Raw genomic sequence first — 72,089 nt, 5'->3', positions numbered from 1 at the left:
GCTGGTAATGTGCGAAGGCTGATTTTCTCGACTTTGCACAAAATTCCCATGCACAGTTTGTTGGCAGAGTGGCAAACAACCCCTGCTCAGCCTTGTTTAAGCTGCTGCTCCACAACTCCCCACCCCCCATCCATCCAACCCCCTTCCCTCCAACCCTGCAGTGAAAGGGACCCCACCCAAAAATGGGAAGAAGAGATCAGATGGTGCTTGTTTTTGCTCTCTCTCTCTCTCTCTCCCTCTCTGCATGTGTATGTTTTTTGTCAATAAAGCCTGTAAGATGTCAATCAATGAACATTCAATCAGATTGCATGAACAGGAATGGACAAAAATAACATCACGTTTCAATTATTTTGCAGCAGAAGCCCACTTCCCTGCTGTGAGCAGCTTGACTGCAGCCATGTAAATTAAATCTCCACAACCTAACAAGTGTTAAACCTCATTTGCATTCAAGCTGCATTGTCTGGAGGTGTATAGAAAGTAATTTAGATTAACCTGAGGCTTACGTTAAAGGCAAATAACTGGGTTAGAAAACAGTTTAAAGAACTCATCAGTGTTATGTATGAGAAAAAATTCTTTTAAATATCTCTTTGAGGCACCTTTGGAGAGTTAAAAATGAAATTTAAAGAAAGTGGAAAACTCCCACTGGAATTAAAAAGTGAAAACTATCAGTTTTGTTACAATTTGATGTGTTTGTAAAAATTAATTAGTCCACTGTGTGCTGCATTTGAAAAACAAAGAGATGAAAAAAGAGAAAAAGTGAATCGCCCATAAGCATTTCATCACTTTTTTTCCTCCCTCGAGTTCCCTTTATCAATAACTAATTAGTGTTCCCAAACAATAGCTCCAAGATCTGTGCATTTCACTCGCAGTCAGTTATCTCTTTGCCGCTGGACTCTGGGGTATACGGTACTTTTTCATCAGTTAAACTGTGGTTTGGTGAAGTCTTGTTGTTTTTTTCCGACACAGAGCTGTTAAGCACATTTGTGTTGCAAATCAGATTTTTCGTTCCCCCCCTCTTGTTTTGGCAGAGAACATAACATGATGCGCTGTCAGTGCAAGAGACTCAGAAACACGAACGTCATGTATTGTGCAATCTCATCCACTATTTTAAGTCATTTGCTGTCTTTTACTTTCAAGTGCACAGTTTCAGCCCCTTTGAAGAGGGAAAACAGCCTTTGTGTTGGCGCTGAACTCAGAACTTGTCATCTAAACTCAAAATTCCAGTACCTCTAATGTGTCAGGTGCGGTGGCAGACAACGTGTCCCAGCCCATTTTTGTCTGAGCAATTTTTCCCAGCGAGGCAGTCAGAAATTCTCCACAGTGAGTTATTTCTGACTACGTGCTGCCAGCAGAGGTGATAAGCCCCTGGATGTTGAAATTTTTCAAAGTTCACTGCATAATGATACAATTTTCTCTGTGTTTTTTTTTACTCCCTAATAGCGCCTGACATCCAGACGCTTTGTCTTCCATCTTCAATCCGTTCCACACCCAAACAACTCCATCATTGTTTGTGCTTGTACTGAGTGCACTTTCACATCTCAATTTCATGGTTTCAATCCCCTCGCCATTTAATTATATACCTAAATCCCTGTTTTAAGGGACTGTTTTTCACATAAATTGGTTGTGAAACTACGTGACAGAGATGCCAGGTTTTCGCAGGTTATTGGAAAGCTCTGTCCACCTCCACCCCCTCCTCCCCCTGCCGATCCTGTCAACGCCTCTTGATTTTAACCACAGGTACTGCAGAGGCTCAGCCAATGAATGCGGCTCTCCCAGGGTTCATCCAAAGGTAACACATTTGAAGCCCAGAACCACCCGAGGGAAACACTTCCCTTACGATTATATTATGTGTATTCTGACACCGCTTTCATGTGATGAAATAAATGTGATCCAGTATATAAAGTGTGTTTTGGACGGGTTGTGTGGAAATGAATTGTTGCACCGTGTCTTTCAGTTTGTCTTCGCGTCTCCAGCTGCGAATGGCAAGTCGCAGTAAATGAACTCTTAATGATTCCTGAGCAGCAGCAGCAGCTCAGGTGGTAAACAAACCATTTGTCAGGCGGAGTGGCAGCGTGATGACACCTGTGCAACATCCAAAACAAGTCTTAAATCCAATTTGCAGGAGTCCTTGCACCGGTGTGTAGCCATAGATTATTGTTTTCAGGTTGTTATTGTTAGGCACCACTAGGCTATACCATATTATGTGTTGAAATCTCACCATTTGTTGCAATTTTATTGTATTATACACAAATCCACATATAACACTTGTCCAAACAACTTGTCCTGGAAGAGTGAGTCAAAGGCAACCGGACTTGTTTGGTCTTGAAGACATTTCAGCACTTATCCAAATAGTTCCAACAGTTCATCAGGGAACTGGAACTGGAAGTCCACCCATATTTGACTCATTACTCCTACTCTTATGAACTGGGTGATTAAGATGCTCATTCTTTACTCTAGATGACACAAGAAAGTGTTAGAAAACTACCATGGCGAGGCCTTATGACTGCTTGAGCAATAACAGAGCTGACTAATAACAGATACCATTTTCAATTACAGGTGAAAAACCACCAGATTCCAAAAGTGATCCAGGAGCACCTGTACACGCCGAACTTTTGCACAGAAATGCATCAATCTGGGGACAAGTCAGAATATAGTTTGGGATTTTTTTTGTCTTGTTAGCATGCCATATGGTGTTTTTCATATGACATATAATGAGTGGTATAAGCAGTCAACCCCATGGCTGAGCATTTCTACTTTGAAGCTGCAGGGTGCCAATGACAGTCTCAAAAACATGGACTCAGATTTGTCTGCTTGCAGGGTGGGGCTCTCTGTATCATTGTTCTTCTTGATAACAATTTTACAGCTTTCCGTTGTTTTGTACAGAGTAGTTTTACAGTGAATCATTGGTGAGCTGCAGCATGTGGTTAGGGGTGGGTGAAAAGAGAGGCAGAGACTTCATAGATCTTCACATTTTAGAGGAAGTAATGCTGTAGAGCTACATCTATTTGTTTTTTAAATAAGGAAAGGGTTATTTTTATTGAAACAGTTTTAAGTTAAGATAAGTTTTTTGGGGGTTTAATGAACGACTACAGACAAACTTAAAAAGATGCCTCCAGGTTCAAAAATGTTGTACTCACCAGTGCAATTAGTGAGAATAGAAATATAGCAACAGCCAAAAAAGTCGGAGGGAACAGGACACAAATCAAATGTTTTAGCCAGATTATTTAAACAGCTTTATTAAGACAAGACAGACGAGTTTAACTGTAACAGTGTCGTGTTGCACAGGAAATCTGGACATCTTGTACAGCAGGTCAAAGCTGAATCAGAAAGTCACTCTTTAAACTCTGATGGACATATTGAAGCATTTGGGTTATAATTTTATCAGGTAGTTTTAGGGTCTCTCTTTCAAAAATTTAACTTGCAGGTTTCTTTAAAATTCTTAACTTGGATTCCAGTAATAATGTCTATACCAATCAGCCACAACATTATGACCACTGACAGGTGAAGTGAATAACACTGATTGTATTGGTACTATGTGGTGCTCTGCTGGAAAACTTTGGATTTTGGCATCTCTGTTGATTAGACTTTGACAACCAAATAAATGTTGTCCCAGTACAAGCACACTCCTCATCTAAATGGAAATGTCACTGGAACATCTTGAGGAACATGACAGTCACCCAAGATGTTGATCTGACCAAACTTCTTAGACCCCATTCTGATCAAGCATCAACAGGATGCAGTGGAACAAGTTTGATTCCCAGAGGCTCCACTGAACAACCCAGAGAACCCAAAGGATCTACTGCCAACGTCCTGGTCCAGACCCCATAGGACACCCTGAGAGATCCTCTGGTCCAGACCCAAAGGTTCAGAGCATTTTTGACCACTTAAGGGGAACCAACACAATGTTAGGCAGGTGGTCATAATGTTTTGCCTGCTCAGTGTATACTGAATGACTCAACACCTGACCAAGTCTATTTAAACACCAGTGCAGAGAGTAAGGGTGCCTTTTATATGGCTAGACTGAAAGCGAAGGTCAGCGAGTTCATGGTGATGGATGTGCAAGTACGGGAAAAATACATTAAACTTTTAATGCAGGAGACTGAGTTCACATGCTGTGAAAGACCTGCAATTGAATCGGATACTTTTATCGACCCTTAACCCAAACTCGACATACGGTCTGGTTTACTTGCCATGATCTTTTCCCAGCCTTAATGACAAAAGTATAGAAAACACTAACTGCTACTGATCGCAGTGAGAGGCTGGTGACAAGGCGGTTAAAACCTGCACCGTCTCTCTGAGCGTTTCATCTTAACCTCTTTTTAGCAATGTTCCTGGATCTGAAAAATAAAATCCATGGTTGCAATAATATCCTTACCACTAAGGAGAAGAACACGAGGATGTAGTTGTAAGAAATAACATTTTCCTAAATTCTGATTGTCATACATCACATGGTCATTAATTTCCTTTGCGTTCATTTGGAAGTTGCTCAGCCCTTTGTTGTTGTGCTTTGAGGATGGCTGAAGTGGAAGCACAACGGTCGACTCACTTGCTGCTCTCTACTTTAATTCTTTGTGTGCTCAAGTGGCAATAATGGGATTTTGGGAAAGCAGTGTCAGATGTGATGAGCTGCTTCCCTCCATTGACAGAGGGTTCAGGGGGTTGGGGGAGATAACATGTTGGTGACAGAAATGTCAGAGTTAGATTTTAGGGTGGGGAAGTCCAAGTTATTCTTTGAAGCACCGAAACAGCTAATCCTGTTACCTCGCTATGTTGGCATGTTTGACAAAAGTTCCGTTGCTGCTGTACAAGCTATACGGCAGCATGTGCTTCTGCGCTTCTTCACCTCTGTTTTTATACACATCCTCTTCGTAGATGTCATACAGTTTTCTAAATACTCCATTGGCTGCTAAAGTGTTGGTAGGTAGGTGCTGTGCGGTGGATTAAAAAAAGAAAGCAACGATAAATCATTGAAGGAAGGAGACATGGATGGAAATAGAGTTGGAGTTGCTCTTGTTTCTACGGTAACTGTCGATGGGGAGGTACCAGGGATGAAAGTGGAGAGAAAACAAACCTCCCCGCTCCGATGGCAACAGCACAGCAATTGGTTCTCGTTTCCTGCGAGGACAGGAAGAAAAAAAACATAACAAGGTCCCCTAGTAGCCCAGGAGACACAGTTCGATGTTGCATCAGAAAGCAAGAGGCAGGGCAAAAAAAAAAAAAAAGAAAAGAAAAAATGCACACGCGCTTGCAAACATGCACACTCAACTTGTACGAGCGCACACACACCCACACACACAATCACATGCTCCACTTCACCCTGCAGCCGCCCCTCCCGCTGCCGCGCTGCCGCTCTCCCGCCAAAACATCCACAGCACGTGAAACCTGCCTAGAAACCGAGGGGAAACTTCCGCCTTGCTGCGATTGGCCGAGCTCCCTAGCAACCGCGTATGCCTCACCAGCCAGTCAGGCGCGTTGCGAGAGGCACACTGACCCAATGAAACAGATTATTCAGAGCGCGGGGCAGGCACAGTGACCTGGTAACAGTCAGGAGAAGAAGTCAGGGAGACGCTGCAGGGAGAGAAGAAAAACTCTCCGCGATTGGCTGCCGTGTTTCCTCTTTGTTCCGATTGGCTTGATGCTCCCCTCTTTGCAGTCATTCATACATTTCTCTGCCTGCCTCAGCATTAGCTCCCCTTGTTTCCTCCGCCCTCAGCCCGGTTCGTTCAACTTCCAGAGTGGCCGCCCTGCCCTCAAGGAAATCCACTGCCGAAGGTCAACGCAAAGACTGCGCTGCTGAAATGGGATTGGTTTAGACAGGCAGGGGCAAGAACAAGATCCTAGTAACAAGTCTACCTCATCATGTCAGCGCAGGATTAAACGCTCCTGATCAACAACTTGTTAAGCAACACAAGTGCTCTTCCTGTTGTCGCCGCTGATGAGCTCGTTATTGTCTTGCTCCTAATGGACATGGGCCAGTGAAAGGCATAATTAGCTTTTCACTTAATAATGCAGAATCTGGCAGGGCTGTTCTCCAGGCGAGCTGCAAGACACAAATTAGCAAATGGTTGGTTTGTTTTGAAAAATTTAGCTTTTCAAGGCAGCCCGGACGAGGCTTTGCAAAAATCTTTTTAAACATTCCAAACTGCTTGTTCCAGCAGTATGGGGAATTAATGTCAATACCCCGCAGGATCAGGAGTTCACATTGAATAGTTAATGAGATGGGGGAGAGAAGGACTCAAATAGTTCTGCGAATCGAGCATGCCGTGCATACAGCCTAATTTAACATTACTGCAGGCAAAAACTCACTCAGGCAGGAACATTATACTGCCATGATTAGTAAAAACAACATTACCATCCAACACCGAAATTGCTCATAGCTCCCTAACAAATTAGTTTACTGGGGTTTGAAGATAAATCTTTAATAGAGAATTTATTTTTTGTATTCAACAACAAACACCGCACTGTGTTATTTATTCTACCCTGAATGTTTCATTTAAATCGGTATTTGGTGCTATTAAGCATTTTCAAGCTCTTCACCATTGGCGCAATACACCAAAATAAAGGAACATTCTCTACATGTGATACAGAAAGTCAAGATACACGAGTGAAAGAAAAAGTTTGAGGTGAAGGTCAAAGTTTTTTACTGCTCTTAAATGCACTCAAAGTTGAAAGTGTTTTTGTTGCTCCTCACTTAAACTATTCAGTCTAAAGGCTTTTTCAGATAAGGAATGTGTAACATTGCTGCCTGCTATAGTGACATTGTTCCATCATTCAAACACAGGTCACTTCATGTTCCTCTTGGGCTCATTCAGACATACCCACGGCAGTTACAGACAGAACCATGGTAGTCACGCAATATTTGTCATACAAGTGACACAGGGCAGTTCATGTCTTTTTAAAATTAAAGACTAAATCCAAACTATCATCAAGCTTATGAAACTACCCAACCTACTGGATAGCCAAGTGTGTTTCTTTTTATGTGATGATAATCTAAATTCTACTTTAACTGTAGCCAACTCTGTGTGTGACAGTTCATGTGTAATAAGCGAAAAAAGTACAGTGTCACTTACTCTTTGGTCCTGAACAATCATGTTGGGGATAATTTGTATTTATACATTATTGATGAAGTTACCAGTGCTCTTGTTTCGTTGTTCCACATGCATAAATGCATGGAACCCTCTATCATAAGAGGCACTGCTATGGACCATGCTGCTGTTTGATGCTGCCATTCAATAAACTTAGAAGAAACACTTCTGCCAACAATCGGAAGAAACAAATTGAACTTTAGCTGCTCTTAAAGTTGTTTCAGAACCTGGATTACATTAATTATCGGTGAGTCTCATTAATCTAACTTGCTACTGACTCTGTCTTCATCACAGTAGTTTTATTTTTATGAATATTTGTTTGTTATTGATGTGAAACAAAGTGAAAGAGAAAGCTGTTTGGAGGTTTTGGCAACAAACTGTCCTTGACACTGTGATTTGGAAAAAGCGTTCCTAAAATTGCTGAACACAACTCAAAGTATGCCCCGTGTTACTATGTCTGACCTCGTAATGTTGTCGTCGTGACATTTATGAAGAAGTGATCAGGGTAGTCCTTCAGACAGATGCTGTCAGAATAATGGACAGGAGTACATGTCTGAAAGGTTCTTAACACAACAACCCTGCACAGACCCTTGAGAAAACAGAAAGAACTGGAGTACCTGGTGAGTTCTCAGATCAGTGAGAGGCTAAGATAAACATGGGCAAAATCCAGTAGACGGTATTGGTAAGCATGTTGTAGCTTGCGGCTACAGTTGGGTTATTGGCAGTTTGGAAGAAAAAAACAGCAATCCAGTAGTGAGTGAAGGGCTAAATTTTGTTTTGCTTGGTATATACACACCTTAAAATTTCATGACTTTCAACTATAGGTATAGGTAGTCAATTGGCAACTAGGAGTAACTCAATACTGTTAAAGGAAAAGTTCAAAATTTTTGGAAATACATTTATTTGTTATCTTGCGGATTTGAAGATAGGAAAGATGAAGCACCAATCATGTCACACTTACTACCAATGTGAAAATACACCCGGAGGAAAGATGAAGGGTGTTGGGAACAGGCTAATAATTTAATCCCTGTTTGTAGTATATCCTAAAGTAGGAAAACCGAGATCTCATCTGAAGCACCTGATGATGTCCAAACGACGTCAGACTCTTTCCTCCAATCGTGCGACAACTTACGCAATTTTGTCGATGACATTGAAAAATATGACTTAAAAACAAAGACAACCCCATGCTGTCCTTCTGCATGGAGGACAGTTTTCTGTACCCAAATATTGTGTAGTCTCACTTATTTACATGCTATACCTTGTTTGTTTAATGGGATATTCACTGGTGGCCTGGAAACCTTGCTGTGGCAAAAGATCTCTAAAGTCATGACCAAAACAATAAAGTCTTTCAGGTTGTATCTCACCATTCTGTAGCCATCTTGGGAATGCCCCAGGCAGTTATTTTGGGCTACTAAGACCAATTCATTTCTAAATAAATGGGGACAGAGACAACACTGTTGTTTTAATGGTCAGTGGACCTAAAAACTGCATGTTATCATTCAAATCTTATAAAAACTGTTAAAAGAATTTGGTAACTTTGCCTCAATAAATAGTTTGTAAAAACATCTACTGATCAGGTTATACATGCAGTGCAGCAACATTATTGGCCGAATGTTTCCCATTTTGGCTGCCATAAGGCAGACAGTTGGCCTTTTGAGGGAAGAGTTTGGATAGAATAATACAAATAATATCTATGGTTGTGTAGTTCCTCCAGATTTATATTCTGAATTACTCCAGTGGTGAGTCTTAGTTGTGAATGTCTCCACTGAAATCACCCCCACAGTCATTCCTTCACTTCTTCTAGTGTAATGAACACTCAATATTTCACTCATCTGTCAGCAGTAAGCTGCGAGTTCAGACATTTACCAATTGTGATCATGCTTTCATTAACATCAGCTGCTGAGTTGCACAGCAGTCATTTTGCAATGGTGCTTCTGTTGCATTTAGGACACAGTCATTCTAGTTGCTCCCTCCTGATTCCAGTCTTTATGCTAAACTAAGCCCTGATGGGAGGCATTGATCTTCTCATCCAACTCTAAGAGTGTATTCCCCAAAACACTGAGCTCTTCTTTATGCTAACTCAGTGAAAGGTGTCAGCAGTCCTCTGATTAAGGGGGACACCTTTTATTGTGTGTGTGCATATGTGTTTGCGCATATGCATTTGAGTTAGCCAGTATGCATGTTCTCCTGCATATGATAGAAGATGACTTTGTTCCCCAAATGAATTGCTAATAGGACTCCCCTGGGTTCCCGCTAGCCTGAGGAATTATAAGAGTAAGATCACATTGCGTTTCACAATCATCACAGCAGAGTTTTTTCATGGGGGAACGTTCCTTTGTGAAATCTTAGATGTGAGTTTCTACCATATATCTATTGTCAGAATGAATAATAGGTCGCGGAAGCTTAGCAGAGTCTACATGATGTGTAACATGGAGATTAAAGGAAGCCTAGCAGGCCCTGTATCATGAAACAAATCAGACATCAGAAGGTTTGATTTTCAAAGTTGAAACTCAAACTGGTGGTACCCTAAGAAACTTTGCAGTGTTGTTGTAATAAGGTCAGCATTAAACTCTGAACAGACCTTTATCAAACATCTCCGTCGGCACTCTTGGCTTCTCCCTTTGCCAGGGCCTCATTAATGTCAAAGGGGATGACTTCAAGACAAACAACCCTTGAGGGTCTTTCTAAATGGCCTGGAGCATTGATGACTCACCTAATTTAAAGTTGCATTTTAAGAGACCGTAAATCCTCTCCTTTCAATACGAGGCTCCATCTTTCACTTGTCCAGGCTGTTCTCAAAAGCCAATATGTGTCATGATTTTGAAGATTTCATGTTTTGCATTACGTCACCCCCGCCAAGCGATAGGGATTTACATATCCTTGCGTTTCTGCTTGGGATCAGTGGTGCACCGTGTTCATCCATGAAATGACCTATTCAACTTTTTTTTCTTCTTTTTAGGGCCTGTAGAGGATCGTCTCTGGTGTCTGTGTGATGCTAATTGGATACAGTACAGCACCGAGCCATTTTTCACAGCCAAGAGGGATAATTCCCGGAAACAAAACATAAAGGTATTGTTCCTCCATGAAAACAGTGTGCATTCAGCATTTTAAGCACATCACTGCAGAAATAATGAAAGATGTTGGACAGGTCTGTGAATAGGCAGTAAAATCCTCTTTCTTCCTCCAAACACAGACACAGACACGCCGATTCCACAGGATGTAGTATTTTCATGCAAATAATTACTTGAGCAGGAAATGCCAAGGAAGGAAAAAATACATTCATTCATATTAAACGAATTCCATGATTTTGGTGCTAAATTTTCCAAATGCTGTTTAGCCTTGTTCTTATCATCTCGACACACTAACTCCATGGTTTGTTATCATGGTATAATTACAAACTGGATATTACTCCTCATGGAAAGGGAATTTTAAATTGTACAAGTGATGGGAACTTTGTAGCTTTAATTGCTTCTCGTTTATTTATTCAGCTCTGACCTACATATAGTGGCAAGTTTTTCCAAAAATCATTTAGGAAATCAAGCGAATCAATTAGAAGAGGAGACATAAAAGGCCCACTGGATTTTCACAACATCACCTCGTTGATGTGGTTTAGAGACACAGCAACCCAAATCAATGGAGCAGCTGCTCCTTTCTTTGAGATCTATCAGACTTGTGCAGCTTCCTGGGCAGCCCCGGTGTATCTCAGGGGGGTCAGCCGCTCTGAAGGATCTCCACCGAGCTGCTGAAGATTGCCTGAAGGTGTGACAGCCGCCCTCTGATCTAGCAGCCCCTCTGAAGATCTAAGGACAGACTTCGCCCATATCGTCAAGTCGCAAGCGCTCCTCGCATTAGACGGTGGCACTTGAGAGCGAGCCACACAGACACAGCATGAGCCCTGATTTCCCCCGTCTTCCTGAAAATAAAGAGCTGGAGAATTCCTACAAAGGAAAGGAGACAGATGTGCTGTAACCACGTCGGTCCTGGGCATGTACTGAATAATTTTAAGGTTGCCTTAATTAGGCAGTCATTATCCAGTAGCTCAGTCGATGCATAGTAGAGCAGCGGTGCAAAGCATTTTAACTAACACCCACCATACTTCACACCTCAAACGTTAGAATATGCTGAATGCAATTTTGTACCCCTCAGCAGCAGCTTTGCAGAATTTTGTCAGTCAATGTTAAGAAATTATCCAGTTACCACAGAGGAATTTTATGGTTGCAAAATTCTATTTTCTGGTTAATTTAAGAGCGAAGGAGGAGGCTGCATGACTGAGCTGCAAATTAATTTGACCGTCTTTGCCCTGGCTTCCTTCCTCGTCTCCCAGGGGCTTTGGGTGCTGGAGCCTTCCACAGCTTTCTGCCACCGCTGCTCGCAGCACATGGGCAGCAGATGTTAGCGGCGTCTGTGCCAGGGTGCTATCGGTACCATAATACCACTTGCATCATTTCCACAGATGTGGCTCCATTTCAGGCAGGCGCTCGACAAACACACCTGTGGCCAGGACCACCTGCTTTGGACGACCAGCACATTCCTGCAGCTCACAGTCAGTGGAAATAATGGGCTGTATGAATTCACAGTGTGTGGGGGAGGAATGGCCATTAAACACTCCAAATATTGCTTGGACACAATTGCACTGTAACTTGCAAGATTAGCCATGTTTGCAGTTTTGTGAAGCTAAAATGGAAGCTAAATGCTATAGTAGAGTATGCTAACATGATAACGGTTAGCAGGTATAATGTTTACAATTAATTATACAATTATAACATTATGAATGACCACAAAACACATAGTAAAGCTGAAGCTGATGGGATGCGGGTTTTGCAGAAATTTAGATTTTTGATCACTTTTATTCCGTTTGCTATTCTTTTTACTTTAAGCCATGTCCTGGCTTAGTTTAGGATGTTTTAAAGGCTTTTCAGTGAAGGATGAGGGTCCATCATGGGTGAAACCAGCAGATTTCACAAATTTTGAGATTTTACCCCAGGAATGGCAGATACAATGTATATAGCAACGTAAAAAATCTTTGAGTATCAAATTTTTTGGTCAGTTATATTTCAACTTTACATTTCAATTTCTGTTTTGAATCCAAATTTGAATTTATTTTTCATTAGTTAAGTGCTGACAACACTTAATCTGGTATTTACACATGTAACAAACGATACCTTTTCACTGAGTGTGCATCTTTCTGTTGTCTTGTGTTGAAATGAACTCCTCTTCTGTCTCATCTACAGACTGGGAGTGGTCATCTTGTCAGATAGTATTTTGGTTTATCCATAAGCCAGTCTTGGTGACATCTCTTAATGTCATCTCCCCAACACCTTTAGCACTCATGGAATCTCATATTGTCATTCTCCCACCTCCGTGCTTCACAGGACTATGCTTTCACTGTAGTAGTCCTGAACTGGTTTACACCAAACATGCTGAATCCCATCTGAGCCCAAACAAATTTATCTTCATCTGATTAAAAAAAAAAGCTCCCATTACTCATCAGGCTTCTTTGCATGTTCTTTGTCAGACTTGTATCCTGCAGTTTAGCAACGAAAGTAAGAAACGTTTGTTTTTCTTGGATGCTTTCTATGGAGGATCACTTTACTCATGTCTTGTCCACACTGTCTCAAATTTTCACCGATAACCGCTGTGCCAGGACTAAAGCACCTCCCTGTCTGGTTTCAGAGCTAGATTGTGTAAGTAATACAACCATCCATGGTGTCACTTTAGGACGAAGCCACTGCTGCTCTGATTAGTGGTACTATGGCTCATTCTATACCTCCTGATTACCGCTGTAACTGTGTTTCAACTGATTTTTAGCTTGTCATTGATCTTCTTGTACCCCTTAATTGCCTTCGTGAAGTTTTATAATCAGATTTTTTGACTCTTCTGGTGATTCTTGATCATGTGGAGCCATGATGCAGACATGAAGACAGATACAGTCCGTAGGTTTAAAATTGAGAAAGTTCTTATGTTTACAGGTCATGATTGGATATTATAGATTTTCTCCATTTTTAAAAGAAACTTGTGTCAGTATAGTCTCTCTCTCCATTATTTGTTTTTGAATTTTCATCAGAGGAAATGTTCTATTTGTCAACGTAGAAAATATGCATTTGAAATAGTCCGTTTCTGTGATTTTGCACAGGTGTGTACTCGCTTCTGTTGTATGCGATCAATTATTAAAGAAGCTAAAATTTTGACCTGGTGATGGCACGAGATAAAAAGTGAAGGCCTCACCAAAGATATTCATCCCCAGGGCAGAATGATTGTGTGTTCCATATTTAATGGCATCCCATCCAGCGGTTGTCAAGAAATTTCCCGCAAAACAACAAATGGTAACCCTGCTGGTAGTGCTACGGGAAAAATCAGGGGATCTCCACAGTCAGTAGCATTTCTCCTCTGGGGACTCTGAATGTCTGTTCAAGAGTTCACAGCAATCCATCATTCATACACAGTGATAAAAGCAGAAGAACAGTGCCTCAAATTAAGAGAGGATCATAGACTGTATGGAGAAGATGTAACGTGTTCAGAGCCGGAGCATAAAATATGACAACTTAATGAGGAGAGTTCGGGATTTTGAAGAAACGGTGTTAAATATTTAAAAAGATGTTTCCACAGTAGAGATTTTTAATTGAGAGAGATTTCTCTTCTGCCTAGTTAATAATAGAATATACCAGGTAGGCGCGTAAATAGCAGTGATGGCTGGAGATAATGTCTCCTGCCTAGAGCGTTTTTGTGCGGATCAAACGATCGTCATCCGGAAGTGCACACACACCTAGACATCGCTGTGACAGCCATGCCTTAAAATGAGGAGTTCACAAAGGCGAATATGTCTCTGCCTGCTTGAGAGGAGGATGAGCAGATTGTGGTGTAGTGAATGTGAGCTGTAGAGAGCTGGTCCATACATAGCCAGCAGTCACAGTCAGTCTCCTCATCTTCCCCCAGTAACCGTCCCAGGGGAAGCAGGAATTGACGTGCCGTTAAAGAGGCTTTGAAGAGAGGCAACTGTCAGCATGATTGCTTCTGCTTTTTAGCAGCGAAGGAAAGGAAGTACAGATCTGGGTGCAATAAGGACAGAGTGAACAGCTTTGGAAATACATCTCACTATGGCTTGTGCAAGGAGAAAGAGAGAGAGAGAGAGAGAGAGAGAGAGAGAGAGAGAGAGAGAGAGAGCTGTCCTTAAAGAGAGTGTTAGAATTTTAAGTTTTTTCCTGCAGACAAAAGATAACAAGAACAAAATTCAAAAAGAGAGCAATAAATAGAGATAGCTGGCTGTGACTGCTGCCAGATATTTTCCACTGAACACACACTGTAGATGCAAATGTGAATACACTGCTAGATAACAACTGATGTATTGTATTCATTATATGATTGATTAGGACATATTGAAGTAATAAATTGTTAGAATGCCATATTGTCCGTGACCTTAGTGACATCATATAGATCCGATTATCTCATACCATAGAAACGCTGCAGGGGAGCCAAGCGTAACCAAACCCTCACTGATGTCATGTGTTCGATGACTCGGCAGAGGAGATGACCTTATTTCCTGTGTGGTTGCGTTCAAAAAAAAGAGTTTTGGGGACTTTCTCCTGTGGCCTCGAAGTAGTTATTAAAATTAAATTTACACAGAAAGGCCATGCAGATGCTGTAGCCGCTGCGTCTAATGCTGCTAAACATGAATCGTATGTTTCTCTAAGGCGGGCATCGGGCCAGCATATACAGCATCTGCAAAATTACATGCGTGGACGCATCAAAGCATCACGAATACATTTAATGCGTGTCATAAACATGATAGCCGAGAGCCGTTTTGTTCCAGAAGCAGCAGCTTTTCAGATCGCGGCCCACGTCAAAGCAATCACTGAGCTAAATGGCGTTTGTTTGATTTCGGCAGCACTGGCGCTGGAAGCTTCATGCTCCATTTTGTGCCCTCTTCCTTGAATGATTTTCTTCATTGTTTGTCTGCTGAGTCTTTCTGAATAAGCATGTGCCCCACCCCTCCCTGCAAACACCACCACCACCGCCTGCCGCCTGGTAGCACAACCGGTGTGGGATCAAAAGAGTCGTGTAAACAACCCATGAAAAGGGTTATGTTACAGATGACACCATCACTTAATTACAGTGTCTTTTACACAAAGGCCGAGTTGCTGCCTGTTGCCGCGATCTACGGCCGTGGATCCTGATGATGCCTGCTGCTACTGGGCTGTTTTTTTCTTTTAATTTACAGTGAATCCAAAAACTAAATACGTCTTGTCACTTTCTGCTACGGTAAACAATCCCACCATCCATTTAGCCTCATTTGATGCCCCAAAGTCCATAACTTAAGTCACAAATATGGTTTAAATGCTAAAGAATGAGGAGGAGCCCAGAGGTCATTTGTTTTAGGTGACCTTTGGTATTAATTTTGAGGGTTTTCCTCATGTAAGAGGTGAGATCACTTAGTTTACCCCAAGCCAGCACAATAAACAAACTACCTAAATAACTTTTGAAGATGGATCATTTACCAGTTTTTCTGCTGCTGTCACATTTTCATGAGAAAGTGAGAACCTTTAGGAGATTCCTGACCTTACTTTATGTTGTGAACACCTCATTACAGAACTAAATGATGATGTTGAACTTTGACCTTTAACCCCAGTGATGTTCGTTGTTAAACCCCACAAATAGTTTTAGAGTCTTTTAGTGTCTTTATAGTCTTTTTGGGTGATGATATAGTGGGTTCTATTCACAGTTTTTGAGCTTTCTTGAATATAGTGATGTTTGGGTTGTTTTTTTAAGTATGGTTTTACTATTTTCAGGACCTATTTTCCATCTGTCCACACCAGATTCCTACCTCATCATTCGTGAACTGACCTCATTTTCCTGAAAAACCCTTCACGTCGTCCAACTGGGAATTTTTAGAGTCGTGACTTTGAAGTCCTCGCCCTGATTTAGCTTATAGGAAGTGAATGTTTGCTCAGTGCAAAGTCAAGGGAGAGGCATGTGGCTGGACAGAAATAGCTGCAAAAACTTTCGCTCCTCTTTTCAGGTGGGCGGACGGGACTTTGGGGCAAACAATGACATCAGGATCGCCTCCCACGCACACACCCGTCAGAACTCGGACTTCGCTTCTGTGGTGACTGAGGCGTCGACACATCAGGATTAAGTGATGTCATCCCCTAAGCAGCTCTTCTGTGGTCTCCTTTGGGACCCTGTTGACCCCTCAGGAGCCACCTGGAGTTCATAAACACCGCCGTGTGCACGGATCAGGGGGTTTCACAGGAAAGGCCACAACCCAGACGGCCTGCTAGGGCATCAGAGGCTCAAAGGGAACCAAACCAGAGCATCACAGCATTCCTGTAGCGTGTAGTCAGTCCAGTCCGGGGAAATCCACCTCAGGAATGTTATTCAGTTTGTTTGCTGCACTGCTTGGGTCACTGAGTGTGACACCTTTTAATGTGGCGACAGCCTGATAACATGACCGCTGTTCAACTTTAGTTTGCTCAAGAAATCTTTAATGGAGAAACTCACAGACTACTACGAGTAATTGGGGTTTTAACTGCAACACCAATATGCTTTTCTTGCCAAGACCACTTTTTGTCAAAAAAGTTAGATGATACCAAACCATCATGTCTTGCTAGAATTAGCATAAAAACAGAACCATTGGAAACATCACACCTGGGTCTGTCCAAATGGAACAAAATTAGCCTCTAAGCACATCTAAAATTTATAATTAACATTTAAAGTGTTTCTAACATCACAAAATGACACATTTTAATTCAATGTATAGGGGTTTCGCACAAAGAGCAGTGACTTGCGGGAGCCAATTCAGTTCAATTCAATTCAATTTAGTTCAATTCAGTTCAGTTCAGTTCAGTGTGATTCATTTTAGTTCAGTTCAATTCAGTTTGGTTTGATTCAGTTCAGTTGTACTTTATCAAGTTAACCATAATGTCAAAGTATCGGGGGTACAATAATAATACAATGATATAAGAATAATATATATATTTTAAAGGTGAGAAAAAAAACAACACAATTTAATGTGGAATCAAGAAAATTAAGAAAATAATAAGAAAATGACAAAAAATGAAGAAACAATTGTGTGTGCGTTTGTGTCCACACATGTAACATGTATAATAAGCAATGTCAAGAAAACTGTCATATTTAGTGACGTTTTAATTATGTGTCCCTCAGACTGATGCTGTGCAATCAGTCAAACTGCATGTCCATTTTCTAACAGAACGATTGTCATCACTTCTGGAAAGTCTGGGATTAATGAGACAAACTTTTTAAAGTCTCTCCGTCTTATATCTTGTATCTACCACTGGCTGCCCCATAGTTTCACTGTAACAAACAGAAAGCTACTGCAGCCAGCCAGGAAGGAGACACACTTTAAAGAAAAGCCACTATGATGTCTGCTGAGCTGCAGCTTGTGGTGACAGCAACACATCCTTTTCTTGATGAAGAGTTTTTGACAAGGCTGCTGCAATTGTCACAAATATCCCTAATTACCTGTTAATGAACTATTTATTACATTTTAGTTCAGTACTTAATAAAAGCAGCGTTTGGTGGGGTTTGGGGGATGATACAAATGTTGACCACATTATCATCATCATGCAATGTTTTCCCTCATTTACTGCCATATTGTCCTGTCACTATCAAAGAAGGAACAAAAACAACTTGGAAAGAAGCCTTTGGGTTGCCGAGTTGCTAAAAAAAATCAGTTGGCAAGAGTAAACACAAACACAAATAGCTACTCAGCCAATCACATGGCCCCAACTCAATGTATTTAGACATGTAGATGTGGTCAAGGCACCTTGCTGAAGTTCGAAGCGAGCATCAGAATGGTGAAGAAAGAGGATTTAAGTGACTTTGAATGTGCCATGGTGGTGGTCTGAGTATTTCACAAACTGCTGATCTACTGGGATTTTCACACACAACCATCTCTAGGGTTTACAGAGAATGATCCCAAAAAGAGAAAATATCCAGTGAGCAGCAGTTGTGTGAACCAAAATGCCTTGTTGATGTGAGAGATCAGAGGAGAATGGACAGACTGGTTGGAGATGATTGAAAGGCAACAGGAACTCTAATAACCACTGGTTACAACCAAGGAATGCAGAATACCATCTCTGAACACACAACACATCCAGCCTTGAAGAAGATGGACTACAGCAGCAGAAGACCACACCTGGTGTCACTCCTGTCAGCTAAAAACAGGAAACTGAGGATACAATTGGCACAGACTCACCAAAAGTGGACAATAGAAGATTGGAAAAACGTTGTCTGGTCTGATGAGTCTCCATTTCAGCTGCAACATTCAGATGGTCAGAATTTGGTGTAAACAACATGAAAGCATGGATCCATCCTGCCTTGTATCAACAGTTCAGGCTGCTGATGGTGGTGTAATGGTGTGGGGGAGATTTTCCTGGCACACTTTGGGCTCCTTAGTACCAACTGATCATGGTTTAAACTCCACAGTCTACCTGAGTATTGTTGCTAACCATGTCCATCCCTTTATGACCACAGTGGATCATCTTCTGATGCTACTTCCAGCAGGATAATGCTCCATGTCACAAAGCTCAAATCATCTCCAACTGGTTTCTTGAACATGACAATGAGTTCACTGTACTCCAATGACCTCCACAGTCACCAGATCTCAATCCAATAGAACCTTTGGGATGTGGTGGAACAGGAGATTGGCATCATGGATGCAGCTGACAAATCTGCAGCAACTGTGTGATGCTATCATGTCAATATGGAGCAAAATCTCTGAGGAATGTTTCCAACACCTTGTTGAAATTATGTCACCAAGAATTAAGGCAGTTCTGAAGGTAAAAGAGGGTCCAACCTTTTACTAGCAAGGTGGACCTAATAAAGTGGTCAGTGAGTATATATCCTCCTTTAGCATGACTACCTTTACGTTTTCACACCTGCCATCTGTGTTAATACACTGTATGTTTGACCACTTGCAGAGCAGTTGAATAACTTTTTATAAACATTTACAACCATGTTGGCTTGTTTATAATATGGTGAGAAATTTGTGATCCTTTAGTCATGAAATCTGCACTTTCTCCGAACCCAGTCATTAAAAAGATCATGGGTTTCTCACTTACTAACAAGCCATCATGATGAATTAAGCAGCTCACAAGAAGAAGAGGAGGAGATGACACACCATCTGAAAGGAATTTCCCGAACCCCTAAACTGTTCCGAATGTCATTCTGCTGATCTATAAACATTCACAACTGATTTAATCAGTGGAGACAGGGGCCTTATTAGAAAGTGACACAATTTTTCTCTGTTCGGTGACTTGAACTGATTACCTAGAAAGTTCTCCCAGCAGCTCTGCACCGACATATTAATGCGAAACTAAGTGCAGGAACCCTGAGATCATTTACTATTAGGTACCTCAGGTGCTGGAGGATATCTCTACATCATAATTAGCGCTTCTACCATCCATCCAGTGCAGGGAAACTGTGTCGCAAACAGCCCTGGGGTGGTAGAAACAGGCCCACTCCTGTACCGACGTTGATGCGTGTCTAATGAGTCCATCAGGCTGACAGTACAGCGTCCTGGGGGACCCTCCGATCACGAATACCGGAGTATCACATATGAATGTTCCTGGATTGAAACTGCCATCTGTCATTACATCTGACTGTGTGTTTACCAAATGGGGGGTTCAAGGTAATTCATGTGCAAGTCCACCTGTTTGCTGTTTTGGCAAATTGAAAGTACCTCCCATGACATGTCGAACCGCCCCCATGTGTCATGAGCGTGCAACAGATCCATAGGATGAGTCTATACATGCCGAAAGCCGCTGCACTGTAAATGATTTACCAGTCGTACCTCGAGAGCACATGCTGCATATTAAGGTTTCAATAATTGATCGGCTTGTTGCCAGCGCAATTTTTCGCACATCAAGCGAGGCGATCAAACTGAAAATGATGTATATGGAGTTCCCTTTGCATTTCAGGATTGGAAACGGATCCCCGGGGAGACGCAGTGAGGTGCAGCTACTTGTATAATATAAAAGGCTGTTGCATGCCACCTCCTCGTAGCTCTTCATGCTGAATGGTTTTAACTCTCAGTTTCTGTCAACACTTGGAAAAAGCAATTTACTTTCACTCTGACTACAGTAAATATTTTCAGTGCTTTGCTATGAGTCTGAGGATGGAAAGCTTTTCATCGCTCGACAATAACAGCAAACATGTAAAAGATCACGTTCCGTGTCGTCATTCAGCGATTTACATTCATCTTGCACCGTGTGCAGGTGCCCTTTTGTATAGAATCTTAAAAACAGGTCGCATTAAATGAAAACAGATGAGTGTGTGTGTGTGTTTGATTTGACAAAAATGATTTAATTAAGCACACTTAAAGTCACTGAAACCTCTTATAATTGCCATGAAAAGTGCTTGAAAGCAGCATTTTGTTGCAAAGGCAGCTCATTATGCAGCACTGCAATTAAATGTATATTATTCCACTAGCTATGCCCTTGTTATGTAACATATTATTTCCTAGAGGTGATGTTTTTCAATTATATTTCACATGCATGTTGATATTCTTGCAGTTTTTCCAGCATGGTAGTCAAATTTTCTTTGTTTTTAATCAGAATTGATGCAGACTTTACTGTATGCAACCTCAAATTTTAACATTTAAAGAAAGAAAATAATGTTGGAAAGAAAAAAAAATAATACAGCAAGAGTTTCCACAGTGGAAGGAGTGAATAATAAAAGGCCATGTTTTGCAATTGGGCAGCATTTATCTGCTGTTTCTCACGTTCATATTCACATTTGCGGACAGTTGTTCTTTCTGCAGTTGTAACATGTGCTCTGGTTCCTGGTCGACTTCCTCTTAGGTGCAAAGGGAAGCCTTCTGTGCCCCGTGATTCAAGTGTGTGACACACACACAAAAAAGCAATCATATGATAAGACAGGCGCTTATGGTTTCAGAAAGCTCTTTTTGCCCAGATACAGCTTCACTGAGAGTGTGTGTGTGTGTGTGTGTGTGTGTGTGTGTGTGTGTGTGTGTGTGTGTGTGTGTGTGGCGGTGTGGGTGGGGGGTGGGAACTTGTTTACAGCTCACACACGCTGCTTTGAGTCCTCTCGACAAGAGGGGAAGAAAGACAGGCGTACCAGAACTTGGCAGAGTGAAAGTGCAGCGCACTAGCGGCGAGTTTTTTCAGGGATAAAAATACTGCCGGTGAGCAGCCTCGAGCTCAGCGGTGAGACTAGAGCTACGGCAGCCTTTGGGCTTTGAAGCATCACTTATCTGTGGCAATCGGCCCAGTGTGCTGAAGTAGGTTAACCCGAATCTCCATAAAATGCAAATGACCGCAAGTCTTGGGATTAGACTTTCAGGAAAGTGGAGGTGCTCTCAGCGCTATCACTGAACACATGAAAAAAACATAAACGTATAACATCAGCACATGACTCCTGTGTCCAGCAGTCATGTGTTGGTGTTATATATTTATGTTTTTTCATGGTTGCCTTGTTTCAGAATCCATTTTGAATAAAACTCTCCTGCAGTGTGCACTTCCCTTTTTTTCTTTTCAAAGCTGTGGAGCGGATAAAACCACTTAAGCCTTAACCGCTGACTATAATACATAGAATAATACATTTCTGGAGAGAAATAAGGGGCGTGTGAAGCCAAGGAAACCTTAAATGAGCAGATCCTGAGGGTGAGAAGCTCAGCGAGGGACTCGGTGCCAACCAGCCCCGCAGCCTGGCAGCTCTCTGCTTGATTGGTCTCAGTGGGAAACTGGGATGGAGGGCAGAAATCCCATCTACATACACATGCACGCGCACAGCCGGCGAGGAAGACATGCGGGCCGTACACATGCCGGCACGTGCACACGAAGAGATCCACGCTAACGCCTTAATAACTCGTGCACGAGCTTGACATCCCCCAACAGAAATGCCGGTTAAACAAGGAGGAAATAAAAGGCACCGGCGCGCATCCCGAGCCATACACTCCAACATATTAAAACACACAACACCCACATTCAGACGCATGACACCCACATGACACCCACACACATTAAGAGTCTCACACATAGCTGCTGTGAGCGTGGAGAGGGGGGGCTTCACATCGCCTGTGTGCTATTCAAAAGCTAATTCTCCTCAAAGAGCCTGGCCGGCCACCTGCACTGAGGATGAGGAGGGAGGAAAGGGAGGATGAGGAGGGGAGGGGAGGAAAGGGAGGAGGACAGGGGGGAGGAAAGAAAAGGAGGAGGAGGAGGTAGCAGTGGAAGAATGACATCACCTTCCCTGAAATGTCACCATTATCTCAAGCCTCAGCTTAGTCCGTCTACAGGGGTGACATCATCCTCTCTTTGCCCCTCCCCCCTCTGTTCTAGGTTGTGTGAGTGTGTTTGTTTGGCGAGCATGTGCACGAAGGCGTGTGTGTGTGTGTGTGTGTGTGTGTGTGTGTGTGTGTGTGTGTGTGTGTGTGTGTGTGTGTGTGTGCGTGCAGGAAAGCGTTTTCAGCAGAGATACAAGCATGAGTGGATGTTTGTCTGTCTTTCATGCCTTTGTACTGGCAAAACCATAAAATCTGCCTCATTTACCGCAAACACCGTCACCTTAAAGTTTCTTCTGCTTGTTTTATGAGAAACGTTGCTTTGCACTCTCATTCAGAATCTACTGTACGTACTGTACACGGTAAACATGTAAACAATACAATGAAATCAGGCTCGGACAGAAACGCCAGTGACGCCGTTTGATATTTAACCTTGTGTTGGTTGTTTATTCACCGATTTGGTGGTGAACGGTAATCTAGGCTGAAATTTTAATAAAATATCAGTGGAAATGTGCTGCTATTTGCATTTTTTGTCAGAACACAGGTAAAGAAAAACAGATTAAAATGCAAACTGGAGTGAAATAGCAATAGAAATGAGCAAAAACACCATTAAATTGTCAGTTTATTCCTGTTTGCATTCCAGAGGTCTGCACTGGGATCAGCAGTGAATGGAGGTTTTATGTCACCAGGTTTTCAGACATCACTTTCTGAGATTTCTGCTCCCACATCGGTACTCTGGAGGTGAATGACATTTGCAGAAAGGGGGAAAAGTTGTAATTTTAGCAGTGTAGCTCTGCTGACATGGGATAATCCGCAGACCTCACTGTTTCTTTGGTGGAAAGTTCTTACTTGCGGCTGCTTTGCTTCCCAAAGACAACACACGAGCCGGTTCATTTGTATACAGAGGAGGTGACTGAGCTCGATACAAGCCGTCATTTGCGTTGTTTTCATCAATATGAGAGGCAAAAACATTTCTGAAAGGCCCAGTGTGCAGGATTTAGTGGCATCTAGTGTTGAGGATGCAGATTGCACCAACTCATCCCTCATTACCTCCCTTAGCAAACATGTAAGGCAAAGTAAGGTGGCCACAAATTTAAAGGTAAAAATGCCAAATGTAGAGCCAGCATTTGGTAACATTACTGTAGTGACATGTCAGTGCAATATGGCAGGTTTCATGGACAAGAGCCAGCTCATTGTGTAGATATGGAGGACTCTGTCAGATAATGAAAACACACTTCAATCTTATAGGATATACAGAAGAAAACAAATCAGAATTATTCCAAGCATTACATTTCATTCCTGCAAAGAAATCCTCCTAAATCCTACTTGTTTCACTGCACAAAGCAAGTCTCTATCGCAAATGTTTTCTTCAAATTAACTTTCCACTCTGAAAAACCACAGTCTCAAGGCTAGACCTGAAGTGGAGATGCTGGGGTTCATCGTAAACACTCTGAGGACACCATGGCACCCCTTAGAAGCACTTTTCTCATTCATCTCTACACTATTTTTTCTCTCATGTTCTGTTGTTTCATGTCTGTTTGCCGTCATGCAGTGCCTCTTTGTAGTAGTTTTCTTTGCTGCATGTCACTCCACATTTCCTCTCTGTCAGCTAAAGAGTAAAAATCAACACTAAAATATACTTTTCTTCCCAAAAATCATCCTCTACGACACGTTATAAGGCCTTGAAGTTGCTTTCCAGTTGTTGGTTTAACCCCTTAAAACTCATCTCTGTATCAAATTTAGATTCTTTTCCAATGAAAATAATTCCTTACGGGCTCGAAATGACTTAGATCTAAACCTTTCCCTCCTCTGGAATGTGCAGATTTATGAAGTCTCACCTCTCTCATCACCCACCCGCTGTGTCTCAAGCACACCAGCTCACCTTTGTAAAACTACTTTACAAAAGATAATGACAATTTCTATTAAATATATTTTTTATATTATTGATAATTCAGTCAAATCATGAACCAATTCTGAAGAAAAAGAATGAAGAATGTCCCACCCTTTGAGTTTAAAGGCTTTATTCTTAATTCTCAATAAACAAATTACCAGTGCAATGGAAATTTTTAGCTCAGTGTTTCTCAGCCTGGTTCCAACCTATTTACAGAATCTACTCATTTAAACAAACTCATCAATCACATCTGCTCAAACATACTGAGGTAGACAAATATTGAATAGACAGAGAAGAGGGTAAAAAAAGGGCATGTACAGAAAAGCAGTGTCAAAAAATTTTGGGCAATATTGCTTTGTTTATTTCGTATGAAAACCTTTAAGTCTGAATTTGTGTTTTTGAGACCCTGCAGTTTAAAGGTGGAAATGTTCAGCCATGGTGCTTATTTCACTTACTAAACACTCACTGGCCATTTTATTAGGTACCCTTCTTGGTCGCATACTTTCAACAAGGTGTTGGAAACATTCCTCAGAGATTTTGCTCCATATTGACATGATAGCATCACACAGTTGCTGCAGATTTGTCAGCTGAACATCCATGATGCCAATCTCCCGTTTCACCACATCCCAAAGGTTCTATTGGATTGAGATCTGGTGACTGTGGAGGTCATTGGAGTACAGTGAACTCATTGTCATGTTGAAGAAACCAGTTGGAGATGATTTGAGCTTTGTGACATGGAGTATTATCCTGCTGGAAGTAGCATCAGAAGATGATCCACTGTGGTCATAAAGGGATGGACATGGTTAGCAACAATACTCAGGTAGACTGTGGAGTTTAAACCATGATCAGTTGGTACTAAGGGGCCCAAAGTGTGTCAAGAAAATCTCCCCCACACCATTACACCAGCATCAGCAGCCTGAACTGTTGATACAAGGCAGGATGGATCCATGCTTTCATGTTGTTTACACCAAATTCTGACCATCTGAATGTTGCAGCTGAAATGGAGACTCATCAGACCAGGGAACATTTTTCCAATCTTCTATCGTCCAATTTTGGTGAACCTGTGCCAATTGTATCCTCAGTTTCCTGTTCTTAGCTGACAGGCGTGACACCTGGTGTGGTCTTCTGCTGCTGTAGTCCATCTTCTTCAAGGTTGGATGTGTTGTGTGTTCAGAGATGGTATTCTGCATTCCTTGGTTATTTGAGTTCCTGTTGCCTTTCTATCATCTCCAACCAGTCTGTCCATTCTCCTCTGACCTCTCACATCATCAAGACATTTTGGTTCACACAGCTGGATATTTTCTCTTTTTGGGATCATTCTCTGTAAACCCTAGTGATGGTTGTGTGTGAAAATCCCAGTAGATCAGCAGTTTGTGAAATACTCAGACCAACAACCATGCCACGTTCAAAGTCACTTCAATCTCCTTTCTTCTCCATTCTGATGCTCGCTTTGAACTTCAGCAAGTTGTCTTGACCACGTCTACATGTCTAAATGCACCGTGTTGCAGCCATGTGATTGGCTGATTAGCTATTTCAGTTAACCAGCAAGTGAACAGGTGTACCTAATAAAGTGGCCGGTGAGCGTATGTGATCTAGCGTGTAAAGAACACCATATGGACGTCTTAACAAGATAAACAACTTGATTCACACTGAAGGATTTCTTAAACGTTTTATAATAACGTCTCACAAACTCTTGATGACGCACATAAACCTCCTGAATGATTTGTCTCCACCCATCAGGCCATCATGAGTCCCACTGCAAGGAATGACCTCTGTCATGTTATTACACCATCTGATGCCATCGGCAGCTGACGCTCGTAAAAGCCACCGAAGCATGCCGGCCATGCCATCACTGCCCTCTGTACGTGTCCCAACACTCCCCGAATATTCCCCCTCCTGGGTCACATCCCTCAGATGCCTTTTGTTCCAGACTGGGCAGAGAGGTGACAGGTAAATGTGTCATCTCAGCTTAACTGATCCAATTTGAAATAGCACTCTTTTGTATTTTTAAACTTGTACTGTCGGATGCAGTTATTATTGTTGTTATTATTCCTGCACCTCAGTCCAGTTCTCTGTTCACTTGCTTCACTCTTTTAGAAATCTGTGAGAAACCGCTGAACCGTTGGTGTCACTGGAAAGTAAAACAAAAACCAGAACAGGGTGCTGACTTTGTGAAAGTTTTCAGTTACAGCACCAAAAATAGCTTCATATTCGGACATTCAGAACAGATGTACGGGCAGGAATTTAAACCTCATGTCAGCTTGAGTCATCCCACAAATGAGTCAACAAGATCAATGCCCCATTCATTTTGGAGCAGAGCTATATTTAAATCTCACCGCAGTACACTTTATTTCTTATTTTATAGTTATTCTAATTAACTTTTTCCAGGTAATACTGGCTGAAATGTAAATGTTAATGTAAAACGGGTGATTTGAAATGATTTATCTCCCAATTCTGCAGGACCTCTTGGCTTTAAAGAGGGATTTTGTGTGTTTAGCATAAAAAAAGACCACAGAACAAACAGTGACTTGCAGGTGAACATTGCTAAAGTGCCAGATTTTTTCAGACTGAATACTTAAATTCATCAGATGACCTCCAAATGAATTGTAACTGCTCGTATTATCAACTTCATTAGGTGTTAATGTGTCAGTTTTGTTGTTTTCAGAGTTCAACTACTAAGAAAAAAGTCACTTTTCTCTATGTAAGGACCAAATGAAGGGTTTGGAAGCAGAGTGGTAGAAAAATGGTTCAAAGTTTTGTGTTTTCAAGAATGGTCTAACATTGGAAGCACCACTGTAACGCTATATTTGGGTTGTGGGTTAAACCACTTAGACGCTAAAATCTAGACCATAAAATATTACAGAAATTATATAACATTAAATGAAATTATATAATGAAATTATATCGAAAAAAAATGTTGTGGGTTAGACCATTTTGCTTTTGATCCCCTGAAATGTTCTTGGGACTAAAAAAAATAAAACGACTTAATTCTTCATATTGATTGTTGTGGAGGTTCAGCGATGTGGAGAGAAGATGCAGAGGCAGAAACAGAGGGACACACTGGAGAATCAGATGACTTAGGTTGTGAAACAGCTGAGCCATCCCTACTCACATGTACAATAGATAGTTTTACAGTGGACACAGTATTATCTCTGCTTTTTGCACCGCATCACACTCAACACCAACACTCAGCAGCAGCAGAAGTGACATCAACAGAGCAGCAGTGCATGTAAGCAATGCCAGCATCAGTTATGAGGAATCTCTCTGATCCTTGGGTCTATATTGTAGTTGGGAGAAGGTCAGATTTAGATTACAGACTAATATGGAGACAACTAATCTGCTTCGTCACGTCAGAATAGCGTCTGTCTATCTAAAGGCCATTATGACCTTAGAAAGGGGAAAGAGTCATTTTTCCTTCACATTGATGGTTTTGCCAAACTCACTGAAGACACTGAAGATGCAGTTTGTGTTTTGTTTGATCATTTTTGCTGTTACGTATTTAGCTTTTTTATTTTGTCTTATTCTCAATACAGGGCTATGATTTATGTTAACTAAAAAGTCAGCACTTTTTAATGTTCTTTCAATGTTTTATTTGTGGATTTAGTATTCTTTTTTAGTTGCTTATTAGCTCCCAAAACCTTTATAATGATTAACTCTACTCTCTGTCACTTCAGTTTCTCTGCATGAGATCAACAACATGTGTCTTCTCTTGTATGAATAAATTACTGTTGTGTGACATTTTACACCTGAAAACAACCAAACCTCACTGCGTTCGCTAAAGAATGAGTTCAATGAGTTCAATATTCATCAGTCAAAGTCTATTTCCTCAACATTTAATGCTCTTTTGTGATGTTATCGGCCTTATTTAACCTGTGTACCGGTCTAACCTGTCTTTAATGACCTGCTGCTTTTTTAAAGTTTTTGTGTTTTTACTGTGGGACCCATTTAAGCACCGCTGTGACCTTTAACTCTTTCCTCCAGGGGGTCTAATTATATATCATTTTAAACAACAGGCCTCCATTCAGCCAACTTCTTTGAGGATGAGCATTTTAAGTTGTTTGCTAAAGCTGTAATTCAGGGCCCCTGCTGCTTGTCACCTTTATTGTAATGCAGGGGAAGATTTATAATCCCGTCCTGGCCCGGGCCACTTCACACCTCACTGAACACCGAGGCCTCCCGCTGAGTTTGGATGGGATTCAATGGCCACTTTGTACAACACACACGAATATAAACACTAGAGACCTACACACCTGCTACCCAAACCAAATAACTCCCCCCTTTCTTCTCTGCTGTTCAGGTTCGAGATCTCTTTGTGTTGCAGGTGTCAAAAGGTGAGCAAACAGAGAAACAGGGACTCGTCATAGCCCACCATTACTCAGAGAAGTGATGTCAACAACGCCGTGACCTCAGGGGTCACCGGTGCGAAGAATATGGGCTCAATGCTCGTCAAGGGAAAAATAAATAATGCAGACATTTATTAAAGGCGCAGAAGGTATGTCGAGGTTTTTTTTTTCTTTTTTAGCTAGGAGGCGGAGGCGAGTGGACCTGCGAGATCAAAGCATTCCTTGCCAACCATCTGCACAGCAAGCGTCCAGGGTGGAGGCTTTGGTCATTAGAGCGGGATGCTTGGACAGGAGTGGGAGTCATTAGAGCGTTTATACCAGTTCATCCCTCATAAAAGAGCAGCCTCTAAAAATAGAGGCGCAAGTCAAACCGATTCGACCAAGAGAAGAAATATTTGCTCTTTGGGCAGTCGGAGACACCAGATGAGTTAATTGAAGCTTTTAAAAATAACAAACCATGTTTCATGCATCACTGGATAATTTGTGCTTTGAATAATCTTGTGGGCAAAGAAAGAAGTTGAAGAGCATAAACATGGCAGGTACAGCAAGATCAAATAAAAATGATCATAGTTTGCAACAAAACAAATATCCAATCATTGTCTATACACCGCTTTATTCTCATATTAGGGTCATGGGGGGCTGGAGTCTATCCCAGCTGACTGAGGGTGAAGACAGGGGACACCTGGACAGGTAACAATCTATCACAGGGCTACACATATGGTGCTTTTCCATTATCACCTACTCGGCTCGACTCCACTCGACTCGGTTTAGGTCGTTTTCCATTACAATTGAGGACCACCTCATCGTCATAGCACGGCGGCCTGGCCACGGAGTTAGCATTGATGGCTAACTAGCTAGCTTACTGTCTGCATACAGGGGACAACGACATCACTTTCAAAATATACTGTACTTGTTTGTTTAAAGTGAGCTTGCCACCAATGGGATAAGTAATGTAAAAGGTTCTTGAAGTCACAAAACACTCACCGGTTGAAGGAGTCGCTGTTGTGTGTCATCACTCCCTGTCCAATCAGTGGCCTGCACTCTGTAGACGTCACATTATAGGCTCGACTCAGCTCACTTGGAACCCCGGCCGAATAGGTACTGAAACAGTACCTGGTACCAGGTACTAGTCCTAACAGAAAACCTCACAAACCAAGTAGAGTCAAGCCAAGTAGATGCTAGTGGAAAAGCGACAACAGAGACAAACAATCACACTCACATTCACACCTACGGACAATTTAGAGTTACCAATTAACCTCAACATGTTTTTGGACTGTGGCAGGAAGCCAGAGAAAGCACTGGGAGAACATTCAAACTCCATGCAGAAAGATCCGGGACGCAAACCGGGATCTTCTAGCTGCAAGTGCTCACCACCAAACCACTGTGCAGCCTGGTTGCAGTTCCATCTTTGTTAATTCTTTGCATCACTTCTGCTCCAATATTCTGATTGATAACTATAGTTCTGCTGACCTTCTTGTAGCCTTCACCTTTCTTGCGTAAAGAAATGATTTTCTTTCTCAGGTCTTGTGACATTTTTCTTCCATGTGGTGCCATCGCTGACAACATGAACTGGGAAGGGCTTTTCTGTTTAATGAACAATTAGACTCACATGTTGTTGAATTCTTGATCATTAGATATTTGTAGTCTAAAATTTAGCTTTGCTCCTGAGGCTCTCATTGGAGAGTACTCTTTTTTCAACATGGTCTTGAAGTAATTTGTTAGGAAAATTCATTTTTTGTGTGTGCAACCTTGTTAATTAGTAGGAGTATTTTGTAGTATCGTATCCCACAAGAAATGATGATTGTCATGTTACTGTAATAACATAATTCCCTATGCATATGAGTGACATGCAGTCAGACTGTGGTCAGGACATGGTGTGAACGTGTGTCTGGAGAGGCTGTAAACATGGAAAGAGTTAAATATCGATAGTGTTTGTGTTTGAATTAAACTGATACAGGTTTCATTGCTGCGTATTTTTGTTCACTTTATAGCATTACTGCAACACAGTCGCCAGCTGTGAAGTGAATTCTGTGAGTAAAAATTTGTATTTCTGCCATTTTTAATCCCCATAAAGCCCATGCGTTGTCACCAGCACTCAAGAAGACACTTCTTCAGCTCCCAACTTATTTAAATTCTCCTTCACCGACACATACGGTACATTTCAGATTTCCAGACTTGTCAGTGGCATCCTTTCCTTTCTTCGCTCAGCCCTCGCTCTTCCCTCGCTGTAGCCTCTCTGTGCCAGGATTCGTTTGGAATATCTGTGTGGAGCAGTGACAGCTGTGGGGGAGTTCAAGTCTGGGGCAGAACGACCCCAAACCCCACCCACCGGCCAGCGGACTGGAGCGGAGTCAAGGGCAAGAATCTCCAACAGGTGTCCGTCCAGCATTCAGACAGTAGCAGGAACCGGCCCAGCGCTAGCGCTTACAATGGTTCCACTGTTGGCTGGGCTCAATGTGATCATTAACACTCACTTTTTAATGCCCCTCCTGCCTCCACACTCCTAAATCATCATAGTGGAGCTGTGCCACCATTTAGAAACAGAAACTCGGGTACACAGGTGGCTTTTTGGCATGCAGAATGTCCTCAGCAGCTTCCCAGGAGAGTCAGGGCTGCTGAAGGAACGTGTCTTACATGATAATACGGTTATTCTAGTTCCTCTGTCAGTGCTGGAATCTGACACGATGACAGAATTAAACACATTTAAGCAACGTGAAGCTGCACAGTTATGTTCTGCCTTAATGCTTTTACATTTAACACTGCAAAAAAAAATGTTCGTAAATTTAAATTCAAACCATGACAGTAAAAATCTATAAACTCAAAAGCAGTTTGATACTGTTTATATAACACTGAATCACCCTAAATAAGTCAATCAGGAGAAAACTGTATTTGAAAAAAAAGTTTCTCTTGAAAAAACACATTTCCCTACTGTTGCACAGATATTTAACAGAAAAAACATTCAAAAATAACATTCAATACTGTTATTTTTGTATTTATCTCTCGAAAACAATCCAACTTTTCACAGTTGTGCTGAAGATGTCAACATGCTGTAATATTTTTATATATTTTATATTTATTTCATGTAAAAAATGTAGTTTGTACCCATCAAACTGATGCACTTTTGTGCTAACAGACTATTAAATTATTAATTAATTCTATTAATCATATGCTATTTATGATTTTTACATGTGTCATTGCTAAAGATACATATATTAAATGTTAAATACACTAACTGTTGTGCTGATAATAGAAAAAAGCTATAATATTTATAGCAGGTGACACACATTTTATTTTATATGGTATTTTCATGTAAATTTTCAAGTAAACACAAAATTTCTTTAAAGTTTAAACTTCTTTTTTTTTTACAGTAAAATATGGAATTAAGCAAATTTTTTTAAACTGTAAAATCTGAAACCTGAAGTTGCTTCCAATCTATTGGCCCATAGTGTAAGAAAAAGATGTGAATTCTTCCTCCACCACCTGAATTATCTATAAATGTGTCAGAGCAAGGCTGCACATTTCAAATCAGCCAGTACATCCACCTTGTCTTTTCTTTTCTGTAAGTGTATGCTGTCACCTGCTGTCCGGGTGGTGCAATTACAGCACAGCAGCACCAATAACAGTTTTCAGTGGAGAACATAGAGGGCAAATTGTGCAACATAGGATGTTGCACAATTTGCCCTCTATGTTCTCCACTGAAAACTGCATAAGTAAACAATAAATAAAGAGATTAAATCCATCTAAGCAACTTGGATTCACAAAGAGTTTTGCATGTTTTGTAACTGACAAAATCAATCAAAACCCTTCAAAATCCTTCTTTAAAGATCACAAAAGTTTTGGAGGACACAGACAAGATAGAAATACACAACGATTCTGCAGGCAGAAGGATCCGCCATATTGAGGCTGGAACCTGACATTCCTGGAATAAGGAAGTGGGCCCACCTCGGCTCAGGGATTGCCTAGGTGAGGGAGTGGCCACCTGCAGCCTCCTGCTCGACTGCCAGACCGAGACACAATCTGTCAGGCCGTGCGTCAGGAACTAAACTTTCCCGTCATAAGCTTTTATTCTCGGAGGACTTCAATCAGAACCAGGTAAGACCCCAGATTACCAGACGTTAGTGCCAGCACGGGGACTTAAAGCTCCTGAAACAAAGTCATTCCAGCTGATAGATTAGTGCAACAGGCCCACGTTTATACAAGTAAACATACAGATCTGCTTTCATGAGATTAGAAGTGCACATTTTTTTTTCACGGCTCATATTTCTACTTTTTTTTTTTTTAGAGGATTTTCATTGCTGGTGAGGCAGTGCAAAAAAAGGTGAGATTTGACATTGAAGCTCGTGCAATTTCAGGATAGTCGCTTGATTCTAAAGGCGCTATGTGAGGCTCTTTTTCCCCCCAGAGAGAGAGGTTTTGTTCATTTTCAAAGCATGTCTGTGCAGGTGAGGAGGCAGCAGCCACATTCCAGTGCCTGGGGTCATGACGTCGCAATATGCAGACCCTCAGACAACAGGCCTGTCTGAAAGCCTGTTTAAGGAAGCTTCCACTGGAGAAAGGAGCTTCACTTTAACTGCTGTACTTTTATCAACTATAGTATAACTTTCAAAGAGAGGAGGCAACTCTTTACATGCTTTTTAACCTAGTGCCGTAGATTTGCCCCCAGGATACACCTATCTCACTCTCAAGAATCTACTTTCTTTAATTTCTTTTCAAATGAACATATAAAAGAAAAAGAGCAAAGAGACACTTCAGCAGGTTGGATATGGGTCATTCCAGAATTGGAGTACGTCCCACCCATCAAATTTGAAATAATCCATGTACAAAATACTAGAACATGCAGTTGTTGTGTAAATGTACTTGTCCTGAGACCAACTCTAAAAAAAAGAAAAATAGGAGAGAAGTAGGAGAAAAGAATGTTCATGGTATTTTTAAAATACCAAATAAGTCTGGTGTTCCACCTAAAATGCCTTTTTCTCTTGTCCCACTCCCCTGATCACCAAATTGAATCTCAAATAAAACTGTTAAAATGAAATTTAAATCTCCTTTTTTAGGTATTATTTTTTTCACTGATGTCTCTCGTAATTGTGGAAAAAAGTTTTAAAATCAAAATAATATTTTAAATAATAATTATGCAAAGAACATGTGTCCCACAACAAACCTGTTGATTGTTTTTGTCATTTTATGTCTTGTTTTTATCATTTGTGTCTTGTTTTTCTTGTTTTTTGTCTCGTTTTTGTCTTTTGTGCCTTGTTTTTTGTCGTCAACATCATCAAACAGTTTTCCTAAAGAATGTGTAGAGCAAAGCTATGTCCTCTCTTCTATTCTTTTCCTATTTTCCTCACATTGTCAGCCTTGATTGAATGTCTCACTCTACCTCATATTATCAGGATCAGACTAATTCTTTGGACTGTTTTCCATCAGTCAGTTTGTCCTCTTGGTCAGCAGTAACAGCAGCTAAATATCTAGCTTCTACTGCTGAGAAAAAGATCACATTAGCATGGATTAGCAACCCTGTTACTGTGATTAGAGTAGGGTTAGCAAACAACACAGAAAACATGGAATAAAAATGCTACCATTGATGTATAAGCTGAGCCAATCAAGCCTTGATAATATATTATCTATGATTGATGAATATGGAGCAGAAAATTATAAAAGAGAAGGTTTATTTTTCAAAAATTTTGAAGCCCAAATGTCCTCCAATTCTGGAATGACCCATAACACAAACGTAATGCAACGCCTGACAGTTTTCCTATTATGTAAACACCCAGAAACGCCATCTGATGAAACTTGCGGATGGAATGGATAATAATACCGTCAGGAGAGCATGTCAAGGCAGACTTTAACGTGTCTCCCATTGCACCACTGTGCAAAGAAACACCGTCAAACGCTGGAACTGTGAAGAAGCGCCACGCTGACAGCACTGGATTTTTTTTAGATCAATGTATTCCAAAAGAAGTCTTGATGTAGATCTGTCAGATTTTTTTACTTTAACTGTCACACTGAACTGGATGTTTCACAGATTTAAAAAAAAAAACAAAACATGGTGAGTTTTAACTATATAGTTTTAACTATAATTAATTACAGTTCTGATTTATCCACCTGTCATTTTGTCTAAAAAAAAATGTCTGAAAGTAGTAAAGAGATAACCAAAAACTCAGTGACATCTTTAAATTTCTTTTTTGCAGATCAGAACCTATAGTTATTCAGATTACAGCTGAATAAAAAGAGAAAAGCATCAAATTCTCACACTTCTTGAGCTTGAATTTTAAAATTTTTGCCATCCGTTTATCTAACCGATTAATCAATTAATTGTTTACATACACTCACTGACCACTTTATTAGGTCCACCTTGCTAGTAAAAGGTTGGACCCCTTTTACCTTCAGAACTGCTTTAATTCTTGTTGTCATACTTTCAACAAGGTGTTGGAAACATTCCTCAGAGATTCTGCTCCATATTGACATGATAGCATCACACAGTTGCTGCAGATTTGTCGGCTGAACATCCATGATCCAATCTCCAGTTCCACCACATCCTAAAGGTTCTATTGGATTGAGATCTGGTGACTGTGGAGGTCATTGGAGTACAGTGAACTCATTGTCATGTTCAGGAAACTAGTTTGAGATGATTTGAGCTTTGTGACATGGTGCATTATCCTGCTGGAAGTAGCATCAGAAGATGATCCACTGTGGTCATAAAGGGATGGACATGGTTAGCAACAATACTCAGGTAGACTGTGGTGTTTAAACCATGATCAGTTGGTACTAAGGAGCCCAAAGTGTGCCAAGAAAATCTCCCCCACACCATTACACCACCAGCAGCAGCCTGAACCGTTGATACAAGGCAGAATGGATCCATGCTTTCATGTTTTTTACACCAAATTCTGACCATCTGAATGTTGCAGCTGAAATGGAGACTCATCAGTCCAGGCAACATTTTTCCATATTGTCCACTTTTGGTGAACCTGTGTCAATTCTATCCTCAGTTTCCTGTTCTTAGCTGACAGGAGTGACACCAGGTGTGGTCTTCTGCTGCTGTAGTCCATCTTCTTCAAGGTTGGACGTGTTGTGTGTTCAGAGATGGTATTCTGCATTCCTTGGTTATGTGAGTTCCTGTTGCCTTTCTATCATCTCCAACCAGTCTGTCCATTCTCCTCTGATCTCTCACATCATCAAGGCATTTTGGTTCACACAATTGCTGCTCACTGGATATTTTCTCTTTTTGGGATCATTCTCTGTAAACCCTAGAGATGGTTGTGTGTGAAAATCCCAGTAGATCAGCAGTTTGTGAAATACTCAGACCAGCCCATTTGACACCAATAACCATGCCACGTTCAAAGTCACTTAAATCCCCTTTCTTCTCCATTCTGATGCTTTGAATTTCAGCAAGTTGTCTTGACCACGTCTACATGTCGAAATGGACTGAGTTGCCTCCATGTGATTGGCTGATTAGATGTTTGTGTTTACAAGCAATTGAACAGGTGTACCTAATAAAGTGGCCGGTGAGTGTATACGCCAATACAAATACAGAAAGAAGCCAGAATAATTGTCGATCGAGCTCTAAAAGGAACCCTCTGAGGATTTAGGCATAATCAATAGCTTTCACTACAAGGTTTTCCCAAAATATCATATTTTAAAGGTGCTTAAACTTTGCAAGAAGAAGAAAAATGTCAGGACACAACTCTATAAAATGATGAGCTAACAGAACAAGCATACTTCTTGTGTGGAGGGAATTATTCCTCCGTGACCTACTGTACTGCAGAATAACTCTCCATATGGCTCCTTCTTTTCTCAAGTGCAGTCTTGTTTGTTTAAAATTGTTGCTTCTCACCAGCTGCTGTGGAATTTCAGCCTCATTTGTCACAATCTGCCTCCCGATAAGTCGCCGTCGTTCACTCTCTGACACCTCAGCAGCAGCAGCAGAGGTGTTTTAAACACAACTGGCAGCAGGAACGTTCAGGAGAAACAGTCCTACTTATTATCCCACTGAGCGTTGAAAGAGTTCCTTCACTCCACCTCAGTTTGTGATAAAAAATATAAAATTAAATGAAGAGACTCCCTTGGGAACTGCTGTTACCATAACAACTCAAGTGCCAGCATGACAATGTGTGAGAGGCAACAACACTGTGGCTGGCAAATGTCGCCTTTGTTCACTTATTTGAAATAGATAAATAAATAAAATCTGGAGTGTTTTTACAAACAAGCAGAAGGAAGGATTTCATGGCTGTCTGTGATTTCAATTAGAGGATTTTTGCATTTAGTTGTTTTGTGTTAAAACAAATAGTTTTGTCTGTTTGACGTAAATGTCCTCATCAAATGAACTCATTTATTATAAAATAGCTCCAGGTGCTTCTTCTGCAAAATATAACTCTGAAAAAATGACTTTAAATAAGCCCAAAGGTGCATAAAGATCACTCATTTAAATAAAAATACCAATGAAATGAGAAATAGAACAGCTCTGTATTCTACTTTTGCAAAAAGAAAAAAGAAATAAAAAAAATCCCATTACTTCCCACACCAAGGTCCTGTTATCACTTGAACTTGTTTTATGGCTCTTATCCAGGTTATTTTCTTCTGACTAGATCCTTGCTTGTGTTGTTTCTACTCTCAGATGTACGTCACTTTGGATAAAAGTGTCTGCTAAATGAAACTGCAGAATTGTAGAAATTGTAGATTACAAATGACTATGGTAATTTACCCTGGTAATGAGAGGTGGTCCTAAAGTAATTAGTGAGGTCAAGCATGTTAGTAATAATACTACCGATGGTGTAACTGATGATAGAACTATACAGAATAGTAACATTATTGCAAATCATATCGCTGAAGCAATAAATATACAAATGTACACTACCGTTCAAAAGTTTGGGGTCAACCAGACAAATTCATGTTTTCCATGAAAACTCACACTTTAATTCATGTGCTAACATAATTGCACAAGGGTTTTCTAATCATCAATGAGCCTTTCAACACCATTAGCTAACACAATGTAGCATTAGAACACAGGAGTGATGGTTGCTGGAAATGTTCCTCTGTACCTCTATGGAGATATTCCATTAAAAATCAGCTGTTTCCAGCTAGAACAGTCATTTACCACATTAACAATGTCTAGACTGGATTTATGATTCATTTAATATCATCTTCATTGAAAAAAACTAATTTTCTTTCAAAAAATAAGGACATTTCTAAGAGACTCCAAACTTTTGAACAGTAGTGCATCTACACTACAGGCTAAAAGTTTGGAAGCAACTTCAAGTGCCTGTTCTCAATGTCTTTCTTAAAAAGGTAAAAATAATTCTAAAAGCACTCAGAGAGTGTGGTACTCTGCCAAGGCTGCTCAGTCGATGTATGATTTCTGACGGCTGAAATCTTTAACAAATCCGTGGATCCAGACTATAAGCCGCATCACTGCAAAAAATCCAATCACTTGGTCCTTGTATCATTTCTGACCTTCACTGAAAATTTCATCCAAATCCATTGGTCTGTTTTTGAGTAATGTTGCTAACAGACAGACAGACAGACCAACGGCAATCACCACTTAAGTCCGCTGCATAGTAATTAAAACAGATATCAGACTTTTATTGGATTTTAAGGTGTTATTTGGCATCTACACTACGGGCCAAAAGTTTGGAAGCAACTTCAAGTTCCTGTTCTCAATGTCTTCCTTAAAAAGGTAAAAATAATGAAAACCAGTATGAATTCTATGGATTTTGGGATGTATTTACTGCATGAACAGACTTTGCTTTCATTGATATGCACCATTTTCCTCCATTTATCTTTAGGTGTACATTGATGTTACCTGACAATTGCTGAATAAATGTTAACAAAAGAAAAGAAGGGCTTAGTTTTAGAGTTGAGAAGATTTCCATGCAAAAGTAAAAAAACAAATCACAATTTGCATTATTCACTTCAGCTCTTTGGCTTTTGAGAGTTTGGATACAAAAATCCCAATAAATCTCAACTGTGTCCACAGAAACGTCTACATAGAAACAGCTGAGTAAAGAAACAAGAGTACAGATATAATCACATGATAATTATAGTAAAAATCTATTCTGATGGGTGACTCTTTATATAATAACCATGTTTATTTTGTTCCAAACTATGATTTTTTTTTTGTACAAATTTGATCCTGCTTCCAAACTTTTGGCCTGTAGTGTACATGTAAAACATCTGGATTTTGCAGTGTTGTCTGAGCGTTTGTAACAGCAGCTGATGTACAGAACTCTCTCGGTTTACGCGTCCCTCCTGCCCAGGAATGTATTTGCCCTGTACATTCAATCCTCCACAGGCTTTTTATCTGTGTGCGATTCATCTTAGAAGTAATTTTAAACTTCAGCCCGTCTCCTGAACCCCCTCCATCGGGCCGCCCACACCCAGGTGATGGTGCAAACATGCCGCCCAGGCTTCACACTCATCTGCTCTCTCTTTTCCTTTCTCTCTTTCTCACTACAAACACACCCACACGGCTCTGCTGGGGAATTCATGGCCTCAGGCTAAACCAACACGACTCAGCTCCCTCACAGCGGACTAACAGCGTGGAGCTATGAGGAAGCACTTCATGACAGTTTAAAGGCACATTTTTTTTGTTTTCTCCTCCTGATGGACAGCACTGTGAGGTGGTTAACTGGTATTAGGTCTTGCAGCTTCAACACATGCGTTGACAGGATTGTTTTAACGCTCTATAGTTCTTCCTCTGTTTGCTGAGTCAACATGCCCTCAGGCTTTTTTGATTGACCAGGCAGAATCTCAAGGTAAGGGCAGATCAGATTTTATTTTATTTTTTGAAATTCATCAGTTGGTTGCTGCTTTTCTCAATGTCAAACAAGCTGTGGGTTCAGTTGAAGTGTGTTCAGGTGTGCTGCTGAGGCTGTGAATGTGTGCTGAAGTTTTTACGACCTCCTGTAATCACTAACTGTCACTGTGTTGGTTTAAATCAAACGGTCGCTGCAAAATCTTCTCTTGCGTATTCACACACATTTACTGGCTCTCTGAGAGTTAGATGGGAAGACTAGTATCAGTCTCATGTCTGTGGGCTAAAAATAAAGTTGGAGTTCAGCTTTGTATAAACACTAGAAATGGGGAATCAGTGAGAAAGAGCCCAAAAAATGTTTCAAACTTTGACTGGTTGACATGCAGTTCTTGCACCTTTTCATGCTGCAGATTTTAATACATGAAGTTGGCATTTCCCCCTCATCGACAGCATATACTGGCAAAGTAGTAATATGTTGTTTTCACGATTCTAAATTAAGATCAAAAAGAAGAAAACCCCTCAATTTTTTGACAGCCTGTCCGGAGTTTGCCCAACAGCATTTAAAGGGCTCTTAAATTTTCTTCTCTGATCAGTTGACACAAAACTTGAGATATCTGGACTGACCCTAAAGCCGCAGGACGCGCTTCTGATTATCATTAATGCCATTCTTGTGGTGAAGCATGATGGTGGCAGCATCATGTAGGGAGACAGGTGAGAACTAGGGTAGAGACCTGAAGGTGTCAGTTCACAGACATCAAAGTTGATAGAGATTGATAGAATCTGAAAGGAAAAATAGGATAAATTCAAAAAATCCAAGTGTCAAAAGCTTAGATTGAATTACCCAAGAAGAGTCAATTGCTTCGACAAAGCGCCTGCATGCTTTTATAAATGACAAATTTTGGTTTCTGACTTTAGTACACTACCGTTCAAAAGTTTGGGGTCAACCAGACAATTTCATGTGTTCTATGAAAACTCACATTTTCATTCATGTACTAACATAATTGCACAAGGGTTTTCTAATCATCAATGAGCCTTTCAACACCATTAGCTAACACAATGTAGCATTAGAACACAGGAGTGATGGTTGCTGGAAATGTTCCTCTGTATCTCTATGGAGATATTCCATTAAAAATCAGCTGTTTCCAGCTAGAATAGTCATTTACCACATTAACACTGTCTAGACTGGATTTCTGATTCATTTAATGTTATCTTCATTGAAAAAAAAAAACAGCTTTCCTTTCAACAATAAGGACATTTTTAAGCGATCCTAAACTTTTGAACAGTAGTGTACATTTGCAAAACTTCGGAAAACATGTTTTTTGCTGTTTTACTCCACTAAGGAACGCGGTGGAGTTATGTGATGATCGGCATACATGAATCTGTCTGTTAGCAACATTACTCAAAAACTGAATAACAGATTTCGATGAAATTCCCAGAGAAGGTCAGAAATGAGACAAGGACCACATCATTACATTCTGGCAGTTATGCGACTTATAGTCTGGATCCAGGGATTTGTTAAAGATTTCCGTATCACCGCAAGATAGCGGCATAGCATCACTGTAACTATGACAAGTGAACACTACGTCTACTGCCTGTTGACGATCACATGATTGTGATCCTACTACGAATCCACCAGGATGTATCCATTGGAAATGATACAAGGAACAATTGATTAAATTGTGGGGGTATTTCTGAGTTCCATCAATTCCCGCTTCCCGCTACATATTTAGTTCACGCGATTCGGTATCCTTACATAATGCATGCATAAAACACGCCTGTGCTCAGTGCAAGGTCATTTTTTATTCAAGATTTCATCCGTTGGAAATGATACAAAGACTGAGCAGCCTTGGCGGAGTACTGTCTGAATGCTTTTCTTGTATTATAGATTACAGAGTGTGAGTGTAGATTGATGGGCAAAAATGGGCACATTTATTAGCTAAAGAACAGCAACACAGCAAAGCATGCCAGAAGTGAAATATTTTCTGATGTAACATGTTAAATAGTGGGTTTGGAGCTGCTAGTCGGCTGAATTTGACATCTTCAGCAAGTCGTTTCCATGTTTCCCGTCTTTTCTGGCTGCAGACAGATGTGAGAGCGGTATCCGTCTTCTCATCTAACTCTCGAGAGTATTTCATCTAATGTCACATTATTCCTTTAAGAAAGAAAGAAGAGCTCCTTCATCACACTCTCAAATGTAGGGCAAATCCAAACAGGTTACATAACGGCCAGCGCTAAGGAGCTGCAACATGAGTTGGTTTAGTCATCAGATCGCCGCTATATGTAGTTTGGTTTCAGGTGGTTTGTTGTGTTGTTGTCTTGGTGCACAAAGTTTGTTGTTCCTGCAGGTAATTTGCAAGTAGCTGTCCATGTTGCATTTTCAGCATCTATGTGAGGAAATGAAAGTTATGTTTGGATTTAGTTTTGCTGTTGTTGGTATAATCAAGGTCAGGGGTGTCAAACATGCGGCCCGTGGTCCATAGCCGGCCCACCAAAGGGTCAAATCTGGCCTGCGGGACGACTTTGTAAAGTGTAAAAATTACAGAGAAGACATGAAACACTATAAATTAAAATAATTTCAAGTTCATGACAAATTGTTTGGACCATAAAGTAAAATATTAGATTGCTCATTGTTCTTTTGTCATTTTGTGTCTCATCTTTGTAATATTTCATCTTGTTTTTGATGTTTTTTTTGTCTGACTTTTGTTGTTTGTCTCATGTTTTTGTCATTTTGTTTCTCCTTATTGTCGTTTTGTTTCCTTTTTGTCTCACTTGTGTTGTTTGTCAATTTTTTTGCTGTTTCTCGCTTTTGTCATTTTTGGTCTCGTATGTTCCTTTTGTATAATTTTTTGTCTCATTTTTGTCGTCTGTCCATTTTCTTGTCGCTTTGTAACTTTTTTTGTCAAATTTTTTCTTTTTTTGTTTTGTTTTGCGTCATTTGTCTCATTTTTTGTCATTTTATTTCTCGCTTTTGCAATATTTTGTCTTGTTTTGGTTGTTTTTTGTCTTTTTTTTGTCTGACTTTTGTCATTTTTATCATAAAGTAAAATACTACCAGTTCCAGATTCCTGAGACTGAATATTTTGTGCCTTTGTAGACACTCTGTGATCTGTAAATTGTAATGTGTAAATGATAAACTGAGGCATAATGTTGTTGAAATTGAACTTATTTGTCTTACAAAATTTCAGAGAATTCCTTAAATGTGAACATTTTCAGAATGTACTTTTTGCACCAAAACAAAGGAAAAATTTGAAGTTGTGGTTTTTTATAGGTTATTATGCTCTGATTTGACTGGTCACTTGAGATCAAATAGGGCTGAATGTGGAACCTGAACTAAGATGAGTTTGACACTCCTGCTCTAGGTGATACAAGTCTCTACAGTGTCACGGTTTTGCGGAATGAATCACACGTTCAATCACCTGAAATCACGGTTTAGAAAGAATGCATTCAGCAGCTCTCTAAACACAACAATATGAATCACAGCAGCCGCGTAGCACAAGATCACAGCATGAATGTAGAGCGTAGTATGACTGTAGTACTAGGATGAAGCAACTCAAAGAACAGAGTGTACTCTTGTGTTAAAAACACAATGTCGTATTTCCAGGTCTTCACTCAACACATACAGTTAATCTTTGCTTTCCCTAGGTTTCAGTCTTTAAAACTGGCACCACTGATGTAAAATAACTATGCTTTTGCTCAATCGAAGTATTTATTTTTCTTTGTATGTTCAAAGGATGACGTGGATGTGACACCAACCCAACTGTGAGAATGTATGAGGTGATGTCCGGTGACACCCTGGCCTGGAAGGTGCCCAGTCCAAGACAAAGTGGAACCGAGTCCGGCCCCGAGGCGCACTTCACCGGGGAAGGAGGGCCCATCAAAATCCTCAAAGTGTGCTTCTGCACCAACAATAACCTGGGCAAGAACTTCAAGCTGGTCAAATGTGACAGCTCCTGGCAGATTAGGGTGAGAGTGTAGTCATTACAAAAGCATGTTAAAGGGAGTAGACGTGTCAAAGGACGAAGACGAAGAGAGAAATCTTAGCTTATCTGACAGTTTTGATAAGAAACTGAAGATCTGTCAAGGCTGAGTCATGAGATGTTTCATGAGAGGGATGTTTTATTTGGCCTCCTTGCCATGTTGGACTTTTAATAAATCTTTCATCACTGCACAAAAAATCTGATTCTCTCTGAGTTTGCAGCAATACAAATTTGAAATTGTAATGGCATTTTGGAGCGTATTTGTCGGCCACGACACATGAAACACGTATCAGCCAATTGAAAGATGACCAAAAATCTGTGGTAAAAATCTGACATCATACCTTTTGAACTTCCTCGTTCGCTCTCCTTAGGCAATCATTCGTTCGATTCTGGTCAGCGGTCGACTGGGGCCAAACATCGAACATGCAGGATGCTACGGTCTCCTGCTGAAGCACCTGAAGTCAGAAGAACTTCACTGGCTGCATCCAGACCTGACGGTCGGGGAGGTGGAACAACGCTACGAGAGCCATCATGTGGAAGCCGAGTGGAGGTACAGATGAATTAGTTCGATGTTTATCTCTGATTGGAAACTGCAGAGTTTCAAAATGATCTGCTGCCTCATATCTGATTTAGGATATTAAAACGTCTGTCTGTGTGTACGTGTTCTTGTTTGGTGCAGGTACGATCTTCGGATCAGATACGTTCCTGTCAATTTCCTAGAAAAATTCAAAGATGACAGATCTACGTTCCTGTATTTCTACCAACAGGTAACTGGAATCCTATTTGTTATCCTAGCAGCGAACGTTTTCAGCTGCTAAAAATTCACTTCTTGTTCTAATTCTGTTTTTTTTTCAGTACATTTTTGGCAGTAAGCAACAGTGTTTTAACACATAGGAGAGTAGGTGGATGTGTGCACAACGATGAATCTATTCGTGATTGGTTTTGTGTTGATAAAGTTTTTGTTGGTGAAACACTTTTCTGTCTTTATCTTGTCATGCAGGCTTTTAACACTCATGTTGTTCGAGTTTTTTTTCAAGCAAGCCCAGATCTGCTAAACCTTTGATCTCATGAGATAGATAATACTGTACTGTCAACAAGCATGGTGTTCTTTCAATTCAGCTAAATTTAAAGGTGCTGGATGAAAATATCACTGTCCGAGGAGCGGCATCATCCCAGATCAAACCAAACTGGCACGTCAGACACACCTCCCACCTCCCTTCATGTCTACAATTCTACAGTTTCATTTATCAGATGCTTTTATGCAAAGCGACGTACAACTGAGAGTAGAAACAACACAAGCAAGGTTTTAGCCAGAAGAAAACAACCGATAAGTGCCATAAAACAAGTTCAAGTGTGATAATGTTTTGTTTAGAACCAGATAGGTTGTGTATGTGAGAGTCAACTATAAATACTCCATACTCAACCGTTAGCCCACAATTTGTCTAACATTCGTCTAATATCTCAGACTGGAGTGGATTCATGTGTACAAACAGATATGAAAAGCCAAACACTGGTAGAGACTCTCACACTGAGGTGAAACTAAACAAATGCACAACAAGATTTAAATAAATAACATATATAAAATACTTTTAAAAACATTTTTGGATACTTGACAACATTGTGCTGCGCTGTGACTTTTAAAATGCAGCGTCACTGTCGTTCTCCTTATAGACGGGTCAACAGTTTCAAAGGGAGGGACTCACATGCACTAACATGCTCACCCAAACAGAGAAACTCAGATTGCAACACACACAGAGGAAGTATGACATAATTATGTGTTCAGGATGCCATTGCTTCATTGACTGCTTCGATATACACTACCGTTCGGGGTCACTTAGAAATGTCCTTATTGTTGAAAGAAAAGCAGTTTTTTCAATGAAGCTAACATTAAATTATTCAGAAATACAGTCTAGACATTGTTAATGTGGTAAATGACTATTTATAGTTTTACAAATTTACAGTTTGCAGTTGATATCTGTAATTTTTACACTTTACAAAGTCGTTCCGCGGGCCAGATTGGACCCTCTGGTGGGCTGGTTTTGGTTTGCGGGCCGCATGTTTGAGAGCCCTGCCTTAGATTTAGCTTCCGAAAAGCTAATCATCATCTGGAACATGACTATTTCCATGATTATTGACACATTATGTTGTCAAGGCATAGAAAAATTGAACCATTCAAAACAAGAGGACAACTGTTTTTTTGACAGGAAGTATACGTACACTAAACATTTTATTGCCCCAATGGGTCAAACAGATCACATGTATGTTCTATATTTTATTATTAAGTTTATTTATACATTTAATTTTAGACTGATATGCAAGAAAACATAGACCATCACAGTCTGGCCTTAAAGTGGACTTACACTACTTTTAAAAAGTTTGAGGTCACTGAGAAATGTCCTTATTTTTGAAAGAAAAGTAGTTTTTTTTTTCAATGAAGATGACATTAAATCAGTAAGAAATCCAGTGTAGACATTGTTAATGTGGTAAATGACTATTGTAGCTGGAAACAGCTGATTTTTAATGGAATATCTCCATAGAGGTACAGAGGAACATTTCCAGCAACCATCACTCCTGTGTTCTAATGCTACATTGTGTTAGCTAATGGTGTTGAAAGGCTAAATGATGATTAGAAAACCCTTATGCAGTTATGTTAGCACATGAAAAAAAGTGGAAGTTTTCATGGAAAACATGAAATTGTCTGAGTGACCCCAAACTTTTGAACGGTAGTGAAACTGTAGCCTGAGTCACTAGTATAGCCTTTGGTGTATGTTGGTATATTTATTTCGTCTGTTCTTATAATGTTTTACAGGTGCGCAGTGATTACATGCAGTATCATGCCAGTAAGGTCAGTGATGGGATGGCGCTGCAGCTCGGTTGTTTGGAGATCAGGTGAGTCACCGCATTCCTCAACTCTCTGAGTGCAAGGAATTTACAGTATATATTGTTCATGTGTTTCACTGTAGGCTCTGTGATAACTTTAGTCTTGTGCTGCATTCAGTGTGTCAAATTAAAAGGACTAATATTTGTATGTGTTTTTTTCCCACTCTGTTTTTACAGGAGGTTCTATAAAGACATGAATGCAAAAGGTCTTGAAAAGAAATCTAACTTTGAGCTGCTAGAGTAAGTTTTTACTTTTACCCTACACAGTATCTGTGCTGTCGCCTGAAAACACTTTATTGTAATGTTAGCAGCGTGGTGTGATTTACAGTTTCTTTAAGGACATTATGGCCCTGAGAGTGAACCTTGAGCTTGATAAAAGGCCAGTGAATGTAAGAAATGTGTGAAATTAAAGACCAATCTGTGCCACTTGTTACAGGACATAGCAGCTACTTACATATTATAGCACTGTATTGCTGAATGTTCCTGAAATCCTGTGTCTCGTAAGTGAACATAGCACAGGATTTCTGGAGAATTCAGAACTTGCTATTGTGTTTTGGCTCCATTGATGGAAATCTTGCAGAAACGAACGACTACTTCAGTTACAATTATTTTAATGATGAATTATAAAGGTGTGGATGGCCGAGAATTTCCTTGTCTCTTCTCATACCAAATATTTGTTCCAAGCCGCACTCGTTTTCCTGGAACTTTGGAACATTTGCAGTACAGACAGTAAACATGGTCACAAATTTTGGTTTACATTTGGATAGATGACAATATTTATGTCACAAGTAAGCTTGTGAATGCAGAAAAGCATGAATTGGCCTTAAACCTGTGGCGCAAAGCTTTTGTCTCCACCTTCTGACAGTGAGAGGAATTATACAAACAAGTTTCATGCTGATGTCCTATGTATACACTGTTTGTTTCTTAAGCCTGTAACCTTCATGTCAACGTCCAGGTAGAACCTTTTCAAGGATGCTCTTGGGTTTTTCCATCATTGACTTCGTAATACTCATACTTGCTATGACTTACCCCATTTCTGTGGCTACTGTTGCTCCCCTATTCAGCCCTGACAGACCATATCATTGCTGGTTGACGTAAAACGCACTGCTGCTGGTGCACCTGCTCGGGCATGTTGCCTCAGACACCAGGTTTAAAACTTTGGTATACTGTGAAATACAGAGAGATTTACCTGGTGCCAAAAGGCTTAATAGTGTAAACTGATTAGGGAAGAGCTTAAACGTAACAGATGATTATTCATGCACACTGCAGACCAAAGGTTTGGAAGCAAGATCAGATTTGTACAAGAAATTTTCATATTGGTATACTTTGCAACAAATAAACATGATCATTATATAAAGAGTCACTCAGAATGTCAGAATACATTTTTACTGTAATTATCAAGTATTTGTATCTGTATTCTTGTTTCTTTACTCAGCTGTTTCTTTCTACATTTCTGTAGTAGTTCTAGAGATATGGACACAGTTGAGATTTATTGGGATTTTTGTATGCAGACTCTCAAAAGCCAAAGAGATAAAGTCAATAATGCAAAGTGTGATTTGTTTCTTTTTACTTTTGCACCAAGGTTGTGGCTCTTGTAAATCTTCTCAACCCTAAAACTAAACCCTTGCTTTCTCTTGTTAACATTTATTCAGCAATTGACTGGTAACATCAATGTACACCTAAAGGTAAATTGAGGAAAAATGGTGCATATCAATGAAAGCAAAGTCTGATCATGCAGTAAATACATCCCAGAATTCATACTGTTTTTTTAAGAAATACATTGTGAAGAGAACCTTGAAGTTGCTTCCAAACTTTAGGCCTGTAGTGTGTGAAAGTTCTAGAGCTAAAAGCAATGTTAGAGATGCCTCCTCTATGTCCTTTTGAATTTTAGGTTTTTAATTCTTACTATTCTATTTTGGCTTTAGAAAAGAAGTGGGCCTGGACCTTTTTTTTCCTCAGCAGCTGATAAACAGTATGAAGGTAAACTTCCCAAAACAAGCAGCCACAAATTGAGCTTTGTTTAGAATTTGAAATCAGACTTGGCAGGTACAAACCATACCTAGTTTGAATTTCCATGGTTGTGATCCAGTCTAGGCAGCTACGGAAGTTGATCCAGCAAACATTTCAACAGTTTGCAATGCTCAAGGAGGACGACTGCATGGTTAAGTTCTTTGAGACCCTCAAGGACTTCGTCAGCTACGATGAAGAGGTCTTTCCCTGTGAACTAGTGGTGAGTGGAAACATTATGAAGACTAAATGTGTCTTTCCGCTAAACACTTTGACAGACCCTGTTTTCGCTCTCACTTTAACTGCAGATTTACTGTCGCTACTGTTAATATTACAGCAAGGCTGGAGTCTGTCTGTGGAGCTGGTCATCGGTGGGAGAGGAATTCGCCAACGAACGCAGAAGAATTCAGCAGTAAGTGTGGTGAAGATTTAAGTTTTCTTAGAATTACCTTTGTCTTTTCATTAAATAGAACATTAACTTGTGCACTACATCCAATCTATCTGTGTAGGAAACAAGAAAACAGCTAGCTAGGCTTTGTACCGTCATCTACCAGCAACTCTAAAGTTCAGCAATTAACACAAACTTCTTTTAGTCTTAGTGGATGCCAGAAAACTGCTCTGAGCCAAGAAATAGTCTGAGATGACTCACTTTTTTATGAGGTATTGTGTCGTAATAGTTGACTTTTAGAGATGCTGTTTGAGCAAGGCTATTTCAGTTTCCACCCTGTATCCTTTGTTAAGCTGATTTCATACGGTTTCATACCTAAATACTACCCCAACATATGGTACTGTCCAAGATCTATTATTTGGCATTAAGTCTAAGCATGATGACCTTTGATCTTGAATAAATGTATTTCCCAAATACTTTGAAAAACTAATTTAACCCTGACATAGTGTTCATATTTTATGCCTTCACTATATTAAGTATAATTCTCTCCTAGCAAGTGTCCCAATCAGGATGTGTAAGATGTAATCTTATCAAAAATATAACCATCTCCTCTTTTTTTGATTTCTGCTAGGTTAGCATTATTTTCATTTCACAAGTGCAGATGAAGAGAGGGCACGCACTTCCGGTCTTATGACTTATACGAGCTTCTGTTGGGTTGCTGCTTTCCACAGGATTGCTTAGTGTATGCATAAATTCAGTGGACACGTTCGGTCTTCCAGTCTTATCATTGTTTGTATTAGAAGCTGATTTACACATCCTACTTGCCTAGTTTTAACATTTGTTCAGTCTTAAAATGCCACAACACAATGTAGAATCGTTGTGACTCACTCCGGTTGCGTCCTGAAAACTAATTCCTGCTAAATTTTGTCCTCTGTGACAAATTTTCAAATCTCGACGTGCAATGCAAGAAATTAATCTCCTAACAGCCACTAGTGGATATTTAATCGTTCTGTACCTAGCATGTAATCGGTACCATCATAATTTAACTTAATGCATCTCTTACTTCTGTGCCACAGGCTGTGTTTTTAGCCGACTTCAAACAGATCAAGCGGATAGAGTGCTTATCGCAGAGCGACGGCAAGGCTCTGCTAAACCTCAACATAGAGGGAGCCAGACAAGTAAGCGCCACGACAACTGAGAACGACTTATTTTTCTATACAGTGTTAAAAAAAAAGCATGAGAACGACTCTTCAGCTGTGTTGCATGTCATGCCTTTCTTTGATAGCGTCTGTCGATCAACGTGGCCACGGTTCCTATGGCGGAGAACATGATGGACCTTATTGATGGTTACTGCCGTTTGGAAAATGACACAGATGATACTGTTATCTACCGACCAAACAAAGGTGTGTATGACTCCACTCACAATAAAGGTCACCAATGTGTCATTCTTAAAGATGATACATAGTTGGATGCCTTGAAAGTTGCATAAAATGTATTTTTAAAACTCATTTGGACCTAATTTCTGTCCTAGACAATACAAGAAGTGCCCTACCTGAGATTCCTACAGGGTGAGTGGTTGTATTATTGAATCCTCTCAGAACTCTTCGGAGTCCTAGTTTTTAAAAAATTTACAGCCAGTTCTTTCTCTTATTCTGTCTTTCCAGTAGAGACACCAGCTCGATCAGACACAGTATGGGTGAGCTGAAGTGTTTCATATTTTTCCACCGTCCCCATTGTACAGTTCACATTTTTAATACTGATATTACCTCAGTAAAAGAAAAATCCACATTGATGGGAGGCAGTAAGGTTACGATCTAGAAAAAATGTCTCTCTCTTTGCATTTGCAGGTTCTGATATCTACTGTGAGATTCTCGATGAAAGGCCGAAAGGTTTGTTTAGTCAGGGGTTTGTAGAATAATGCCAGTGGAAACTCACTTTTGAGCCTTCACTAACTTCACTATTGCTCTGCAGTTGTGAAGTATGGGATTGCCCGGGATGACATCGTTCTCGGACGAATCCTTGGTGAGGGGTTTTTCGGGGAAGTCTATGATGGAGTGTACAAAAAACCTGTAAGTCCGTCGCCACTTTTACAGTTTGGATAAGTTACAGAATAAAGAATACTAAGTAGGAAAGGAGAACTTCTTAGCTTTTACTTACTGGTGTAAAGAAATGAAAACTATTTGTTGACATTTCCAGCAGTTTATAGAAACGATTGAGGAAAATGGTTATTAAACTGTTTGTTTGTTTCACTTCTTCATTGGATAGGATGGCGAAAGGGTTAATGTTGCAGTGAAGACCTGCAAAGACTGTTCACCTGATGTGATGGAAAAGTTCATGAGTGAAGCAGGTAGACAGAGAAAAATATTTTTAAAAACAATTATTACTGCTTTTACAGTGAAACGACACATGGGTATACTACAAGACAAAAGTCTGGAAGCAACTTCAAGTTTCTGTTCCCAATCCCTTTCTTAAAAACAAGTATGAATTCTATGCATTTTGGGATATATTTACACTATTATGCACCATGTACTATAACTACCACAGAAATGTCTAGAAAGAAACAGCTGAGTAAAGAAACAAGAGTACAAATTTGATCTTTCATCCAAACTTTTGGCTTGTAGTGTAAATCCAGAACTTTGTGTATTTGCCAGTGATAATGAAGAACCTCGAACATCCCCACATCGTCAAACTGATTGGAATCATAGAGGATGATCCCGTGTGGATCGTCATGGAGCTTTACCAGTATGGAGAGGTTAGTGCTGATTTCAAAGTTTATTATAGAAATATGGGAAAAGTTGAGTCTTGTGTGATTGTGTTGCAGCCAAATCCAGTAATCTGTTCATCTCAGTGTGACCGCTGTATGCCAGTGCGGATGTTGAATAAGCGAATTCCCGTCTAACTGATTATATAACTGATTCTCCTGCAGCTCGGGAACTACCTGACTCAGAACCAAAACAAGCTGACCAATATGACTCTGGTGCTGTTCAGCCTGCAGATCTGCAAAGCTCTGGTCTACCTCGAAGGGGTCAACATGGTCCACAGGTGAAGAATTCATCAATTGCTAAATCAAAACATACAAAAGATCTTTTAAAAAATGAAAAAATCTCACAATAAAGGCAAGGTGAACAAATTGGAAAGATTAAATTTAGTTCTTCTGTGAATTAATGTTTGCATTTTAACCATTAGAACCCCAAAACCACACTCTGTCTTCTCAGCTGAATAACTAATGAAGTCATAACTGCAGTGAAGTGCAGCATACATCAAATGAAACTGCATAACTTGACCTTTCTAATGACACCAGTGGCTTTTCTGTGTGCCAAAGCTTTTTGGGAAAAATCTTTTTAAATTTACATCAAACTTACTCATAGAAAAGTGCGTCAATCTGCTTCTGAATTCATTTTTGCATGGGTCATACCAGAATTGGAGGACATTTTACATCCCACCCATCAAATTTCAAATAATCCATGTAGAAAACACTAAAACGTGCAGTTATTGTGTAAATATATTTGTCCTGAGACCAAATCTAAAAAAACAGGAGAAAAGAATATTGAATATATTTTTAAAAATACCAAATAAGTCTGGAGTTCCCCCTAAAATGCCATTTTTCTTTTGTCTCAACCCGATGATGACCAAACTGAATCTCAAATAAAACAGTTAAATGAAATTTAAGTCTCCTTTCTTTTGTTATTATTTTTTCCATTGATGTCGCTTGTAATTGTGGGAACATTTTTTTAAAATCAGCATAATATTTTAAATAATAATTATTATGCATGGAACGTGTGTTCCACAACAACCCTGTTAGCTTAAACCTTTTTAGCTGGTAGAAGAAGAAGAAAAGAGTGAATCACATGAATTGCTGGAATTAACATCGTCAGTTTTCCTAAAGAATGTGTAGAGCAAAGCTATGTCCTCTCTTCTATTTTTCATATTTTCATAACATTGTCAGCCTTTATTAAATGTCTCAAGCCTTTGATAGTTTATTACCTATTATTGATGAATATGGAGCAGAAAATTGTAAAAGAGAAGGTTTATTTTTCAAAAATTTCGAAGCCCAAATGTTCTCCAATTCTGGAATGACCTACATAGAAATGGAACACAGACTAAAAGAAGTTATGATGTTTGTCACATATTTGCATACGTGAACACCCATTTTCACACATGTGTGCTTCTAGGTTGAAAAAGCCCCCATCATTTGAAAAAACATGCTGCAATTTAGCCTCTCTGATGACAATACTTTGGTTCTCTATGCGACAAATCACTGTTGATTAATCGTATTTGCAAATCGAGGCAAATTTCTGCATAATTCCCAATGAATGTTTCATCTACATGTCACTTTGTATGAAAAATAAACACTATATTCCTGGGGGATGCATAACAAAACAAATTTGGTCCTTTGCTGCTGCCATTTTTGTGCTTTTGGAAGAGGCACGACTTACAATAGTGTGATATTCTGGCACAGTCGTGCTGAATTACAGCAGAAACTATTTGAAAATCTGGTCAGATATCTTGTGATTATTATACAATACAGAACAGTGGTAAGCCATGGGGATGGAGAGGAAAATGGGGAGTTGATACTGTAGAAAAAACATTTGAATGCAAAGACGAAACATGCAAAATAAGGTGGCAACAATGGGGAACCTTTTCTTTAAGCTTTAAATATTTATCCTACGACAGAACCCTACAGAAAGTTTATGTGAGATGGCAGAGAAACATGTTTTACAGAATGTTATCAGTGAGTTTCAGGCAGCCAAGCAGCCCCTCATGGATTTAATCTCCTGTGAAGAGAAAGCTCTGATAAAAGAAATTAGGTCTTGTTCGCATGGATAAACTTTTCCTTTGTATTGTTTTAGTGTAGAAAGCATGAGGCAAACACAAGGCAGTGAGGATTAAAGAACATTTGAGACACAACTACTTATAACTCATGTTACAACCCAACCGGTAGGGTTACAGCTAATGGCGTTTTTAAACTAGCTACACAAAAGCAAAGCTACTAAACTCCTTAGATTAACCTAAACACATGAGAAGCACAGAAACCAATACAAATGGATGTCAAGTCTGCATAATTAACTAAATGAAACTGGTGCCTCAAAACACACATTTCTTAAGACACAACACATGAAGACTCAAGGCACAAGTAGCTTTTCACCAAATTAGCGGGCTGCTAACAGGAGCTACAGTCTTCATCGAGACTGGCAGCGCCTCGCTGAAATAGCAGCCGCTAAAAGAAGCTCTAATTTCCATTTAGCCACCCCTCAGTGGCTACAGAACCTACAGAAAACACACTAAACACACACACACACACACAAGCGGCACTAGGGTGAACTGGTCACGCTAAATCCCAGCCGCCCCGACTGAGAGTTTGGTTTCAGTAATGATGGCTGCGACCTGGTGGCTGAAGGTGGAAGGAACTGGGTGGTGGCCCAGTCGGACAGGTCAGGAGCGGGGGGTAGAACAAAGGCTCTTCAACTCCAGACTCATTAGCTGAGATCACTGGCAGCTGGGGTTCTGGAGAGGTTCTCAAACCAGCCACAGCTGGGCCTACACATGCCACCTCGCCTTACAAAGACCCCTAAGAAATCCACCCACAAACAAGATGGCACACAATGACCTATGGCCATAACAACAAGCAACAAACTACTTATTTATCAATTATGACATATCAGGTTTTGCAGAAACAAAAATGTCACCATGTCTGACCTACTTATCATTAACTTCCCATCTTTTCTGAATCTCGTCACAGAGACATTGCAGTTCGGAATGTGTTAGTCGCCAGTCCAGAGTGTGTGAAGCTCGGAGACTTTGGTCTGTCGAGATACATCGAGGATGAAGAATACTACAAAGGTAACTCAGGCGCTCATCGCTGTAGTTTGTCAGATCGCTCACATACAAAATGAAAAAACTGCCACCTACACTACAGGCCGAGATAAAATTTGTACTAAAAAAAGATCATAGTTTCATTGGTATACTGGCAACAAAATAAACATGATTATCATATAAAGAATCACTCATCAGAATAGATTTTTACTCTAATGATCAGGTATTTGTATCTGTACTCTTGTTTCTTTACTCAGCTGTTTCTTTCTAGACATTTCTATGGACACAGTTGAGATTTATTGGGGTTTTTGTCTGCAAACTCTCAAGAGCTAAATTGAATAATGCAAACTGTGATTTGTTTTGTACTTTTGCACTGAAGTTGTGGCTCTTGTAAATCTTCTCATCTCTAAAACTAAGCCCTTCTTTTCTTTTGTTAACATTTATTCAGCAATTGTCTGGTGACATCAATGTATACCTAAAGGTAAATGGAGGGAAATGGTGCATATCAATGAAAGCAAAGTTTAATCATGTAGTAAATACATCCCAAAATCCGTAGAATTCATCCTGTTTTTTTAAGAAAGACATTGTGAACAGAAATTTGAAGTTGTTTCCAAACTTTTGGCCTGTAGTGTAGACTTGAGAAATCTGACTGAAAATGCATCTGTATTGTTTTTTTTGCCATCTTTTTGATCTCATTTTCTGATTTTTATTTTTGCCTACAAATTTCCATTGGAGGATCCAGTAAGTGAGAACAATATTAAGGCAGCTCTTATAAACATCCATGTCAGTTTAGGTCGAAAGACGTGGGAAAATCTTTACTTTCCTCCAAGAAGTCTGAATTTGATTTGAACTGTGCTGCGATATACTAACACCTCTGCCTCTAATTTCTTCCCAGCATCTGTTACTCGGTTGCCAATCAAGTGGATGGCACCAGAATCCATCAACTTCAGACGTTTCACCACAGCCAGTGACGTCTGGATGTTTGGTGAGTTCGTAATGCATTAAAACTACAGCGGCATGGTTACATTTTGATAGTTCAGTGCACAAGACGCAAGGAAAGACAACACTCACACATGGGAAAAAAGGCGGTTGGCTGGTTAATTATCAACCTAAACGAGCACTGCATGATTTTATGACACGGTAGGAAATGTTTGATCTGATATCACGGTTACACTGAGGTTTACATGCTGCACTCTTTAGCCAAACAGCATCAAAGAACAACATTTTAACTTTTGTAGTTAATTGCTGCATTGTGATTTTCTAGTTTGCTGTTTTTTTCTATTCCAGGAGACTCAGATTTACAGTCAAATAGCCTTTCCTGTGTATTTACCTTTAGCTTTTTCCTTTGTCAGACATAGAAACATGTGACACTGGAATATTCTGACCTTTGATGTCTAAGATAGCAAGGCAAACAAAGCATAAAAACCCTAAAGCTCCTTATGTTTCATATGCCTTTGCAATAATACCAGCTTGTATGCTGGAAATACAAGGCGACAAGTCACTATTTGTATTCCTTACATCAGGGGTGTCAAACTCAATTTAGTTTAGGGGCCACGTTCAGCCCAATTTGATCTTAAGTGACCAGTAAAATCAGAGCATAATGACATATAAATACCCACAATGTCAAGCTTTTCCTTTGTTTTAGTGCAAAAAAGTACATTCAGAATTATCTTTTTACAAAACATTATGAACAACCTGAAATTTCTTAAGCAAAATAAGTTTAATTTCAACAATATTATGCCTTAGTTTACCATTTACACCTTACAACTTCCAGATCAGAGTGTCTATAAAAGGCACAAAACATTTAGCCACAGGTGTCTGGAACTGAACAATATAGTATTTTGCTTCATGATCAAAATGACAAAAGTCAGACAAAAAAGACAAACAAAAGACAAAATATTTCACAAATGACACAAATGAAATCAAAAATGACAAAAGCGAGAAACACAGCGACAAAAATATAGACAAAAAACACAAGCAAGACAAAAAGGAAACACAAAATGACAAAAACTCACCCATAAGTGGGTCAAAAATAACCCGGTGAGGTCGTTTTCTTGCAATATCTTTGTAATGAAAAGTTTTCATCATTTAATTTTCCAGCTATTCCTCAAGAGACACGTGTTTGATGTTATTCCATTTAAATTTTTAAGTTACCTTTTATACTTTTAAAGAACTTATAATATTTGCATTACTACCCCAAGCTCTTGATCACTGATAATATCATACAAGAGGTGATGCACAAACTTGGAGGCACAGAGAGCAGCAACAACTAGAGAAAAAGGGTGTTCAAATGTTCAAAATCTGTTATAAAGTGAAAATAAGCATATTTCAAACATGAAATCATCATCAAACAATAACACAAATAATTATTCTTAACCAAAATGACAAAAAATGACATAAAAACACTTTGATTCTTATACTGGTCATTTTTAACCCACTTATGGAAGAGTGTAGGGTCCAATCACTCAAGCATCGAAGGGTTAATCTTATGGTGTAGTAAATATCTGAGGGTTTTGGACTGTTGGCCAGACAAAAGAGACCTCAAAAACATCACATTTTGCAGACAACTGAAGAAAATAATCAGTAGATGAATCAATAGTGAAAATTCTTAAATGTAACTCTTATTTATTTATAGCTCCAACACAATGACAGTGTTGTGTGTTGCTTCACCGTTGTGTTTCGGTCCTCATCGTGATGTTGGTTTGGTCTTTCCTAATGCGCTGATCTGCTCTCGTATTGCTCAACCCAGGGTTTCATAATGAATAATGAATAGGAGGGTGAACACATCCGAGCCTGTTGTCGTTTCTGTGTTTGTGCTGCTCTGTAGCCGTGTGTGTGTGGGAGATAATGAGTCGTGGGCAGCAGCCGTTCTTCTGGCTGGAGAACAGAGACGTCATCAACCAGCTGGAGCAGGGCATCAGGCTGCCCAAACCCGACAACTGCCCTCCTGCCCTCTACTCCCTCATGACCCGCTGCTGGTCCTACGACCCCAGAGAGAGGCCCACCTTCACTGAACTGGTGGTCAAGATCAGGTAGTGCTTCAGGAAATGTGGTAAAATGACTGATTGCACAGAATAGAAATGAGTTTAGGCTCTTTAATTACATTTCAGATGGTGGAGGTGGTTGGTTTGGATGATGAAAACAGGAAACTTTTACCAGCTGCATCTTTCTACAACGATCTTTTTCTCAGTTTTAGGTTTACTGATTTATTAATTGTGTTTCACATACACTACAGGCCAAAAGTTTGGAAGCAAGAACAAATTTGTACAAAAAAAGATCACAGTTTCATTGGTATACTTTACAATAAAATATACATGATTATTATATAAAGAGTCACTCATCAGAATAGATTTTTACTATAATTATCAGGTATTTGTATCTGTACTCTTTGTTTCTTTACTCAGCTGTTTCTTTCTAGAGATTTCTACAGACACAGTTGAGATTTACTACGATTTTTGTGTGCAAACTCTCAAAGTCAAAGAGCTACAGTGAATAATGCAAACTGTGATTAGTTTTTTTTTAAAATTTTTGTACTCAAGTTGTGACTCTTTTAAATCTTCTCAACCCTAAAAATAAGCCCTTCTTTTCTTTTGTTAACATTTGTTCAGCAATTATCTGGTACCATCAATGTACACCTAAAGATAAATGGTGGAAAAATGTTCATATCATTGAAAGCAAAGTCTGATCATGCAGTAAATACATCCCAAAATCCATAGAATTCATACAGATTTTCCCTTTTAAGGAAGACACTGAACAGAAACTAGAAGTTGCTTCCAAACTTTTGACTGTAGTGTAACTGCAGCTTCTGTAACTCTCTGCTGCCAATTTCTGTTGTTGCATAAACAAGGACAAAGACTTCATTGTGCTGGTTTCACAGTTTTGTTGTAGCCTTTGCAAAGCTGCATAAAGTGTCTTCATTTAGTGTATTAATCCGCCCAGCTTTTCAGAGTTATGGTACGTGTCCACAGGATCCATTTTTCTCATGCTTCCAGTTCTGTTGAAAACCATGCATTTAGTTTTATTTATATTTAAAAATAAATGGAGACTGGAACGCATTGGATGCTCGTGAAACTGGCCTGCAGTGAGGATAATGAAATAGTCTGGGAGGAACTAGATATGTAAATAGTGGTGTCATCAGCATACAGATGTACGTGAGAATCACCTGTGGCAAGAGCAATGTTATTTTAATTCTGGATAATCAGTCAAGTTAGAACAAAACCTGGAGATCAGTGCACTGAAGTAAAGTTTTCTGTTCAAACTAGCCAAGTGATGACTTGACTGATGTAAACTGTGTCTCAAATCTGTCAGTGACGTCCACAAGATGGAGAAGGAGCAGGAGGTGGAGAGGGAGAGGGACCGAGCTCGATCCACCAAGTTTTTTGAGCCAAAGTTTAACTTTAACGAACCTCCTGCGAAGGTATGAATCCATGTCACATTCAGCCAGTGGTTGATGGTATGAAACGGCTCACATTTAAGGCATTTACATTTTCTTTTTTACCTTTATTGAAGCCTTCAAGAATGAAACCGGGTCGCTTTGGGAACACGCTCAGTATTGGTCTGCACATACAGGTACAGCAGTGAAACCACATGACTTCCAAAGACGACAGTTTCTCTAAAGATAACAGGCTTTAATTTTTTTTAATGTAACTGTTATGTGTTGGTATTTGTGCAGCTGAATGAGGCTCTGTGTGCCAGCTCACCGGACCTGGCCAGCCCATGTGAATATCAGTCACCTGTTGACTCCATGAACAGTCTCGCTCTGCCGGCCAGGTCTCCACGACGTCGCAGCATGGGGGTAAGAGTCTCTGACAACCTAATTTAGAAGTTTAGACTTCTGTTTGGGTCAGTTTACATGCTAAAGCAATACATTTGATGAAGGAATAACTGAGATCTTTATGTATTAACCCTCTGAACCCCTAAACTGCTAGCAAGTTCGAAAAGCCTTTTTTTAAATTTTTGAACTACTTAGCTGTGAAATGCAGTTCTGTTGAGAAAAATATTAATTAAACCGTCATCTTATTCCTAAATTTTAAATATTTAATCAAAAGCACAACAGTGACATGTTTTTTTTTTTGTTTTTTTTTAATTTTGCTAAAAAGGAACTGTTTACACTAAACGGGTTCTGTAAAAATGAAAAGCTTTTGCAGTATCTACGCAGACCATAGGGTAAAAATATGGAAACAGATTAAAAATGTAAACAGTAAAATATCTATAGTATGTGGAGCTCTAATTTATTTTAGTGTTGGTAACATCTGTGGGCACTGGGAAAAATCTTGCACATACTGACTCCATTTTTTTTCAATATTTGTAAAAGAAATAATGAAAGAAAATCAACTTTTGCTTCTTTTTTATGATTCACTGTATCATAAGTGAAGACATTTTTCAGTTCTCTCTACTTCTAGCCATAGTTGTGTAGTTTCCATAGAGTTGCAGGACTTTACACCGATCAGCCACAACATTATAACTGCTGACAGGTGAAGTGAGTAACATTGATCATATTGGTACTATGTGGTGTTTTACTGGAAAACCTTGGGTTTTGGCATCCGTGTTGATGAGACTTAGACACCAAAATAAACATTGTCCCAGAACAAACACACTCCTTCATGCAAATGGAAATCCTACATGTCACTGCAGGAAAATGCACCCCACCACACTGCAAAAACATCAAACAATCAGGAACATCTTGAGGAACATGACAATCGCCAAAGATGTTGACTTGACCTCCAAACTTCCTAGACCCCATTCTGATCAAACATCAACAAGATGCAGTGGAACAAGTTTGATTCCTAGAGGCTCCACTGAACAACCCAGAGAACCCAAAGATCCACTGCCAAGGTCCTGGTCCAGACCCCATAGGACACTCTGAGAGGTCCTCTGGTCCAGGCTCACTGGTTCAGAGCATTTTGGACCACATAAAGGGGACCAACACAATATTCGGCAGGTGGTCATGATGTTTTGCCCGATCAGTGTATATTGCAGCTAAAAATGAGTCCACAGTGAGTAACAATGTTACAGGAACTAACAAGAAAAGCACTCAGAGAACGCAGTACTCCATCAAGGCTGCTCAGTTGTATCATTTCCAATGACTGAAATCTTGAAAAAATGTGTGGCAGAAATCACAGCAACGTAGAGCATGGCCATTTAATATAGATGTACCTACAAACAATATGACCTTGTGCTGAGCACAGGTGTGTGTTGTGCATGTGTACATTATGTACAGGTACCAAGTCGGATGACCGAAATATGTAGCGGCCGGCAGGAATTGATGGAACTCAGAAACATCCCCACAATTTAATCAATTGTTCCTTGTATCATTTCCGACGGATAAGTCCTGAAAAGTCCACAGTGGTGGATTTGTAGTAGGATCACAATCATATGATCGTCAGCAGGTAGCTGATGTAGTGTTCACTTGTAGTCATAGTTACAGTGACGCCATGCTGCTATCTTGCAATGATGCAGAAATCGTTAACAAAAAAAAAAATTTGTGGATCCAGACTATAAGCCGCATCACTGCCAAAATCTAATCACTTGATACTTGTGTCATTTCTGACCTTCCCTGAAAATTTCATCCAAATCCAATGAATCCGTGTCAGTAACATTGCTAACACAGACAGACAGACATACGCCGATCATCACATACCGCTGCCGTTCCCTGGCAGAGTAATAAAATGCCCAGAAACTCGAGGTTCAGAGGGTTCAGAGATGAAAAGAGGGGAATGCCATGTTTTGACAGCTCTGTTTCATTGCTCCTGTGCTGCCTTTGCAGGAGGGTGGGTTCGCCCGAATGGAGGCCAACAGCAGGGAGGACGCCCAGCGGCTGTGGCAGACTGAAAGGAGGCACATGCAGGACACTCTCCGGTGGCAGAAAGAGCAGATGGTGGCGGATGAAAAGTGGCTGGAGAAGGAGGAGAGACTCCTGGTGGGAAACAGAGCATCCTTAACTTTTGTCAACCCCCTCTGTGTGTCTCTGTGTGCCCCTGCATCCAAATTCAATGTGGCCCTGGAGGCCACGCTGAACGAGGCACCGTTAAACAATATCAACCCACTAGTTCACCCTGGACGCCCCACTAGTCTTAAATTGAATGTTCCCCTGGTTACAGTTCCAAAGAGAGGGTCCATGTCTATATTCTATAAAATGAACCTGCCTGTTCTTTTGCAGGACCCCATGGGACCAGAGGACGCCGCCAGTCCAGCGGTAGGTATCCAGCTGTACAAACTGTTACACTAATGTCAGATTAAAGGAGGTAGCAACCTTTTTTGGCAGCAGAGTCCAGTTGCCTGATGTTTTGAGTTGTTTGAGCTATGATGGAAATCTACGCTGTCTTTCGATACCTTAAACTTTTGCTGAAAGAAGAAAGTTTGTTTTTTCCATTGAAAGTCAAACCAGGAAAAGTGACAGCTGTTTGTACTGGAGTTACTGTTTTAGAAAATGTTTTTCTGATGCAGTAAACATTTAAATTCCAAAATGTATGTACACTATCGTTCAAAAGTTTGGGGTCACTTAGAAATGTCCTTATTTTTGAAAGAAAAGCAGTTTTTTCAATGAAAATAACATTAAATTAATCAGAAATACAGTCTGGACATTATTAATGTGGTAAATGACTATTCTAGCTGGAAATAGCTGATTTTTAATGGAATATCTCCATAGGGGTACAGAGGAACATTTCCAGCAACCATCACTCCTGTGTTCTAATGCTACATTGTGTTAGCTAATGGTGTTGAAAGGCTAATTGATGATTATAAAACCCTTGTGCAGTTATGTTAGCACATGAATACAAGTGTGAGTTTTCATGGAAAACATGAAATTGTCTGGTTGGCCCCAAACTTAAATGTTTCTTTTCATCTGCTAATCATTTCTGGATGATCCAATACTTTTCAATTTATTGCAAAAACATATAACTACAGGCCAGTTATGGAAGAAGTATTGAGATCCTTTACTACAGTAAAAGCATCAATACAGCAAAGTAAAAAAAAAGATTACAAGTAATAATCATGCAAGAAAAATCACATTTAAGGAAAAGTACATAATTACTAGCAGCAAATTGTAGTTGAAGTATTAAAGTAAAATTCCTGGTTTGGTCTATGAGTGAGTCTATGACAGCATTAGATTACAGTAAAGCTTCCGTGTTTCAGCAGCTTGTTACTGCTGAAGGTGGAGCCAGTTTGAACTAGAACAGAAGAGCTGGTGACGTTTTTTCGGTTCCTCTATTTGTCCTGGCTATATAGAGAAATTGACAATAAAAATCTTCTGTTCTATTCTGTCGTATACAGTTTACTCAACAGGGACAGCAGATAAATGTTAAACCTTTTTTTAAAAAAATAAATAAATAAAACAACAAGACAAATTTAGAAAGAAAAATCATGATTTGGTGAACAACTCGGACATCTGAAAGCGACTAATTTTGTAAGAAGTCAAATATGTTGGAAACCATTGATTTAATTTCAATGTTTTATTTTAAATGTTTGGCATATCATTATATATATATATATATATATATATATATATATATATATATATATATATTATATCACCTTAAAAGTCACTAAATGTAGTAGATGATTTGTTTTATTTTGAAAGGTAATGGAGGACAGGTATAAAGTAGTATAAAATCCAGAAACTCCAGCCTAAGTAAATATACTTTCCATCACTGCTATCAGCTGCACCATTTTGTTCATTGTTGTCTAAAAATAATGTGAGCTGCTGAATAAATGGTGAAGGAGCGTAAACAGGATTTATTTTCTGGTCCTCATGAGATCTTTCTTTGTTTGTTCTTTTAGTCCCCTGAAGCTGACAGTGAGAACGGTAAGTGCCCAAAGAAATTCACAAATTCACCTTAAATTAATTCTGAAGGCTTTCTCCTGTGTTTTTCTCTCCATCTTTCACTTTATCTGTCATATTGTTCATCTTTTTACCCTGCAGCTCCACCAGAGAAGCCCCCTCGGCTCACAGCGCAGGTAGAACAATTCCTTTTTGTGCTGTTAATATATTTTTAAGACACTGAAAAGGTTGTTTAATTTATTGGCTTTGATTTTTGTATAAAACTAATTCACACCATGCCCTTCACTGGAAATGGCACTGATGTCACTGTGCATTTGAAATAGTAAAGTTACTAGAAGAGCATTAAAATGCATTGCTTCTCTGTTACGTAGCCTGCACCCACCGCTGAGCTGGACCGCTCTGATGACAAAGTCTATCACTCCGTCATGGCCCTGGTCAAAGTTGTTGTCCAGCTCAAGAACGACGTCACCGAGCTGCAGCCGGAACAGTACATCACCATCGTCAAGGTACGCCGAGGCTAATTATCTGCCCTCCACTTCACTTTTACAGACTGGCGCTGCTTTATTGGCAAATTCAGAATGCAAAGCCAAACTTCCTGAATCGCACAGCTGATTAATTTCCTGTTACTGATTTCTGTCCACAGTCTGTTGGGATGGCCTTACGGGATCTGATTCGCAGTGTCGATGACATCCTGCCCTCCCTGCATGAGTCTATCAGGACTGAGGTATAGTTTACCGTCCGCACAAAGTTTTGTTTTTTCTCATGTCCTAATTATCTGTTGAGGGGGTTAGAAGCAGAGTGGTCTAATCCACAAAAAATCCAAACTGAGTTGTGTATAATTTCTGTAATATTTTATGGTCTGGATGGTCTTTCACGGTCTTTTTGGACCAGTACTGGTGCTGATATGGAGTAAAATTTTTCTCACTGCTTCCCAGCAGAGGATGATGGACATACAACTAGGTGTTGTCATAATAGATGATAGATGGGTGCTTTTGGCAAGTTGTTCTAACATTTAATAGCTGAATCTGACTATCCAGAATTAAAATAATAGTGCCTTTGCTACAGGTCATTGTCATGTACAGCTGTATGCTGATGACACCATTTGATGATGCAAACTTGATTCCGTTAAGAACGCGTGGCTTGTGGCTACTCTGTCGTGGTCCAACTTGATTTTTTAAAGTCATCTAGAGCATGATCCTGTACACAGAATAAACAGTTCTTTGTGTTATTCGGTGTGGGCTCTTTGACTTGCTTGCATTTTTTGGTTGCACAGACATTCGTTGCAAAGTTTCCTCATTTCAGTTTTGGTTTGATTGATGGCTTGATTGTATTCACATCCTTTTTGATATGCCTTCCACATTCTGTTACTTGGATATCCCCAAAAATTGGATCAGACAAGAGTCTAACCTGACGTTCCACAAACTGCACAACATCACTAAAACTTGGTATGCGGTTTCGAGTTTCTCTAATTTCCTATGCAGCACTTCTAAAATGTTCTCTCAATTTAAAAGGAAGTTTTGATATAATGATTTTAAGATTTGCAGACATGTCCAGTTCTCTCATACCAAACAATTCAGACATCGCATTATTGCAGCCACGCAAAAATAAAGCGTAATCTTGAAGTGCTGAAACATTCTCAACCTTAACAGCAGGCCAGTTGAGGACTTTGTCCATATAAGCTGCAGTGATTCTGGTTTCATTACCAAAATGCTCCTGTAGGAGGACTTTAGCTGTTTCAAAGCCTCTGTCTGCACTCATATGTAAATAACTTTGCACAAGCTCTCTTGGACGCCCTTTGGTGCATCTTTCCAGATAGTACATGCAGTCTCCTTTAGCTGCACAGTTATCTTCAACACAGTGTTTAAAGGCTTGCATGAACATCTTGAATTTTAAAGGGTCTCCTTCAAAGACTGGTATCTCTCTTGGTGGAAGCTGATTTGACTGCTGTTGTTGTAGTAGCAGTTCAGATACTTGATTTTGCTTCTGTAAAATCTGAAGTATGCGGTTATCAGCTGTATGTACAACAGTACCATCCTCTTATTTTCTGTCAAATCCTTGAACCTTGCATTGGGATGAACATTTGTTGGCTTTAGTTCATGCTTCACAAAGTAGGACTCCATTCCATCCTGTTCTGCTGAAAATGCTTGCAACACAGACACTTCTGCACCTGCAGCTTCAATCTGAGCCTCAAGGTCCACTTGTTCCATTTGTTTGCGTAGTGATTCTGCTTGTGTCTCCAGTTCATGTCTCTTTTTTAGTGAATCTGCACATGCCAGCAGCGCAGCTCTCTTAGCTTCAGCTTGCACCCGTGCTGTTGCTATTGAGGATTTGTTGGATCTGTTTGATCTTGCAGATTCTGCGCAGGTTGTTGCTGATCCAACATTTGATATACTTTTGGTGTTATTTTATGCTCAATGCTTTTCACAGCTCCTTCACATGCACACTCCAGATATTTTGCTACACTCAGAGAGACTTCATCCACACCCAGAAGTTTTGCCTTGAACCAGATTTCATGCTTTTCTGTTTCTTCCACAGGTAACAGCTTGAGCAGAGCATTATGTGCAGCTTTTGCATCATTAAGCAGCACTTGATATTTGTTAAAGCTGCTTTCTATTTCAGCTTTATTCCCAGGTTCAAACAATAACTCCTGAATTGACCTTTTTAATTCAGCAGCTTTACTCAGTTTAGATTTTCTTGTTTTTTCTAAATACCCTATTTTACAAAATAGTGCTTTTGTGCTAAGTTTTACTTTTCTTTTTGTGACTGGGAGTTCAGCCTCACTAACAGTCTGAGATTCTGCAGTTACTTCTATTGCCTCAGTCATCTTTTCACACAAATCTGCATCCTTACCTTGATCATCAGTTTGAACCTTCAAACCATCTTGAGTTTCAGACATTTTTTAACCATCTGTTCATCAACCACACAGTTTTTCGTTTAAAAGTTGCTTTTTCAAAAGTTCACACCAATACACAACGTAAATTATGTCCATGAAAATAAAGTCTCTTCCTTTGAAGTAGTGTCTTGGACTTGAAATAAAGTTTATTTTACTTTGTTTTGGCCCAATGCATTGGTATTTCAAACAGATAGTTGTGTGCACACTTTTATATAATGGCCATATGTATGTGTGTGGTACCTCCTTTATTAGACCTCGATCGAAAACAAACCTTTCCTCGTCTGTCCGCCGCCGCTGCCCCGGAGTCTCCTGTCTCCGTCCGCACCCAGCCAGGTGTCCAGACGTCCACACCTGGCCAATGGGTGGTCCGCTGCCCGGCCCCGATCTCCGGTGCTCGTCGCTGCGCCCAATGCAGCCGGGACTCCTCCTGTCGGGTCTCTCCTGCCGTGAACCGTGGTGAAGATCAGCGTCGTCTGAACCACAGCGTCTGGATTACAGCTGGATCGCAGCGTTGCCGTCCTCATCGCACAACTTATAGTTTCGATACGATCAAATAGAGATTGTTTTTGACTAATTGATGACGCGAACTTGATTCCGTTAAGAACGCGTGGCTTGTGGCTACTCCGTCGTGGTCCAAAAATAACACCAATAGAGTCTATATTCAAAAAGTCACTGACCAAACTCACAATTATGAACGGATTCATCAATTTATTTACCTTCTGGAGTTCATCAAAAGTAACAAAGAACAAAGTATTTCCAATAAACAGTCTGTCACGCCACGGTCAAAAACAATTTACCTCCTGTTTTCCGCCACACCTGTGGCAATTAGTGTGGCCTTTAGGTAACTCATTCACAGCACCACCTGCTGGTTACTGATTGAAATGGCTCCAACACCATTATTTACACATCTATCAGTTCAGAGTTTTGGTTTTAAATCAGCTGTAAGAAGTCTTTACCAGATGATATTTTCAATGAATGATGCAGATTCTCTTAGTGACGCCACCAAACGTAGCAATGCAATTACAGTACTGCAAACTGTATGTATCATGTTGCCATGGGAACCTACCAGCATTCAGTTGATGATGCAGGAAAGGCATAAATATGTTTTTATACTTGGGCCTGATTTGCTGCCCAGTCTGTTTAACACAACAGATATTGTAGATAATAGGAACACAGATTTGAAAATGAATTAACTGAACTTGTTTCATGGCTCTTATTCAGGCTGTTTTCTCCTGACTAGATCCTTTTATGTGTTGTATCTACTCTCAGATATACGTCGCTTTGGATAAAAGCGTTTGCTAAATTAAATTGTAAAACAGTAGAATTAGTCTATTGGTAATTTTTAATTAAGAATATTCAAAGAATAGCATCAGATTCACTTTGATTTGGCCTAAAACACCAGTGATTTCCATGTACTCTTCATTAAGGGATGGTGTCAGACCTCATTGCATTTCTTGAGTATCATGTTGTAGTGTGTGAAAATTAAAGTTAAAGAAATGTAACGTGCAGCTGTCATGTTTGAAATAAGCACGGAGGGTACTGAGTGGTAAATGTGTAACTTACACCATTAACAGTTTTCTACCAGTGTTTTTCTTGTGCATCATTTGGAATAATACATTTTTGCATTCATAATAGCTCCCCATTATAACAACATGGTACTCTTGACTATTGTAGGCCTCACGCCATTGGTCCATTTTTTGCAGAAGGAGTCAAGTAATGCATTAAGCGCCCCTTCAATGGGAGCTTGATGAAGAAATCCTGGATTAACCTGGTTTTTGGTTTGTCGAGTCATTTTACTTAAGCCTGACTAGGTTTAACTTGCTTCTTGCCTTTTATCCATAGAAACAACAGTGACAGAACTGTTCAGCAAAAAGTCCATAGTCCTTTTATGTTTACTTAAAACCCAGGATCCACATCTTGCATGTTAGAGCTATTTCAACACAGTCACAATCAGCTAACCGGAACACACCAAGTCAGGGCCCTGAAACTAAACATTTCCTCCACTGTTTTTCTGTCATCGCCAACAGATCGAAGGCACACAGAAGCTGCTGAACAACGACATGGCGGAGCTGATCAGTAAAATGCGTCTGGCCCAGCAGAACGCCATCACCTCTTTGAAGGACGAGTGCAGGAATCAGATGCTGGCCGCTGCACACACTCTGGCTGTGGACAGCAAGAACATGTTGGACGCCGTGGACCAAGCCAGAGTCAGGGCCAATTTAGCAAAGCCTGTCGCCCCCTAATGGACTGCAGACCTTTGTTTTCAGTTTTACGTCAAGCTCAAGTCAGACCTTTTCACATCAGACAGTCTGAAATAACTCTGCACATAGTCAGACAATATTGTTGTAGTCAAATCAGTGAAAGTTAAGCCTGCAGCAGACACTGGTTCTTTGGACATCATGTAAGTGAATGTTTAGCTTGAATGTGGTTCTACGTCTCAGTGGATATGGACAACTTGTAAAAAAAAAAAAACAAAAAAAAAAAACTGTTTGCTTACTAAGACAGTGTGTATACTGAAAGTTATGATCATCCTTCATGTTCAGTCAGTTCTGATAAACTTTAAATATAAACTGTTCTCATTTGTAATTGATTTAATTATCTGCTTAGGAAATTAATTATCTTTGTAAATATGAAAGGTGTCGTATGACAAATACAGTATGTTTTACAGCTGAGAAATAGCAATGTTATGCAAAATGAAACAGAATGGTTTACTTTTGCAACCCTGTCAGTAGTGGAATGTATAGACGACCAAATAAAAAAGGTTAGTCGGCCACTAAACTGTCCAAAAGATTTATAAAAGTAATATGGATTCAAGTATTCAAGTCATTAAACAGGCATTAAAATTACAAATGAAGATCACAATTGTATGACTCATAAATTGCCAGATAAAGGTCTCTACAGAGGTTTTTGTATTCTGCCCATTCTCTTTATTATAAAAGATAAAAATGTAATACATAATGCAAGGGATGCAGAAATGTGTGTATACCTCTTCATTACTGCAGATCTCTTGTGGAGTATATACATTTGATGATGTTAGCGTCCCTTTCTCAGTTTATGTGTGATCAAAACTACTGCTACTGTACAGTATCTCCTGCAGACTGAGCACTAAAGTAATAAAAGGTCAGCAAATGTGGTTTTTCATTGCACATTCATTTTGTCATTAGTCTACCTTACAAATGCACAAACAAGTAGCTGCAAGTGATTCTGGAAACCATTACGCGTCACAGCATTGTGTATCTACAGGTGTTGAAATATCATCATACAATCTTATGCAATAAAACATTCTCCATTAGGATTTACCACAAAGTTTAATTAATTCTTATGCGATGCAGTCTCATCAAGGAAGTTAGCATCAACGGTTAGCAGCATGCAGCAGAATTGCATGATGTTTATTCCAATGTCTGTAGTTTAATAGACAATTTGTAATCATGAGAGACTGTGATGACTGAAAACATTGCTTTTGTTAAGTCATGCTGTCTCATATAACATTTGTTCTTTTCTATAACATTAACATTAATATGTCTAAATCAAATTGTTCTGTATTAGGGATGCTTGATTGCTTGGTTTTGGATTTTTGTTGATATCTTACGCTATTATTATATTACACTTGTCATCCTGACAGGTGCAAATATAAATTAAAGCTGCAAGCAGCGTTGGACGGGTCCTCGCATCCTTGCCGGTCGGTGAATCCACGCACATCCACCAGGTGGCGCTGCGACCGAGAGTGCATTTCGGCCTATGGATGTGAGGAGGGCTGGACTCTGATCACAGCTGTAAAATTTCAGGCAGACTGGAGCATGTTCAGGCTACTTACAGAGCTTTTCCTGTCCATCCACCAGGTGGCGCTGCGACCGAGACTGTATATTGGCCAATGGATGTGATCAGGGTCAGACTCTGATCCCACATATAAACTTTCAGGCAGATCGGACCATGTACAGGCTAGTTATAGAGCTTTTCCTTCTATCCACCAGGTGGTGCTATGACTGTGGCTGTATTTCAGCATGTGAATGTCATAAGGGCGGGACTCTGATCATACATGTAAAGTTTGAGGCAGATTGGAGCATGTTTAGGGCAGTTACACAGCAGTTGATGTTTCATGGCAAAGCATCAAAGTTCAGGAGGCCGCCATGGCCACGCCCTCAGACTTTTGCGGAGCATTTTGATAACTTTTGATCACCCATGTGTGTAGTACATCCTGGCCGAATTTCATCTCTCTCGGTGTTACCCTGTTTGAGTTGATAGCTTTTGAAAATGTCTAAAAATGACCCAAAATCGTCAAAACATATGACATATAATTCAAAATGGCTGACTTCCTGTTGGATTTTGGTCATGGGTGTCAATTACATTTTTGTGTGTCTTGATGAGTTACATATGTGTATCAAATTTCATAATTCTAGGTAACACATACTGGCCATAGTAGCTGTTTGAAATTTTCCAGGTGGCGCTATCGAGCCATTTTGCAACAGTCATGGACAATTCATCTAAAATATCAAATATTTCACCAGTCCTGATGTGTGTAGCAATTTTGGCGAGCATATGAGCGTTCCTAACCTGTCAAAAAGTATTTTGTCTGTCACATGCAACATTGCGTTGCCATGGCAACAGTGTTTTATGAATTGTCAAAATCTTCAGGCTGGGGCATCGTCAAGGTGTGACCACTCACCTGTCCAATTTTCAGAATGATATGACAAAGTTTCTGGCAATGGTAGGTGCAAATGTAATGACAAATTCTTCCTGTTGCCAATAGGTGGCGCTATGAGAATTTCTAAATTTATGAATGTGGATGTGTTCAGACCCAGACTGGTGTCCATCATGTCAAGTTTGGTCCAGATCAGACCCTTTCCAGCTGAGATATAAATAATTCAATTTTTATGGCGCGAAATCGAAATTCGCCGCGCCGCCACAGACACGCCCCTTGACGACGAGTCACCATTTTCTCTGAGAATCATCATCAACGTGTTTGGGCTTATGTCACCAAATTTGAAGTGATTATGATCAACGTGCTAAGAATGGCACATCAAAGTGTAAAAAAATGTCTATTTCCTGCTACCACAAGGTGGCGCTATGACTGTGAATGTATATAATCACATGGATGTTGTCAGGGCCGCACTCTGATCATACATGTAAAATTTCAGCCAGATTGGAGCATGTACAGCAGAGTTAGACACCACTTCCTGTTTCATGGCGAAGGATCCATTTTTTTGGGAGTTGCCATGGCCACGCCCTTTGACTTTTGCAGAACATTTTGATAACTTTTCATCAAGAAGCAGTGTTGCATATATTTGCCAAATTTGGGGTCTCTCAGACTTACCCCCACTAAGTTATTAATCTCAAAAAATATCACAGTTAATTCAAGATGGCCGACTTCCTGTTGGCTTTAGGGCGTGGCCATGATTGACTTTTTCGTGTGTCCTGATGTGCTGCATATGCATACAAAATTTTGTAGCTGTAGCTCAAACATCTTGTGAGTTGGGTTAGTAACAACTTTTTAAAACAGTGTAGGGGGCGCTATGGAGCCATTTTGAGACACACATGCAAAAGTGCCATAAAATATCAAATTTTTCGCATGTCCTGATGAGCATGCCAAGTTTGACGCATTTTGGGGTATGATAAGGCCGCCAAAAGAGCAATTCTAAATGTGACAGAAAAAAGAATAATAATAATAAACCCAAGGGTTTCAATAGGGTCTTCGCACCATTCGGTGCTCGGACCCTAATTAAAGCTGCAAGCAGCGTTGGACGGGTCCTCGCATCCGAGCGGCCCGGCTTGCCCGCGCATATCCACCAGGAGGCGCTGTAACTGAGAGAGTAAAGTTTCAGGCAGATTGGAGCATGTACAGCTGAGTTAGACACCACTTCCTGTTTCATGGCGAAGGATCAATATTTCTGGGGGTCGCCATGGCCACGCCCTTTGACTTTTGCAGAGCATTTTGATAACTTTTCATCAGGAGGCAGTCTTGCATATGCTGGCCCAATTTGACGTCTCTCGAACTTACCCCCGCTGAGTTATTAATCTCATCAAACTTCACA

At 40.0% G+C, this 72,089-nt stretch overlaps 1 protein-coding gene across 4 annotated transcripts; it reads left to right on the top strand.

Moving 5' to 3' along the window:
* The first annotated feature begins 32,510 nt into the window (after positions 1 to 32,510).
* Positions 32,511 to 69,193, top strand: ptk2bb (protein tyrosine kinase 2 beta, b). Of its 4 annotated transcripts, XM_055015921.1 has the most exons (32): positions 32,547 to 32,670; positions 32,863 to 32,896; positions 43,053 to 43,285; positions 43,671 to 43,849; positions 43,979 to 44,066; positions 46,109 to 46,188; positions 46,357 to 46,419; positions 48,105 to 48,159; positions 48,269 to 48,409; positions 48,524 to 48,598; positions 49,651 to 49,752; positions 49,860 to 49,977; positions 50,106 to 50,142; positions 50,239 to 50,270; positions 50,422 to 50,463; positions 50,546 to 50,643; positions 50,840 to 50,921; positions 51,226 to 51,326; positions 51,501 to 51,616; positions 54,315 to 54,415; positions 55,284 to 55,373; positions 57,216 to 57,420; positions 58,697 to 58,805; positions 58,898 to 58,957; positions 59,061 to 59,183; positions 61,155 to 61,307; positions 61,548 to 61,583; positions 63,167 to 63,191; positions 63,309 to 63,343; positions 63,539 to 63,673; positions 63,811 to 63,891; positions 68,088 to 69,193. In XM_055015921.1, the coding sequence occupies exons 3-32, from the start codon at positions 43,088 to 43,090 to the stop codon at positions 68,301 to 68,303; spliced, it is 2,976 nt and encodes a 991-aa protein (XP_054871896.1). In that variant the 5' UTR covers positions 32,547 to 32,670; positions 32,863 to 32,896; positions 43,053 to 43,087; the 3' UTR covers positions 68,304 to 69,193. The 4 variants fall into 4 exon arrangements, with proteins under 4 accessions (XP_054871898.1, XP_035798233.2, XP_054871896.1 ...); XM_055015923.1 differs by lacking the exon at positions 32,863 to 32,896 and having other exon boundaries at positions 32,511 to 32,670; positions 50,242 to 50,270; XM_035942340.2 differs by lacking the exon at positions 32,863 to 32,896 and having other exon boundaries at positions 32,512 to 32,670.
* The last annotated feature ends 2,896 nt before the right edge of the window (positions 69,194 to 72,089 follow it).

This window comes from Amphiprion ocellaris, chromosome 12, assembly GCF_022539595.1.
Source record: "Amphiprion ocellaris isolate individual 3 ecotype Okinawa chromosome 12, ASM2253959v1, whole genome shotgun sequence".
Taxonomy (NCBI): Eukaryota; Metazoa; Chordata; class Actinopteri; family Pomacentridae; genus Amphiprion; species Amphiprion ocellaris.
Note: the sequence above shows the minus strand (reverse complement) of the source record. Positions and strands in the feature narration are given on the sequence as shown.

What these genes read in the sequence shown, in the direction of transcription:
- ptk2bb (XM_035942340.2), top strand. Translation starts at nt 43,088, where the DNA reads ATGTATGAGGTGATGTCCGGTGACACCCTGGCCTGGAAGGTGCCCAGT. An exon ending in TCTAACTTTGAGCTGCTAGA is followed by an intron (nt 46,420 to 48,104) that starts GTAAGTTTTTAC and finishes TTTTGGCTTTAG; the next exon opens with AAAAGAAGTGGGCCTGGACC. An exon ending in AGCTGATAAACAGTATGAAG is followed by an intron (nt 48,160 to 48,268) that starts GTAAACTTCCCA and finishes GTTGTGATCCAG; the next exon opens with TCTAGGCAGCTACGGAAGTT.